The sequence below is a fragment of the Solea senegalensis genome, linkage group LG19 (genome assembly GCF_019176455.1).
Source record: "Solea senegalensis isolate Sse05_10M linkage group LG19, IFAPA_SoseM_1, whole genome shotgun sequence".
In the NCBI taxonomy this organism is placed as follows: Eukaryota; Metazoa; Chordata; class Actinopteri; order Pleuronectiformes; family Soleidae; genus Solea; species Solea senegalensis.
Window position 1 is genome coordinate 20,973,208 of NC_058038.1, and position 72,089 is coordinate 21,045,296.

At 41.1% G+C, this 72,089-nt stretch overlaps 3 protein-coding genes and 1 pseudogene across 5 annotated transcripts in view; 3 read left to right on the forward strand and 1 right to left on the reverse strand.

Moving 5' to 3' along the window:
• prmt1 (protein arginine methyltransferase 1) overlaps positions 1-4,422 on the forward strand; it is a 5,756-nt gene extending 1,334 nt beyond the window's left edge. For 2 of the 3 annotated variants that reach the window (XM_044051679.1, XM_044051678.1), the window contains exons 2-10: positions 342-437; positions 543-698; positions 1,507-1,570; positions 1,650-1,792; positions 2,227-2,314; positions 2,394-2,509; positions 2,585-2,735; positions 3,150-3,271; positions 3,360-4,422. In XM_044051679.1, the coding sequence (XP_043907614.1) occupies positions 342-437; positions 543-698; positions 1,507-1,570; positions 1,650-1,792; positions 2,227-2,314; positions 2,394-2,509; positions 2,585-2,735; positions 3,150-3,271; positions 3,360-3,443 (1,020 nt within the window). In that variant the 3' untranslated portion in view covers positions 3,444-4,422. The remainder of the gene's footprint in view (positions 1-341; positions 438-542; positions 699-1,506; positions 1,571-1,649; positions 1,793-2,226; positions 2,315-2,393; positions 2,510-2,584; positions 2,736-3,149; positions 3,272-3,359) is intronic. The other variant, XM_044051680.1, reaches the window with a different exon arrangement.
• An 8,988-nt stretch (positions 4,423-13,410) lies between these two features.
• Positions 13,411-46,891, forward strand: LOC122785332 (transient receptor potential cation channel subfamily M member 4-like). The gene is made up of 28 exons (XM_044051077.1): positions 13,411-13,521; positions 16,325-16,386; positions 16,592-16,769; positions 24,262-24,442; positions 25,188-25,357; positions 25,863-26,040; positions 26,845-26,909; positions 27,130-27,369; positions 27,761-27,863; positions 31,716-31,834; positions 32,338-32,640; positions 33,491-33,592; positions 34,578-34,706; positions 34,849-34,978; positions 35,360-35,505; positions 36,175-36,287; positions 36,902-37,009; positions 37,094-37,140; positions 37,860-38,092; positions 38,995-39,110; positions 40,078-40,210; positions 40,466-40,640; positions 41,832-41,997; positions 42,119-42,300; positions 42,577-42,709; positions 44,404-44,476; positions 45,794-45,887; positions 46,168-46,891. Exons 1-28 carry the CDS (start codon positions 13,453-13,455, stop codon positions 46,191-46,193), a joined length of 3,774 nt encoding a protein of 1,257 aa, XP_043907012.1. The 5' UTR covers positions 13,411-13,452; the 3' UTR covers positions 46,194-46,891.
• An 11,352-nt stretch (positions 46,892-58,243) lies between these two features.
• On the forward strand, positions 58,244-64,202 carry LOC122785306 (annotated as a pseudogene).
• Positions 64,203-67,295: 3,093 nt separating this feature from the next.
• Positions 67,296-71,798, reverse strand: LOC122785545 (mas-related G-protein coupled receptor member X4-like). Its single transcript, XM_044051399.1, has 4 exons — positions 71,742-71,798; positions 70,192-70,404; positions 69,831-70,003; positions 67,296-68,397 (listed from the first exon to the last, which is right to left on the reverse strand). The coding sequence occupies exons 2-4, from the start codon at positions 70,387-70,389 to the stop codon at positions 67,905-67,907; spliced, it is 864 nt and encodes a 287-aa protein (XP_043907334.1). The 5' UTR covers positions 70,390-70,404; positions 71,742-71,798; the 3' UTR covers positions 67,296-67,904.
• Between the last annotated feature and the right edge of the window lie 291 nt (positions 71,799-72,089).

Genomic DNA, 72,089 nt, shown 5'->3' on the forward strand with positions numbered 1-72,089 from the left:
ATGACCAAAATCAAATATAATTTGTGGCAGTTTGTATTGCTTAATGAGGAGACTAATTTAGCCATAATTGCAACTCTTGGTATCATTTTGAATTGGTAAATCATTTCCAAGAACTGTTCCAAGGGCAAATGCATCAAAACTTCATGCACGTTATTTAAAACCTTCTCGTAAGTCTTGACTAAAAGGTTAGGTAATTATAACAGAGTTGAGATGTGTGGGAACATCATGGTCACACCGTCAGTGATTACAAGTGGATTGTAGAGAACTGCATCCTCATTTTAAATCTACATGTTGGGTTAAGCTCATGTCCCACAGACTGTAACACTGATGATCTTTTTGAGGTTTCTCAGGGGGAGAGCTCAGCCAAGCCTTCAGCGGAGGATATGACATCAAAAGACTACTACTTTGACTCATACGCCCACTTTGGCATCCATGAGGTAACGTCTTTGAAGCTGAACAAACTGCGGTGTGTATACAGCTTATCTCTGTGATTGTAACCCAACTGTGATCATTCTCTCTTCCCACCCTCCCAATCACTGTAGGAGATGCTTAAAGATGAGGTTCGTACGCTGACCTACCGCAATTCCATGTTCCACAACAAGCATCTGTTTAAGGACAAGGTGGTGCTCGACGTGGGCAGTGGGACCGGCATCCTCTGCATGTTTGCAGCAAAAGCGGGAGCCAAGAAAGTTATAGGGGTAAGTTCATGGTGGAGTCGCAACAGAATTGTCCAATAGCCAAATCGGTAGCGTCTATAGGGTTTGAACATAAAATGTTCATCTAATATAAGACAAATTCCACTAAACAAAAGTTTTTTTCTTTCTTAGCTAACGTTTTTACAGTGGAAACCTAAACACACACACGATCACAGCGGATGCTGTACTTTCTCTTTGATTTCCAAATATAAAAGCTACTGAATCATGCGCACTTCAATCTGGACGAACTTTCTTTAGCACACCACAGCGGAGTAGACCTTTCCCCCTACGTCAGCTGTGGTTGGCACCAGCACCCCTCGCGACCCTCGTGTGTAGGATGAAGCGTCAGAAAACACATGGTTACTGGAAAAGCAGAGAAACAGAGCTTTGCGCCCATATACTTGTCATTACGGTAGCCCTCAGGACGTCTGCTGAATGACTGCCCAATCACAGACACCGTTCACCAGCATGTCACAGCTTCTCGGTACCATATTCCTTAAAGGTTGAATAACTGACCGATATTGAAAGTGAATGTTATCTTGGAAAAAGGATAAGCCATAAAAAAGCCGTACAGCCATAAAATAATTATAAATCTAGATTATCAATGTTATAAGAGGGTTAAATAACTTGAAATGAATTGAAAGTATAAATAAGATCTAGAAGTAGAAAATTGAGTGTTTCATCCACAATAACAAAACTAGGTGTTGGTTTGAGATTCTAACGTTTCTATGGAAACCATGTGAGAATTATTGTAGTAGCATCTCACTAACTATTATATTTAACACCTCATTCTTTACTTGTGTCTTTACAGATAGAGTGCAGTAGCATCTCAGACTATGCTGTGAAAATTGTCAAGGCCAACAAGATGGATGAAGGTGAGTGTTGATACCAAAGATGTGGAGTTGTCATGTGTGGGTGAATCATGAGGTGACGTTGCTGCTCTCCTGTTTGCAGTTGTAACCATCATCAAAGGCAAGGTGGAGGAAGTGGACCTTCCCGTGGACGGAGTGGACATCATCATATCAGAGTGGATGGGTTACTGCCTCTTCTATGAGTCTATGCTCAACACAGTCCTTTATGCCAGGGACAAATGGCTGGTATGTGTTTCTGTTTGTACTGCTGATGCATCTGCTCACAACGGATGAGCTTAATATTTTACGCCCATTTTAATATTACACTAAAAGTGGTTAAGTCATTGAAGTTGAATGAGTGTCTTTAAAGGCCACAGTGTTTCCATGCTCTCACCGTGTGGGTGTTCTCCGAGTTTCCTCACAGTCCAAAAACATGCAGTATGGGGATGAGGTAAACTGGTCAATCTGTGACTGGTTGTTGGTGCATGTGTCCCTGTGATGGACTGACCCACTGTCCAGGCTGTGACCCGACCTGTCACAGCCGTGTTTAATGAAGTAGAAGTAACCATGTGTGTTTAACAGGTGTCCAGTGTCTTAGTCAGTATTACACCACGGCTCATTGGGAGAAACATGGTGACACTATAGCACACAGACGGTTGAAATGTATTTTCTCTCGACAGAAACCAGATGGACTCATTTTCCCAGACAGAGCAACTCTGTATGTTACTGCCATCGAGGACAGGCAGTACAAGGACTACAAAATCCACTGTAAGTTACAGTCTCCTGTCCAACATAAACCTGTAAGTGTTTGCAGAGGTTGACGTGTGTGTGTGTGTGTGTGTCTCAGGGTGGGAGAACGTGTATGGTTTCGACATGTCTTGCATCAAGGAGGTGGCAATTAAGGAACCCTTGGTTGATGTGGTGGACCCCAAACAGCTGGTCTCCAGTGCTTGTCTCATTAAGGTGGGTGTGGCTCAGTGGTCTGCTGACACAGGTGTGGTCAGGTGTTCACTGTGGCTGTCCTGTGCTTGTGTTTAGGAGGTGGACATCTACACGGTGAAGGCAGAGGACCTGTCCTTCACGTCGCCGTTCTGCCTGCAGGTGAAGAGGAACGACTACATCCACGCTCTGGTTACCTACTTCAATATCGAGTTCACCCGCTGCCACAAGAGGACGGGCTTCTCCACAAGTCAGTCTGCGTTTACACACACACACACACACACACACACACACTGCATGTCGTCTTCAGTTTATACATTTACGACGCTTTTATCCAAAGTGACTTACAATAAGTGCATTTCAACATTTGGGTACAAAGGAGAGATTGAAGTATGTCAAACTATATAAAGTATTTTCACACGTCAATAAAAGATGTTTCATCCACATAAAAAAAAAAAAACAGCACAAACTGCACTTCAGCTTAAATATATATATATCGTCTCGATCCAGTTTTTTATATATCAAAAGATCGAGACACTGCAACAATCCTCTGTTGGTCATGGTGATAAGTGTGGAAACACAAACGCACGGACACACAGAGCCACTAAAAATAACCCTTAACCCCACAGAGTGAATCACATGAGCTCGTTTCCCACTCTTTCAGGCCCAGAGTCTCCATACACCCACTGGAAGCAGACCGTTTTCTATCTGGATGACTACCTGACCGTCAAGACTGGTGAGGAGATCTTTGGGACCATCAGTATGAAGCCGAATGTCAAGAATAACGTAAGTCCAGCTTTTTAACAGTGTAACGGACACTTTCTCTGTTTGGCCTCGTGTTGACCCCATTTCTGTTTGATTTTCTTTTTTGCAGAGAGACCTGGACTTCACCGTAGACATTGACTTCAAGGGTCAGCTGTGTGAGGTGTCCAAGACGTCTGAGTACAGGATGCGTTAGTGGTCCTGTTAGTTTCTGTGGTAGAGGACAGATTTGGTTTGACTCGGGGTCTCGTTCCCGCGCAGCAACATTTTTAAAGGCGGTTCTTTTTGTTTGTTTTACATTTTATTCCAACATTAACAGTATTTAATAGGTTTTTTCACTTTCTTGGAGTCAAAGTTGATCAGTGTGGTAATTCATTGTGCAGTAGTCACTCAGCTAAAGTGCAGTTTGACGTGTACTCAAGTGTTTGTGTCCAACGTCCCACTTTTGTCCTTTTTGAATGTGTAAAAGACACAAACTGGTCGTCTGCACAGTGTTTATCACTTTTGGCTCCTATGGTCAGAATGTGACCCTGCTGATCTGACCTTGATTCTGTTGTAGGTGTGGCTTGTTGAGTATGTATATTCAGAAGCCCCGCCTCCTCCACTCGTGCAAGCTAAGAATTGAACTGGCAGGAAAGGGTTCCACCGACACCTCAGACCCCCTTCAAACCAAAATACACCGTCTGAGTTTATTCATGCAGCTTAAGAAGCAACAACTTTCAGACAGCTGTGCTGTAATTGTACTCAGTGTGTGTGTGTGTGTGTGGAGAAACATTTCCACATCACACGGCAGAGTTTCATGTGTTCATCGCGCTGTGAACAGCTTTGATTCAGTGAAATGTTTTGAACATTCTATAACTAACAGCATGTGATGAAGAGACAGGGAAAAACCTAAGCTGCACATTCTACACATTTGACCAGGTCTTGGCTGGTTTGTGTGACAGTTGTGTTGCAGCTTCTGTCGCGTGTGCGCACACACACACACACACACACACACACACACACACACACACACACTTAAGAAAAAGCCACACTTGAGTAACTTGAGTGTCGACTGTTCCTCTGGATTCTCACTCACACACTTGGGTTTTTTTCCTTTTGTATTTTTGTTTTTTTGTTGTCTGCTTTTTTAAAAAAATAAAACGGAAGTATAAATGTAACGGTTGTATCTGCGACAAAGTCTCAGCAGTGTTATTTTCCACTACAGTTCTCATAGATTATCTTTACTAAATAATTCACCAATTATTTCTCTTCTGGTTTTTTAATGATAAAAAGAAGTCACATGGTTATTCTGGTTCTTTGCTCCATAACCAGTGCTTCATTTTACTATGGTGCTCACGTGATGCTGCTGCTGCTGCTCAGGTTCTTCTGTCCAATTATGGCCCATTTTTCAATATCCATACTTCAGCCTCAGTCCACGGTCTGTTAAGTACGCGAGCACAGTTCTCAAACCCGGAAGTGTTCTCCCTCCGGCCGTTGTACCCATAGATATAATAACTAGACGGAGCCCCGCCCTCTCTGCCTTGAAGACAATGTTGTCACTCATGGTCCTAAAAGCATGTGTAAGAGTGTCCACAGGACACCTGGAGACATGGACACAGGCACGTATAGATCTTTATATTCTATCGTTTTAATTCATGGAGTTTCACGAGTGTAAAACCCTCCTAAAGGCCATAAAAAGCCCAGAAAAATCGTGTTTCCCACAGTGACATCACATGACCGCACTTTAGTTGTGTATGAGCACGGCAAAGCGCGGTCATGTGATGTCTCGGGAACGGCGCTGCTGTCTGAAAACTTAATGAGAAACATGAATAAGTGAAAGTAATGTTGTTTTAAAAAAATATTTCAATAGAATACATACTTTATTAATCCCCTGTGCATTTGACCCATCCTAGAGTTAGGAGCAGTGGGCTGCCACACTGAGTAGCGCCTGGAGAGCAATGGGGGTTGGGTACCTTGCTCAGGGGTACCCCAGCCCTTTCGACCTTCCGCTTACAAGCCAAGTTCCCTTTCCACCCGTGGCCAAGTGGAATATACTTATAAATATACCCGTAAGTATACCCCAAAAAGCCAGACATGAGTTCTTTTAATATATATTAATATTATAATATATTTTAGCGTTCAGATATTAAAAGGGCTTGGCAGAATGAAAGTTAAAGATATCTCAAACATCATTATGACTATTGCAAATGATTGTGCATGACGCTGCTCTATTTTAGATATCCATGAATACCTAATGTCGCCCTCCCGCCATAATTGAAGAAGTGGCTTTACTTATTTCTATGAATGGAAGAAGAAAGAAGCAGTCATCGTTGGCTGTAATCGAAAAAAACACCAGAAAATGCTATGAAATTGAAAAGATAGAACGTCGTTCTATTGAAAACTGTGAAAGAAATCTTGGAAGAATTGCAGCATAAAAAACTGACTAATAACTCCTTCGCCCTCTGGCTGCTCCGACATGGCACTAATTAAGCTAACAGCACGAACAACAACACGCCAAAGGTATAATAAAGAGAGCTGTATATTAAAGATCAAAACTCTAATACAAGATATCTGTAATTACATTTTGACTAGGGAGAATGAAAGTTACAGATATCTCCAATTTCACATATCTCTAATCAAAATTCATTTCAAGATATCTAAAACTTCATAATAGATATCTACAGTTAAATTATGACTATCCCTAACTCCAGTTTGCATAGAGATATCTACAACGTCATTTCTTTCCTAGTCAGAACTTAATTTAACATATCTGTAAAGGAACATGTAGATTGAGGTGAATTAAAGATATCTTGAACTTTGTAGATATCTCTAACTGGAATGACAGATATCTGTAATTCACTTAGTGGATATCTGCAACTGAGTTGTAGATATCTGTAATGACAATCCAGAGTTGAGACCAGGACACAGAGTTGCAGTCTTTCATGCTTCTCTGTGCTTCTTTTATTAAAAACCCCATAGAGACTGTGTCTGTCCCTCGACCTACTAAAGTAAAAACTAAAATAAAGTAAATAAACCAATAACAAACAGAAGAGGAGTTAGACATTCTAACTTAATAGAGTCAAATAATAAATAATACCACTTTCAAATGTGGACTATTAAATATAAGGTCTGTTTTAATAAATGATCTTATCTCTGACAATTGTATTGATTTATTCTGTGTAACTGAAACTTGGTTACATGAAGACGATTACATCAGTCTAAATGAATCAACTCCACCCACTCATGCTAATACCCATATTCCTAGAAGAAGGAGGAGTAGCAGCCATTTTTAATACTAGATTATTAATCAATCCCAAACCCAAACCAGGATATTCATCGTTCGAAAGCCTTATTCTTAATCTATCTTATCCTAGTTGTAAATCACAGAAACCAATTATAATAGTCACAGTTTATCGTCCACCTGCACCTTATTCAGAGTTTCTATCAGAGTTCTCTGAGTTCTTATCTGAGTTGGTGCTTAAAACAGATCAAATCATAATTGTAGGGGATTTCAACATCCATGTAGATGTTGACCGTGATAGTCTTAGCTGCGCATTTAACTCGCTGTTGGAATCAATAGGTTTTATTCAACACGTTAATAAACCAACTCATTGCCTTAATCACACCCTCGACCTTGTTTTAACTTATGGTATTGATATTGATAATTTAAACATAGTTCCTCAAAACCCTCTCCTTACTGATCATTATTTACTCACATTTAACTGTTCAATAATGAACTACAATAACATAAATAAGAAATACTGTCTGATAATAATATGAATACATTCAAAGAGACAGTGCAACCTTTATTTAACTCGGTGCCATATGTCAGTACATCTGAAGGTACCTTTTGTGATTTTACTCCCGCCCTCATAGATAACCTTGTTGATAGTACAGCAGCCTCACTGCGTACTACATTAGATCGTGTTGCCCCTCTGAAAAAGAAAGTGGTGAATCAGATGAGACGAGCACCATGGTTTAACTCCAATACTCGTGCTCTTAAACAGACGTTACGTAGATTAGAAAGAAAATGGCGTTCCAGTAACCTAGAGGAACTTCATATAGCCTGGAAAGATGGTTTTGTAGCTTACAAAAAAGCCCTACACAAAGCTAGAGTTGCCTATAATTCTTCTCTAATTGAAGAAAATAAGAATAATCATAGATTTCTTTTCAGCACTGTAGCCAGGCTGACACAGAGCCACAGCTCCACTGAACCATCTATTCCTTTAACACTGAGCAGTGATGACTTTATCAACGTCTTTGTGAATAAAATAACATCAATTAGAGAAAAAATGGATCATTTCCTCCCTCATATTGGGACTGACTCATCTTCTAGCACAAGAGCTTTAGAAGTACCAGGTGCACAGTTAGACAGTTTCTCCCCTATAGATCTCCCTGAGTTATCATCATTAGTTTCATCATCTAAGCCATCAACCTGTCAGTTAGATCCTATCCCCACCAAACTGTTTAAAGATGTGTTTCCTTTAATTAACAACTCTATATTAACTCAAATTAATCTATCCTTATTAACTTTGGCCATCTTGGAAAGAAATACTCCAAGATGGCGGCGCGCACGGACGCAGCGGCTCACGGCTCTCCCTTTTTGTGCTATTTTCTGTGTTTTTCGTTCGTGTTTTTCGTAAGTACGTGTTCAAATCGCTGCTATAGCCGTCAGGACTTACTCGACGTTGGTTTTAGGCATAAGTTACCCACCACAAGTGACTTTCAACGAACTCACAATATACCCGACGACGTCGCGAGGCAACCGGGCTCTCCGTGGATTGTTATCGGGTCCGGCAGGCGTCGGAGACGGCGGAGGGAGAGAAAGCAGAAGCGAGGACGCCGGTCAGGCCTGTTGGTGAAACTCAGGACACAGCCACACAAGCCTCCCCTACCCAGCTTGTTCCTCACAAACGCGAGATCTATGGTTCACAAGATGGACGAGCTGGAACTACAGTTGGCTGGGAATCGCTATGTTAAGAACTGCTGTGTTGTGATTATAACCGAAACCTGGCTTCACCCGCGGATCCCCGACGCCGCAGTAGAGCTAGCTAGCCGCTCTCTCCACCGCTGGGACAGAAACCAAGACTCCGGTAAGAGCAGAGGAGGAGGTCTTTGCATTTACGTACATAATGACTGGTCAAACAATAGCAAAATCATAGATAAACACTGTTCCCCGGACATAGAATACATGTCAGTTAAATGCAGACCACATTATTTACCCAGAGAGCTAACAGTAGTGATAGTTACAGCTGTATACATACCTCCGGATGCTAACGTTAGCATAGCTCTCGCTAGCCTGCTAAAAACAATAAATACACAGCTGCGCGCGCACCCACACGGAGTTCACATTATAGCTGGGGATTTTAATCAGGCGAACCTTAAGACGGTTCTTCCGAAATTTTTTCAGCACGTTAAGTGTCCAACCAGGGGTGCAAACACACTGGATCATGTCTATTCTAACATCAAGCATGCATACAGAGCCATACCACAACCTCATCTAGGCCAGTCAGATCACCTCTCTCTGCTCCTTACCCCGGCATACACCCCTCTCAGGAGGAGAACTACACCTCTCAAAAAGACTGTTACAACCTGGCCGGACGATGCACTCTCTCAGCTACAGGACTGTTATGCGAACACTCAGTGGGAGGTATTTGAACACCAGGACCTGGCAGAGCACACAGAAGCAGTACTGTCATACATCAGGTACTGCATTGGGAACGTCACTGTGGAAAAGAGCATCAGGGTTTTTCCCAACCAGAAACCCTGGATGACCAGCCAGGTCCGAATGCTGCTCAGGAAGCGTGACGCTGCCTTCAAGTCAGGTGACAGGGAACTGTACAGTGCCTCCAGAGCAGACCTGAAGAGAGGAATCAAGGATGCTAAGTCGGCCTACAAGAAGAGGATAGAGGACCACCTCTCTGATAACAACCCGCGACAGGTGTGGCAAGGCATACAGCATATCACAAACTTCAGGGGCTGTAACATCACACCTGGGAACCCAGACGCCTCGCTGGCAGAGGAGCTGAACTGCTTCTTCGCAAGATTTGAGAAAACTGAGCCCCATACAGCCTCACCACCTCCGCAGCCACCAGCACCCAGCACCGTCACACTGACTGTACAGGATTCTGAAGTGAGACGGGTGCTAAGAGCAGTAAACCCAAGGAAGGCAGCTGGCCCGGACGGGATACCAGGGAAGGTGCTCAAAGCCTGTGCAGACCAGCTCTCACAAGTTTTCACCTGCATCTTCAACCGTTCCCTGTCTCAAGCCACCATCCCATCCTGCCTGAAGACAGCTACAATCATCCCCGTGCCAAAGAAATCATCCACAGACAGCCTCAACGACTACCGCCCAGTCGCCCTAACACCGGTCATCATGAAGTGCTTTGAGAGGCTGGTTCTTCACCACATCAAAGACAGCCTTCCTCAGACCTTCGATCCACATCAGTTTGCTTATAGAGCAAACAGATCCACGGAGGATGCCATAGCCATAGCTCTCCACACTGCGCTGAGCCACCTGGAACACCAGGGGAGCTATGTGAGGCTACTCTTCATCGATTACAGCTCAGCCTTCAACACAATCATCCCGGACATTCTGGTCAGTAAACTTGTGGATTTAGGCCTCCACCCACACACCTGTTCATGGATAAAAGACTTCCTCACGAACCGTCCACAGACTGTTAAACTTGGTAACCACATCTCCTCCACCCGCACACTCAGCACCGGCTCTCCACAGGGGTGTGTGCTGAGCCCACTACTGTACTCCCTCTACACCCATGACTGTAGCCCAACCCACCTTGGCAACACCATCGTCAAGTTTGCAGACGACACCACTGTGGTTGGACTAATCTCAGGGGGAGATGAGTCTGCTTACAGGGATGAGATCCTAAAGTTGACAACGTGGTGTTCAGCGAACAACCTGGCACTGAATGCCACAAAGACAAAGGAAATCGTCATCGACTTCAGGAGGCACCGCGCAGACCCAGCTCCCCTCTACATCAACGGTGTCTGTGTAGAGAGGGTCCAGACCTTCAAGTTCCTGGGCACCGTCATCTCGGCTGACCTCTCCTGGACCCCGAACATCACGGAGATCACCAAGAAGGCCCAACAACGCCTGCACTTCCTGAGAGTGCTCAGGAAAAACAACCTGGATGAGAAGCTGCTGGTGAACTTCTACCGCTCTTCCATAGAGAGCCTGCTGCTGTACTGCATCACAGTGTGGTACGCCAGCTGCACTGAAGCAGACAGGAAGGGTCTTCAGAGAGTCATCAACGCAGCACAGAGGATCATCGGCTGCACTCTCCCCTCCCTAAAGGACATTTACCACTCTCGCTGCCTGAACAGAGCGAGGAACATTGTTAAGGACAGTTCCCACCCCGGCTTTCATCTGTTCGACATGCTGCCCTCTGGCAGACGCTACAGGTGTGTCCGAGCTCGGACAAATAGACTTAAGGACAGCTTCTTCCCCAGAGCCATAACCACACTGAACATGGACATGCACTGACCATCCTACCTCTACCACATACTCTCACACATTCTGGCATGTGCAATACTACATTTCATCCTGAAATGCTTATTTATTTAATAATTTACTCCACACTATGCAATACTTATATACTGTGCACTACTTATATTGTATATACAGATTTTTATCCTGCTTAAATTACATTCCAACTGTGCAATATCTGTATTCTTAAATGGTACCCTGCTAAAATCACTTTCATACTGTGTAAATGTTTATATTTCTATTTTTATATACTGCAAAATTACATTTCACTCTGTGATATTTATATTCTATATGCTGCTAAAATCATATCTCACACTGTGATATTTATATTTCTATATTTCATATACTGTTAAAAAAAAAAAAAAAAAAATACACTTCATACTGTGGAAATAGTCTTATTTATTATTTTTTATACCCTGCTATGGGTCACGTCTCATAGAAATGCACTTTTTATATTTAAACCCTGCTACAGACCTGCTATTTCATATTGTGCAATAAGAATTTGATGGCTGTATATCCTTTTAATGTAGTACGCTGCAACTGAAAACCCACCTCACGTTAACTAGGGTCACTTTTTCTTTTTAATGTCCTTGACCCATACACTGGTTGTTGTTGTTGTTGTTGTTATTGTTCTTCGTTGTTAGCTGTATGCACTTTCAAGGTGAAGTCAAGTAAATCTCGTTGTACAACTTGTATAATGACAATAAAGGCATTCTATTCTATTCTATTCTATAACTGGATATGTGCCCCAAACGTTTAAAGTAGCAGATATTAAACCCCTTCTAAAAAAAGCGACCCTTGACCCAGATATTTTAGCTAATTACCGACTCCAGTGTTAGCTTCTCTACACTGGCTCCACCCACAGTTTAGAATTCAATTTAAAATCCTCCTCCTCACGTACAAAGCACTTAATGGTCAGGCCCCTTCATACCTGAAAGACCTAGTCTTACCCTAACACCCTAATAGACCACTTAGGTCACAAAATACAGGTTTACTTGTGGTTCCCAGAGTCTGTAAGAGTAGAATGGGAGGCAGAGCCTTTAGTTACCAGGCTCCTCCTCTCCTGTGGAACCAGCTTCCAATGACAGTTCGGGAGGCGGAGCCTCTCTGTAGTTAAAGTTAAACTTAAAACTTTCCTTTTTGATAAAGCTTATAGTTAGAGCTGGTTCAGGGAAACCTGGACCATCTCTTAGTTCTGCTGCTATAGAACTAAACTGCACATTCACTCTCTCACACTCAGCATTTGATTATGACTTTTTATATATTTACCATAGGGTTGGGGATTTTTCGGAGGGCTGTGGTGCCGGAAGTGACGTGATGAATTGCATGTGTGTCGGCGAGTGTGTTTGCGACTGTGTGAGCAGTGCAGGCTTCATGCACGCACACACACACACACACACACACACACACACACACACGAGACCACTGATGGAGCAAACTATTGTGACGCTTGATTTATTCTGAAGCTCCTGTGCAACTCACTGTATTGTTATTTTCTCTTTATTATTAATAAAAAAACCAGGGTTTTGATAAACAAACACAATTAAAACAGTAATGGAGTACAGTATAACTATGATGACTAAATATTATCTGGACACAACACAACAATGATCTGTCTGAGTTCTAATACCATGATCATCTGCAAAGGCAGGGTCTCTGACTCTGTTGGACATGTAGTGCAGGATGTTTGACAGAATGAATGAAGCAAACTCTGAAACAGTGTCGGTGCTTCAGTCGGTTGCTATGGCTGCAGTTGTCCACCAGGTGTCACTGAAGTGTTGAATCTTTTTCGACACCACTGACAGGAAGTGCCCACGACTACTGACCCCAAACATGACCAGCTCTTCATTTTAGTGACCCATATATGCGGCCTTGTATGGAACCGGGTTGAGGTTCCTGGCTTCCTTAAAGACTAAACCATCAGGACCTCATGACATGATAAACCGTGGTAACGCTTTACAGTAAAGGGCCACGACATGTGAGTAGTTACCGTACAGAGAAAAATGAATGTGGAAGTAAATCTGTGTCGTCGGATTTTAAAATAAAAAAGCCACTGAAATGATGGATCTGAATGTTTGGACTCTGAACGTAACTCTTTATTTTTCAATGTTCATCAATTCAACGTTAAAAAATTCAATGTATACATTAACTTCCATAATTGAACCATTATTGAATCAAATTTAATTTTATATTATATTCATTGTTTGTTCGTCTCTGTCCTTTTATTGTGAAATTCCCTCTTATTTGAAGGCTTTTCTTTCCTTTTCTTTCTTTCTTTCATCATTCAGCTGATAAACTTGTGACTGGAGGAAGGTCAGGTTTTTGTTTGTCTTTCTTGTCTTCAGAAAATGTTTGGACAACGTCCTGCGGAGAACATGGAGCTGTGAGTGTCGTCTGTCCAGGAAACTGTCTCATAAAGCATCAACTAACAGGAAGTCCTTCAGCTCTGGTATGATGGAGAGTCACCAACAGTCACACATTCACATGTTTCAGTGTCTGGAACATGTCCTTGGGTTAAACTTCAGGTTAAGTTTTCAGCAACTGACAAGATTAAATCAAAGCTTTAGAGAGAAATTCAGATGTGAAGTTTCCTGAACGCATCGTCACATGTGATCACTGTGTGTGCTGTGTGATGTGGGCGGAGCAGCAGAGAACACACTGACCCCAGTGGAAGTGGAGTGTGTGACCAGAGTCAGAGCTCTGCAGGCAGCGCAGCATGAGGGAGCTGAACAGAGACAGGGAGGGAGGGGCTGGCACAGCTGGAAGTAAGAAAGAGAAGGACCAGGTATGTACACACACACACACACACACACACACATGCAGTGAGAGAATGTCACGTGACGTCACCTGTTGTTTTCTGACGATGACTGAAATGATGAAGAGGAGGTGATAAAGATAGAAACGACGTCAATCACAGTTTGTTTTGGTGCAGCGTTCTGAAGCGTTACATGAATGTGGTTGAACACAGACGTGTAGATCTTCTTCTTCTTCTTCTTCTTGTTGTTGCTGTTGTGCGGGTTGAGACTTGTCAGAGCCTGAGGCTGCAGTCTGTTCTGAAGCCTGAGTTAAGGTTTGTAAACTGTGTCAGTCCAGTATCAGAATACAGTTTCTGACAGGAAACTAAAGTTAGTCTCACTTAGTAACTGTCTCACTCTCCCGCTCCTGCTGCTGCCTCCATCAGTTCAAATATGTTGTTTTGTGACTTTAGTGTTTAAATAAATGACAACTTTGGTTTGTGGTCAGAAAACACTAGTGATAAACCAGGTTTAGTATATGGACGTGTCATGTGACATGGAATGGATGAATAACAACAATGCGCCTCCTTCATTCTGATGAAAACTATACCTCCTGTTTTCAGTTGTTCTCATTGTGTGCAGTGCTCAGTATTGTTTGTTTACTTCCTGCATGTGCAGAGATTATTAGTTCCAGCTTAAAGCTTTGCTTTAAATGTAAAGAGGCGGGGCTTATTTGAAGGGCTAGCTCAGTGTTTGACTGACTGTACTGTGTGTGCAGCTCTGAGACATGGACACTCACTGTCAGCAGCAGGGACACAAGGAAACTAAATACTGAGCTATTTATGTCTGCACCAGCTTCAGTGTTCTCCTCCTCCTCCTCCTCCTTCTTCTTCTTCTTCTTCTTTGTCGTTCAGCTTCTCTCTTTAGGAGTCAACACAGCGAATCCTTTGCCTCCATCTGTCCACCTCCGACTGCCTTGATGTCCTCTAGCTTCAGTCTCTAATATCTAAAGAATACGTTTGCATGAACTTTCACCAGGAACCAGGAACAGAAGCATTTGGCAGATTTAGTTCAGTGTTATTGTTGTGTGTGTGACAGTGACCTTGACTTGACAACGATTCTGTTGTAAACAGGAGTGACATTGTTGAACAGCTGGATCATCACGCTAACGTGAGTTCCCTGTGAAAGTCCCTGCACAAGTGAAGATGCTTCGATTGTTGTTGGAAGAACCAACGGTCGACAGGATTAGATTTGAGGGACAGCTCACATGAGGACAGTTGGTGTAACAGAAGAAGACACACGGGAGAGGACAAGATGGAGGCAGATGATCCACGGTGGCGACACAGATAAAGCATCTTGTATATTTGTGTCGGTTTCATCGATCAACAAAAGCAGGTCATGGGTGACGGTAGCGCAGTGGTACTACACACTGTCTTTCAACTGGAAGGTTGTGGGTTCCATTCCTGACTCTGCTAGTCTACATGTGAGTGGATATGAGGTGTGGACGCTAACATTTACATAACATTAACTGAGCGTCACTGTCAAACAGCTGATCCCTGAACTTGCTCTCTCCTGTCGTGTGCTCTGTTTTTTGATGCCTCACTCAAGACAACAGACCTAGAAATAATGGTTTGTTTAGCCAGACCCTCAGACCCTCAGACCCTCAGACAGGAACCATGGAACCATGGAACCACGGAGATTTGTTGTACCAGAGGAATGTGGTTTTCCAAACACAGATATTCTGATTCCAGTGTTTCCTTCCTGATGCAGTTGATTACAAACCTGGAACTTGGAACCGATCCACCTGCAGTGCATTCAAAAAAACCATAGAATTTATCTGTATGACACTGACTTTGTGTAAATCTTATGATTTCTATAACTTTATATTCCACAAATACAAAGAATAAAAAGCACAGAGCTTCTTGTTTTATCTACTTTTACAGTCATAACTGAAGCAGGTGCAGTTTAAAGAGATGCATGGCTCTGTATTTAACCTTTGCTCAACTGAACACACTATTACAGCCAAACTACAACATTATTTTATTATATCTTTAATGGCTCTCTTACTGGATAAAACGCCAACAAGTTTTTTTTTAGTTTCGTTTAAAAACGTAGCACCAGTTGATGTGTCAGTCATCGGAAAAAGATCTAAAACGAACATGTGGGTGTTTATTAAATTAAAATATCATATTATGACATATATTCAGGTTTGTTTTTTAAACTGAAATTTGAGCTTTAATCCAAAACCCTCTCAGGGTTCTGCAGTCTACTTTAAACACTGTTCTAGCTTTGTATCAGTGAACAGGTTGTACATGAAAGGAGAAATCCAATCACAGGTCAGGGTGCATCCATCCATCTTCTACTGCTTTATCCTCCACATGAGGGTCGTGGGGGGAACTGTGACAGTTCTCCATCACAAACAACCATTCACTCTCTCACACCTATGGGCAACTTAGAGTGACCAACTCACCTAATCCCCATATTGCATGTTTTTGGACTGTGGGAGGAACCCGGAGAACCCGGAGAAAACCCACGCACACACGGGGAGAACATGTGACCTCCATGCAGAAAGACCTTGTTCCAACCGGGTCACAAACTTGGGTGTTGAGTCATACTTTTGAGAAATGATCTCATAATTATGATTTAGTATAGTAATCATTTTCATAATAATAGACTTTATATGTCGTAATTAAAAGTCAAGAGACACTTTTACTTTTTCATAATTATGACTTTGTTTCTCTATTATGAGATACTTTTTGAGATTGTGTCTCATTAATATGCGTAACATATCACATAAGTAACATAAGTACGTGTGAGACTGATGTTTGTGTCCTCGTCTTTTCCTGCACACAGAGCTGGATTCCCAAGATCATTAAGAGACGAGTGTGCACCACGTTTGTCGAGGACTCTTTCAGGTAATCTCTCGTCATCTGTCTTTTATAAACTCGTCAGCCTCACGTTTTGTAATGATGGACATATATGATTCAGTGGATTCAGCTCCTTCACTAGAAAACATCACGATGCCTCCATGAGCACAGCCCCGACTGAACGTCTGTGAAGACCAGACACCATTTTACACCCATTCTAAGTTTGTGTTTGTGTGTGTGTGTTGTGCGTCAGTAATGGAGCGCTGTGTCAGTGTGGTGGAGTGCAGGAGGGTCACGACTCTGTGGCCACAGCAGACTTCTTTGGCTCAGCGATTGTCACTCAGTGGGAGAGCAGACATCACTCCTCAGAGAGCTCTACTGACGCCTTTGGAGAGGTGCAGTTCGCTGGTGCTGGACGCAGACACAGTCATGTGAGTGACACACAAGACTAACCATAACCTTAACCTTAACCTTAACCATAACCAATACTCAAATACTAGAACATGACGTACGGTTTTATTGAACTTTCAACTTTCCAGACAAATGAAGTTTGTTCACTTGCATGTGGCCCAAGGGAGGTCTTCAGGGGGGCAGTCCTTGAGTAACTAACTGGCACCGCCCATTCCCTTTGGACACACCTGGATAAAAGACGGAGAAGCTTAAATCAATGAAACGACAGACTCCTGTGTTTGTTTCTATCATCACAAAACAGTACTGTCATTTAACTACTGTCTATAATATGTTTATTTAAATGGGCAAATACACATATTTAGGAGGACCAACAACATCTTCATATACTTACACAAATGCAAACAAATCCTGGAAAGGACTTGACGTTGATGTTGACATTCTCTTCTTCTTCACGTCGGTTTGCGAGACCTCCTTAATAAGAATGAGTCAACTTGACTATTACTAATTAAAGTGTGTGCACAACGACAAAAAAGAATGAAGATGTTGCAGATATACTTTTGCTTTGTTGTGTAACAAAGGAAGGTGTCTGTGTGGCTAGTGGGAACACAAAATGTGAAAATGTGTTTTTATAATTCATGTAAAATTCATTCTCTCTAACATCTGCTCAAAGAGTAATAAAGTGATAAAAAAGGAAAAACGATGATGATGAAAAGGAAGAATAAAGGTGGAGGAGGGGAGGAGGTCAGTCAATCAGGCTTCCAAGATGGCCGCACGCACACATCCGCGTTAATCTGTCACAGTTGTTTTAAGAGGATTTTAAAGGGTTCTTAAAACGACTTTAATGACTTATCATTACGTTTTTTATTGTCCCGTTTAAAATCTTTTTAACCTTTTTTATAAATCAAGGGGCTGACATGGAGGCGTTACCACAGGTAGCCTACCTGCCGCTGCTGTGTTTTGGTCTCAGCTTAGCAGGTCCCATCCCGGACCCCTGTGTAGCGTTTTGTGCTGTCTCGTCGCTAGGGATCTGTCCAACTGCTGTGGGCCTGCCGTCAGAAGTGGTCCAGGTTGTGCTCTACGCTGCCCGACAGGTGTTTTTTCTGCCAAGAGGCACTGTTCAGGTGGTCTGGGTTGTGGAGCTGGGAGCTGCTTCTGCTGCTGACCTCCGGCGTCTCTGGACATATCGGAGTTTCCTTTTGCCGGATCCCGATCTTTGTTGGCCCCTGGTTGTTGGGTTGGATCCTCCCGGGATCGAAAGCCGCTGTTCGCCGAAAGACAGGTGATCAACTGCCGCTGGCTGGTTAGAAGAGGCTGGGCTGTTGGTGTCTGGTGGCTGCAGGCAGGTGGGTCTCGTGCCAATGCCGATGAGGAGATCTGCCGAGGCATCGGAGTCTGTTTTTGCCGCTGACGGCTTTGGCCCCTGCGACGGGAGACTGCCGGCCGATTGCAGCTGGAATTTGCTTGGCCGCTGGGTTCTGCTGGCTGTGCGCCGCTCGCTGCTGAAGCTTGTTGGCTGTAGCAGCTAACCACCGGAGCCTGTTAGCTGCCGAAACAGGGCCATTTGTCGCGCTCCAAGACTTCTTCTTATTGTTGCTTTTGTTTTCTTCTTCTTTTGTCGGTGTATCCGGAGACAGTAACAATGAGGCAAATTTTCACACTGTTTGTTGTATTTTCGTTTGCTTCCCGTGGGTCTGTGTTGTCGAGCTGTGGTGGTGGGGTGCGCAGACACGCCCCCTGTCCACCTTGGGGTCCTTCCAGGTCAGTGACATGCACCTGGCCATTAGCCGTTGATAAACTGGCCCTGCATCCGCTGCTGTCCTACTGTCCGCCAGGACAAATTCATGTACATTTCCTTCGTTTGATATGTTTATTTGTCTTTTCGTACAGAAATTTCACTTTTTGACCTGGTAAATTCCAATATTGATGACAAGGTGTCAACTTCTAATGTAAAACGAAAATGTTTTATCCTCTTCTTTTATTATCAGGCAATGTTCAGCCTAACCCTGGCCCTTTCCAGAAAAATATTACTACCCCTATTGAATTTAGAGCCAGATCAGGCCTTGGCATCTTACATCTGAATGTCCGGAGCCTGCTTCCTAAAATTGATACAGTTAAGATTTGGGTACAGTCAACTGAAACTGATATTCTTGTGTTATCTGAAACCTGGTTGGGTAAATCAGTCTCAAATTGGGATATTTCTATAAATGGTTACAATGTCTTTCGCTGTGATCGTCCGAGGAAAGGTGGAGGTGTAGCCATTTATATCAAAAATAAGTTTCATGCTACTCTCCTCTCCTCTTTGTCTATTAGCAAACAGTTTGAACTTCTGGCATTGAAACTTCAATTTCAACAAGGACAGTCCCTTACATTACATTACATTACATTACATTACATTACATGTCATTTTATCCAAAGCGACTTACAAAAGTGCATTTAAACATTTGGGTACAAATAAGAGCTAGAAGTAAGTAAGAGCTTCAAGTAGATCAAACTATGAAGTGCTAGTCATAAGTGCGATGTACAAGTTTTTTTTTTTGTCGTCTTAGTCGGAAGAAATGTGTTTTTAGTCGGCGGCGGAAGATGTGGAGGCTTTCAGCTGTCCGGATGTCGATGGGGAGATCGTTCCACCATTTGGGAGCGAGGACAGTGAACAGTCTCGAGTTCTGCGAGTGCCTCTGCGATCCTCACAGATCCTTACAGTTATAGGCTGTTATAGACCCCCCTCAGCCTGCAGTGAGGCTCTAAGTTCCCTAAAAAACTGTGTCGCAGGGTTAAACTCTGGTGAGCTTGTTTTGGTAGGGGATCTAAACCTTGATTGGTTGTCTTCAGCCTCGGACGGCCTGAAATCTATATCTGACTCAATGAATCTAAGTCAATTAATAGATAGTCCAACTCGGCCTAACATTAAATGTCCTTTTAGATCGACGATCCTTGATCTAGTAATAACAAATGCCCCCCACAAATATACTGATGTTGGTGTTTTTGGGAACGATCTGAGTGACCATTGTGCTATTGCAGTGGTCAGAAATGCCAAACTCTCCAAAGCTAAACCACAAATTTTACTCAAAAGAGATTTTAAAAATTTTCATGAGCAGGCTTTTTTTGCACGATCTGTCTACTGTTCAGTGGAAACGAATCTCCCTCTTGAAGATAATAAACAAACATGCTCCATTACGAAAATTTAGAGTTAAACTTTTTAACCATTTCAATACTTATATTTGGGACTCTGGAGGCCCTACCAGTCGCCAAAGTGTGGAAAAAGAATACTCAGTCATGTTTTCGTGGTCCCCCTAAGTGTAAGTATAGACGATAAACACTCGATGTTGAATTCCCTGCGCTTATGACGGCAGCATGCGCATGTTACCGCCCCACCAGTAAGTTTACTTGGAGAGCTCCACCTTAGCTCCACCTTGTCCCTGCGAGAGTGCAGGCGAGGGAGGAAGAGCGGTATTATGTCAACGCGGAGGGACAAGTGTTCTGTTGGTGGCTGCAGAGTGGAGCACAGTGTTTTACAGAGGATTTTATATATGAAGCTAATGTGCCGGATAAAGTCAGCAAATGTGTGTTTGTGTGTTCGCACCACTTCACATCAGACTGTGACCAGCGGTCGCCGTATTTAGTCAGGGGACGTATTTCACCGACGTACAAACACACACATTGTTAAGAAAAGGTCACATAGAGCTCATAACTGACCATTCTGACACGTCCTAATTAAACATATTTGTTCAGTACGTCCTCCATGACCGGAGCACAGACTCAGTCTGATACAGTCACATACAGCAGCTGTTTATGCAGCTCGCCGCTGACGATCAGCGGTGCTGTACTCTCTGTGAAAATCAGTTAGGGGCATAGGGACAGCACAACGATAAGCGAGCAGCGAGCTGCCTAAACTGTCGCTGTATGTGTGAGTGCCGTCACAGGAACAGACCTCCGACACATAGATACTTAGGGACAGCACCGCTGATCGCCAGCTCGCCGGAGCACCGGAGCTGGTCAGCGGTGGCGATCAGCGGTGGCGAGGTCTCCGGAGCACAGTCTCCGGTCTGATACAGTCACATACAGCGGCAGTTTATTCAGCTCGCCGCGCGCCGCTGGCGATCAGTGGTGCTGTCCCTAAGTGTTTTTAACTGATTTACAGTTGGACAGTGTTCGGCTCTATCCTTATGTAGGACGTCTCTTCCTGTGACAGCACTCTCGCTGTTTTCTGAGCATGCTGCCATGTTGATATTGTCAGAGAACTAGTAGAGGGAGGAGGAGACGAATAGGGTTGTAAAGCCCTGTAAAGAGAACAAATCAGAAACCCCCTGGAAGAAGTGGGTGTGTGTTTGCCTGTGTCTCATTTGCATATAAAGGGACCATGCACGAAAACCGAGCGTTCTGAAAGGGGCGGGTTTAGCCAAGTTATTGAACTGCTATGATGCTTCATCCTTATAGTATTTTGACCAAAGGAACATGTCACTGACATGTTCATTAGGACACCAGGGAACTATTTTAATGGGGGAAATAGGGTATAATATGTCCACTTTAAGGGGCTAAATAATCCCTGGTTTTCCACTAATATTGGAAACCTCCTCAAAGAAAGAGATCATGCCTGGGTCAGAGCACGAAAAACAAAAAAAGAGGTTGACTGGCAAATGTTTCGTCAGCTCCGCAATAAATGCACCTCCCTCATAAAGAAGGCTAAATCTGAATTTTATATTTCAGAAACTACCAAAAACCTGAATGACCCCAAGAAAGTTTGGAAAGTTGTGAGAGGTGTTTCTGGTACTACTACTTCCAGTGAACTGCCACCTTTTTTAGTCAAAGATTCTGTACACCTGACTAATAAATGTGCCATGCTAAATTATTTTAATGAACATTTTATCACAGCAGGGCACTTGTTTGATTCTTTAAATCGTGATTTTAAAAACACTGTTTTAAATAACGACTCTACTGTTGTAAGCCATCCCCCTGTTGATTATGTTTTTAATTTTGAACACGTGTCTATTTTTGAGGTCTGTAGTGCATTGGAAAAATTGGATCCCAAAAAATCAGCTGGTCCTGATGGTTTGGATCCATTTTTTCTAAAGCTGGCTGCTGATTTAATTGCTGAGCCTCTAACTGGTATTTTTAACTTAAGCCTTAGCAGAAACCAACTTCCTAAAATTTGGAAATGTGCGTTTGTCCTCCCACTGCTTAAAGGAGGCGAACCCTCAAACGCGAACAATTACAGGCCTATTTCAAAATTATGCATTTTGGCGAAGGTATTGGAAAAATTGGTTTGCGATCAGTTGAAGGACTTTTTGGAATCTAACAACATTCTAAACTCTCTTCAATCAGGTTTTAGGAAGCAACACAGCACTGCTACTGCTGTCCTAAAAGTTTTAAATGATGTCTTTGAGGCAGTTTTGTGTTGCCCTGTTCATTGACCTGTCCAAGGCATTTGACACTGTGGATCCCAATATTTTGCTAGATACTCTCATCAGAAAAGGAATCTCCACACAAGCTACTACTTGGGTAAAAGATTATTTGGCAAATAGGACACAATGTGTTCAGATGGCTGGAGTTAGTTCCACTTTTTTTGAGGTCACAAAAGGTGTACCTCAAGGCTCAGTCCTAGGACCACTTTTGTTTACAATTTATATTAACGATCTGTGTGCAAACTTGTCCAATGCAATTCACACATTACATTACATGTCATTTAGCAGACGCTTTTATCCAAAGCGACTTACAATGGAATCAAGTACAATTAGCCAGGGGTGGAATCGAACTTGCGACCATGATGTCTTTGGTACACAAGGTAGGGTCTTAACCACTGAGCCACTCCACCCCCCCACACCATTTTTATGCTGATGATACAGTCATTTATTGCGCTTCACGTTCAATTGCACAAGCATTCACATTTTTGCAATCCGCCTTTGATACAGTGCAGAATAATCTGGAGAAATTGAAACTGAAACTGGTTTTAAATGCTGAAAAATCCAAAATAATGTTTTTTTCAAACTCATCTGTTCCCATGGAACAAATCCCTTCAATTAGAACTTCCCATGACAGAGCTCTTGAGCTGGTTACCAGTTATAAGTACCTGGGACTTATTATTGATGGGGAGCTATCTTTCAAAGTGCATGTTAGAAATTTGCTTTCTAAATTAAGGCTGAAGGTCGGTTTCTTTTATAGAAACAAGTCTTGTTTCTCCCTCAGAGCTAGGAAGGTCCTGATATCAGCGACATTCTTACCAATACTTGACTATGGTGATGTTGTGTACATGTTTGCCAGTTGCCAGTTGCCTACAGTCTTTGACTCATCACTGGTTCATCACTGGCTGTAGCCGCCTCACCCACCACTGTGAACTGTATGCCAAAGCTTCCATGTCTTCTCTGTCTGACAGACGCTACACACACTGGATGACTCTGGTCTATAAGGCTCTTCTCGGCTTGGTTCCTACTTATTTAAGTACTATTTAAGTACTATTATTTTCCTATTATTTAAGTCTTCAGTGGACCAGAAGCCATTATGCCTTACGTTCAAATGATATTTTGCACTTGTCTGCCTCATGTGTTCGGACCGAAAAGGGAAAAAAAGCTTTCAGTTTCTCTGCCCCCTCTGCTTGGAATACCCTCCAAACTGAACTCAAATTGTATGCTCTTATTTCACTGGGAGCTTTCCGCTCCATCTTAAAAGATAGACAACAAAAATCCATCGAACAGTGCCTGTGTTCTTAAAATTGTTACTGTGACCTTTCTCTACCTGTTACTTTCTATATTTGTATTGCAGTTGCTGCCTTCCTGTTTTTATTGAACTATGATGTGTGCTGCTGCCTTTCTTGGTCAGGTCGCCCTTGTGAAAGAGATCTTGATCTCAATGGGTCTTTTATCTGGTTAAATAAAGGAGAAATAAAATAAATAAAATAAAAAGAAATGAGACGCGTGAGTCCGTCGCTAACGGGCGTGAAGACGTTCCTCTTCAGTTTACTGCATTTTCACTGTGGTGACGTGACCGTCGTCTAACACCATCTGCTCTGATCTCTTTCCCATTTACTCCAAGTGAAGAATGCAGAGTCACAGGTGGAACCAGTTCTGAGGATCTAATGACCACACATTCACTAACAGGTCGCAACATGAGCTGTGCACTGACTGCAGGATACAATTCCTCACAGACTCCTTTTCCACCATAAGAGAACCTGGTGCTGGTTCTTTATATACCAGAACTGCCACAGAACTACATGATACAGTTGTAGCACTTGACTTGAGTTTTTGTGAGTCCCTGGTACCTAGTGCTTTTTTGTTACCCGCTCTAGTAAAGTTTCTGCTGAGCAGAACAGACTCATGAGCACGACGTCCGACTTAAGGGACTTTTTAACTGCATATTTGTCTATAGTACGTTGGTCTTTGTGACAGAACAAAGACTCTAAAGAGAAGCGATTGCTGAGGCGTCCTCCATCTCTAACCACGGCGGGGTTGATTTTTAAAAATCATTTCATAGATGCATCCATTTCTTATCCCTTATCTCTGAGACTCTGCATTTCTGTTTTAGTTTCTGCGCCTGTCATGTGACACACCACCTCAAATCATCTACACCCTGATGACGGCGCACTGGGGCCTGCCTTCTCCTAACCTGGTGGTGTCTGTGGTTGGAGGTGAGGGCCATGGAAAGATGAAAACATGGGTGAGGGACATTCTGAGGAATGGACTGGTCCGGGCTGCACAGAGTACAGGTGAGAATGTAGGTGTGAATGTGAGGGTTAGGGTTGTTGTTCATCTGTTTGACGAACCCCGACCTTTCACCCTGTGCCAGTGGCTCCACCCCCCTCATATGGAGGATAATGAAGTCGACAATGATATCAGACGTCACTGACAGACCAGGAGGGGGCTGGATTATGTAAATGTGATGATTCTGTCACTTGGCTCAGTTTGACGAGTGACGACATTCAAATGGACGGAATCTGTAAATAACTCCAAATGCCCCTCAGCACTCTGGCTCCTGGTTTCTCCATGGCTGATTCTGTTTAAGTAAAAGGTTATTTGAGGATGACAGTCTTATTATTATCATCATCATTATTATTATCATCATAATTATGATCATTATTATTATTGTTGTTATTATTATTATAATAATCATCATCATTATTATTATCATTGTTATTGTTATTGTTATTATTATTATTGTTGTCATTATCATTATCATTATTATTATTGTTATCATCATCATTATTACTATTATCATTATTGTTATCATTATTATTATTATTATTATTATCATCATCATCATCATCATCATTATTATTATTATTATCATTATTTTAATTATATCATATAATTATTGTTATTATTATTAATATTATCATTTGTAATTAAAAATACATATATAAATATAACAATACATTTCATTAGGGTTATGAAGTGAGAGATTCTTATATTTAGATTTCTGACAGTATGAGTCCTTGTGTCCTGTCCACACAGGAGCGTGGATCTTAACCGGGGGTCTGAGGGAGGGCGTGTCCCGCTGTGTGGGTGAGGCGGTGAGGGACCACGCCGCTGCAGCTCCTGCGCTCTCCCAAAAAAAAGTGATAGCTGTGGGAGTGGCTCCCTGGGGCTTGGTGCACAACAGGCAGCAGCTCATCAATCCCAAGGTACTTGTATTGACAGGTTGGTCTGAGCACGTTGTTCCTGTCCCACAAATACACAGAATAAATCATTCATTAGTGTTCCCTGTTGTTAAAGTGGAACTCAATCCCTGAAACAGTTGTATATGGAAATATATCAGTGAATATGGGAATCCATTAATGTTATTTGTTGATCCGTTAATCACAGTTTAGTTTATTAAAATAATAATAACAAAATGATACTTTTCTTCTGGTTTTTCTGCTCTGCTGCAGACAGACCTTGGTACTACTTAATTGATAATTTAGTTTCTTTGCTTTGGAGGGAGAGCATGGACAGCAGTGTCATAATGATTTGCCCTTTTGTTTGTCCTGACCAGTGTGCAAAGACCTTTAGAATAATCCGTGCTTTCACGTCACAGTCGCCGTCTCTAAGTCTCTAATAACACTAGAAGAAGTCACTAAGTGAAAACAAGGGTTACACTTCCTTCCTGTGAATGAACTTGCTCAGAATCCCACATGTGTGTGTTTGAAGGGGAGTTTTCCCGCCCGCTACTACGTTCAGAACACGTCCCGTGACTCCTGCTGCCTCGACAACAACTGTCAGGCTTTCCTCCTGGTGGATGATGGGAGTGTTGGCCGTCGCGGGGGAGAAGTGGCCTTCCGTGCCAGTCTGGAGGACTACATTTCCCATCAGAGAACTGGCATTTGGGGTAAGATAGATCCACGGGCTGTCACTTCCAAACCTGGAGTGAGTTATCAGAGTGATTTGCTCTTACATGACCGTGTTAATCTCAGACTCAGACTCTGCACAGTGATTTCCTAGCATGCTTAGAGTACAAAAGATAGAAGATAGAGTACAAAGAAACACTTTACACTAACAACAGGTTAATAGTATAGTAATGATTGACTTTATTTCTGGTTTTGTTCTAACAATGAGAGAATATTACACAAATGTCGTCATGTCCAGATTTGACTCTGAATGACCGTCAGTGTAAAACCTTTACATGAAAATTAATTTTCACCATATTGTAGAGCTGAAAGTCATCATCACCATAGTTACTGTTCTGTAGTGTAATCACTTCAATGGTGTTTGGTTGACCCTGTGTTCTGACAGGCTGACCCGGTCATCAGTGTTGGTATAGAAGCTCATGCTAACAGTAACTAACAGACATGACATAGATGATGAGGGTGACAGCCGCTCCACAGCCACAGATTTGTACTAAAGTCCTCAATTATCTATCAAAGGGTGCTTTATCCTTAATGAGGTTGAAATGAATGCGTGGTCAGTTCTCTCCTTCTTACTCAGTCGATGAACCTTTCAGCTCAGGGTTCACACTCTCACACTGCATGGAATGGGAGTTTCTGTCCTGAGCCAAAAACAATCAAAGACAACCTGGTTTGAGGCTCAATGGTTTCACAACTGATCATGTGATTCATGTTAATATAGTGAAATATGATGTGAAAGTTCTCCTGTCTTATATGTTCTGACGTCATCTGACGGCTTTCACCACCAGGCAGCGGCAGCATTGAAATCCCAGTGCTGTGCCTGCTCATCTCAGGAGACGTCAACATGCTGGAGGTAAGAAAACTGAGTTTGGTATTTGACCTGAAACAGTCCGTGATGCAGTTTCCACTCAGACACTGTTTAACACTCGAGACTCCTCTGTACCTGAGAGCTAAATCCACTGATGTTCACCCATGTTACGTGTTACATGCAACACGTAACATGGAACATGTTAATCTCACTTACAAACTGAACATGAATGAAACCGTCTCCTCTTTTTTTCGGTGTGCTGCAGAGGGTAAATGCCTCTCTGAGGAAAGCCACGCCCTGGCTGGTTCTTGCTGGTTCTGGACCAGCTGCAGACTTCATCAGTGAGCTACTGGGCAATCTCTGCCCTGTTACCCTCAGTCCCACCTCTCCTCCAGCAGATGGCGATGCTGCTCAGGCTTTGGGCACAGAGCACCGCGAGAGGGTCCGTGAGAAGGTTTGGAAGCACTTCCCAGTTGAAGATAAGCTGGAGAAAGTGGTGGACACTGTGAGTCAAGTGTGTGTGTGTGTGTGTGTGTCACTGTTGCACTGTTGTCACATCAGCCATCGTTGTTAGAGCTGGAGAATATTTGAAAAACCTTTTCTTTCTGTGATAGAAAGTATATGACCCGTATGACATGATGAAAAAATACATGATTTCATAGTTCTGTTCTAAAAGTTCTTTGCAGTATGGAACCTTTGGTGATTGAATTTGATGTTAATGATTATTCTGCCTCTGTTTGGGCTTTGTTATTCTTCTTCTTCTTCTTTTTATTTTTATTGTTGTTGTTATTATTATTATTGTTATTATTGCTGTTATTATTATTATTATTATTATTGTTCTGTGTGAACAGAAACGGTTGAAACATAATTTGTGAGCTGCGTCTCTCTGTGTTTAGGCTCTGAGTATTTATCAGAGCAGAGACCTCATCACGGTGTTCCATGGGAATCAGGAGGGTTTGGATGATTTTGACACAGTTCTCCTCAGAGCTCTGGTTAGAGGTAAGTCAGTGAATCACTTCATCGTCATCTTCATTTGTGTTGAATCAGTGGACTCTTTCTTTTAAGTTTCTTTTAAGTTGTCATTGAAGAACACAGATGCACAGATTCAAAATAAAAGACCAGAGGAGTGTATGTTAGTGAGTTCAAATCACACATGAGAGTTCACACATGTTTCATCACATGTCACATGACAAGACTGAAGTCCATACTAAGAGTGTAAAGTCTATCATGACATTTATTTGAAATGTTAATCACTGTTACAGACGATGAGACGGATGAACTAGCATGAACATGTGCTAACAGGCTAAAAATGGAGCTCAACTTCACTCACTCATCATTGACCGCGTTAACCTCCACATGACGGTCGCGGGGAGTTCTGGCCAATCCCAGCTGACATGGGGCGATAGGCGGGGTCACACCAGGTCACACCCTGGACAATTCCAACTACACTCAGTTAATGCAATTTAAAAACTCACAACAACAATGATGTATTTTGTGTAATGTGCAGTAAAAGCTTGTCCCATTTGTACGCTCTGATCTCACGTCTGGAGGAGCAGGTCGGCATCAGGGGCACAGCTCTGGAATGGTTCAGGTCATACTTGGCTGATCGAACTTTCTGTGTCAGCCTCGGTGACTCGACATCCTCCTCGGCTCCTCTCACCTGCGGGGTCCCACAAGGCTCAGTTCTGGGCCCCCTTCTTTTCTCTCTGTATCTGCTTCCACTTGGCTCCATTCTTAGAAAGTATGGCATCTCGTTCCATTGCTATGCAGATGACAGTCAAATCTACATGCCTATTAAAAAGAACGATGAATACTCTTTTAAAATTTTACTTCAGTGTCTTGATGACATAAAGGCCTGGATGGCTCTGAACTTTTTAAATTTTAATGACAAAAAGACAGAAGTGATGGTGTTTGGTGGCACCACCGGGGCCCCCCAAGTAGATCTGGGCTGCTTGGCTCCGTTTTTAAAACACACTACCACAAACCTGGGGGTTAAAATCGACTCTGATCTGAAGCTTGACAACCAGATCAGGTCCGTTGTTAAATCGAGCTTTTTTCAGTTGAGGCAGCTGGCCAAAATAAAGCCAATTCTCTCGAGGCAACATTTTGAAATTGTCATTCACGCCTTTGTCACCACTCGGCTGGACTACAGCAATTCTCTTTATGTGGGGGTTAGTGCGTCCTCCATTGCTCGTCTTCAGATGGTACAAAACGCTGCCGCACGTCTTTTAACTGGCACGCGTAAATTTGAGCACATTTCCCCCATTTTAGCTTCACTCCACTGGCTGCCCATACACTTCAGGATCGATTTTAAAACAATTTTATTTGTTTTTAAATCCCTGAATGGCCTTGCCCCGCCCTACCTCTCTGAGCTTCTACATCCATACTCACCCGCTCGCTCTCTCAGGTCAGCTGATCAGCTGCTCCTGAGTGTGCCTAAAACCAAGCGGAAGCTCAGAGGGGATCGTGCCTTCGCTGTCGCAGCTCCAAAACTTTGGAATGCTCTGCCCCTCCACATAAGACAGGCCTCGTCCTTGTCTGTTTTTAAATCCCTTCTTAAAACCCACCTTTTCTCTTTGGCCTTTGACACTTCATGAGACGTTTGGTTTTATTTATTTTACATATTTTAATTTGAATAGAATTTATTGTTTTTTATTGTATGCTGCTAATTCTTATTGTATTTTATGATTCTAATTTATTTTTAAGCTGTTTTATCTAATTTTGAACCTTTTATTATTATGCCTTTTATTTATTCTGTACAGCACTTTGGTCCATTGTGGTTTGTTTAAAGTGCTTAACAAATAAAGTTGGATTGGAGTTGGATAGGGAACAGGTATTATATATATATTATATTGTCAGTCAGTCATCATCTAACCGCTTTATCCTCCACCAGAGGGTCGCGGGGGGTGCTGTGCCAATCTCAGCTACATCGGGCAATAGGCGGGGTACACCCTGGACAGTTTGCCAGTCCATCGCAGGGCCACACACAGCTAGAGACAAACAACCATTCACTCTCACTCTCACACTCATTCCTACGGTCATTTTAGAGTGTCCAATTCACCTAATCCCCACATTGCATGTTTTTGGACTGTGGGAGGAAGCCGGAGAACCCGGAGAGAACCCACGCACACACGGGGAGAACATGCAAACTCCATGCAGAAAGTATATTATATTATATTATATTATATATTATATTAGATTGTATTGTATTATATTGTATTATATATTATATATTGTTATATATTGTATTATTATATATATATGAATGCAGCCTTAGGAGGTCACAAGCCAGTGTCTTTTTGAGCCGGTCCCAAGCCCGGCTAAATCCAGAGGGTTGCGTCAGGAAGGGCATCCGGCGTAAAACCTGTGCCAAAACCAGATATGCAAATCGAACCTATGACTTCCATACCGGATCGGTCGAGGCCCGGGATAACAACGACCGCCATTGGTGCCGATAACCTACAGGGTAACAGTGGAAACTGGGTTACTGTGGGTCGAAGTCAAAGGAGGAGAGGAGGAAGGCCGGTTCAGAAACAGAGAGAAAAGAGGAAAGGCAAGAGTCTGGGACTGAGAGTAGGGACTTTGAATATTGGGGCGATGACGGGAAAAGCTAGAGAGTTGATTGACATGATGTAGAGAAGGAAGGTGGACATACTGTGTGTCCAGGAGACCAGGTGGAAAGGTAGCAAGGCGAGACGCTTAGGTGCAGGTTTGAAGTTGTACTACTATGGTATTGATAGGAAGAGAAATGGAGTAGGGGTTATCCTAAAGGAGGAGTTTGTCAGATAGATTGATGAGTCTGAAGCTTGAAATTGAAGGTGTGATGTTAAATGTTATTAGTGGCTATGCCCCACAGGTGGGATGTGAATTAGAGGAGAAGGAAACATTCTGGAGTGAGTTAGATGAAGTGATGCAGAATATCCCCAGAGGTGAAAGAGTGGTAATTGGTGCAGACGTCAATGGACATGTTGGTGCAGGAAACAGAGGTGATGAAGAAGTGATGGGCAGGTTTGGTATCCAAGACAGGAACACAGAGGGACAGATGGTGGTAGACCAAACCATCTCTCTCAATGAGATTGTTTGGTCATGTACAGAGGGAGGGATAGTGAGTATATTGGTAGAAGGATGCTGGGGTTGGAACTGCCAGACAGGAGAAGGTCTAGAGAAGGTTTATGGATGTAGTGAAAGAGGACATGAAGTTAGTTGGTGGGAGAGAGGGGGATACAGAGAACAGGGTGAGATGGAGGAGGTTGATTCACTGTGGCGACCCCTGAAGGGAGCAGCCCAAAGGAAAAGAAGAAGATTATATATTATATTATATTATATTATATTATATTATATGTTATGTTATGTTATGTTATGTTATGTTATATTATATGTTATATTATATGTTATGTTATGTTATGTTATATTACATTATATATTATATTATATTATATTATATTATATTATATTATATCTTATTATATTATATTGTATTATGTTATGTTATGTTATGTTATGTTATGTTATATTATATTATATTATATTACATATTATAATATGTCCATGAAAGCCTAGCATAGCAAACTGGCCTTTTCCTGTATATACACATGTAGTCATGACAAAGTTAGAGGGCAAAGGTGGAGTTTTATGTAAAAATGAAAACAACAGCTGCTGTTTGTGCTACACCTGCTAACTCCAGTGCTATTTTATATTCTGCAGATATTACCAATCAATTCTCACTCACATCCTGTTGATCCGACAGTAACGTGTGTGTGTGTGTGTGTGCGTGTGTGTGTGTGTGTGTGTGTGTGTGTGTGTGTGTGTGTGTGTGTGTGTGTGTGTGTGTGTGTGTGTGTGTGTGTTAAGCTAGTAAACGTACATGCAGTGAAGCGAGTGAGTGCACTGAAGAGCTGAAACTGGCCGTGGCCTGGAATCGAGTGGACATCGCCAAAACTGAGCTCTTCAATGGAGACATACAGTGGAAGGTCAGAATCAACACCTGACCCCCCCCATTAGTTTTTGTTATTTATAGATTGATATTTTATGATAAATATGTCTGTTATTGTGAACTTGTAACATATTAAAAGACTTTTATTTTGTAATTCTGTTAAATGTCACCATAAATATCATGACAGAGAAGCTCCTGACTTTCTGACGTACTGTGTACAGATGAGATCATGTATGTTGTGATCTGACGCTATACATAATAAATATAGATAATATAATAGTTTTCTAGTGTAACTTATAGGAGTCAATGTGTGCTTTGTACAACCTTTAGTCATTTAGTTCCTGGACGTCATTGAACATGTTTCCGACTTTGTCACCAGTGTGTTGTCATCTTTAAAGCAGTCACATGTCAGTATCATGACAAGTGTATCTTCAGTGAATGAAACGCTCTCACCTGAGAGAAAGACATAAAAGATGGAAGTTGACTTGGGTTCCTGTGCATGCTTCAGTCACATGCTGATCAGGTGATTCTATTTTCCAGTATGAGGACCTTGAAGACTCCATGACAGATGCACTGATCAATGACAAGCCGCAGTTTGTGCGTCTCTTCTGTGAGAACGGTCTGAATATCCTGGACTACCTGACGTACCAGCGCCTGGAGAGCTTGTACCGCTCCTTATCGGACAGTTCGCTGGCCTACGTGCTGCTCCAGAGGCACCTGAGTGAGAGGCAGGGTCTGGCCGGGTCCCAGCACAGCCTGGCCAGATCTGTGACCGGTCCCCTCAAGAGTCCACTGTGTGGACTAACTGGACCTGCCTCAGCAATGGAACTCAGTCTGTATGAGGTGAGGAGGAAGATGAGAGGGACGATGGATTCTTCTGAGAGTGAGTTACACAGATAATGATCTAAGACTGTGTTGGGTGTGGGGTGGAGTGGCTCAGTGGTTAAGACCCTACCTTGTGTACCAAAGACATCATGGTCGCAAGTTTGATTCCACCCCTGGCTAATTGTACTTGATTCCATTGTAAGTCGCTTTGGATAAAAGCGTCTGCTAAATGACATGTAATGTAATGTGTTCATGATGCTACTAACTAGGAAACACAGTCACTGGTCACAAGTAGATCATCATGCACTTCAAAAATATGTGATTGGAAAATGTTTCCATGAGTTCGCTCGCACCTCCTGAAACATGACCGGTGTCAGAGTTCACTGTGTACTTTCATGTCCACGGACTGATCCTCCTGATAATCACACCAGAGACTGTACATCCTGTTTGGACACCTTCGGATTACAGCATTAAACTGACTTCCTCGCCTACTATAAAGGACACATCCTAGATCTCACCCATACTAACTGCAATGCCGACGCTCTCACTCGTAGCTCACGCTCTCGTCACATGTACTCCACAATATTCTGTAACTCCCTCACATCATTCTTCATATTCAACAACTCGTTCTAAACATCGACCAAACTCTCCGTGTCCCTCACCCCCCCACTCTCATCTTTTACTCTACTCTCTGCTTGGACCCCCTCCCTTTACCCTTCCGCCCCTGCCTGGTCCCCGTGATAAAACAAATCATGAATCCTTCCCTCTCCACTAAAAACAGCTGCTGTCACTCATAATTGCGTCAGCAAGTGTGTGTGTGTGTAACTGCAGGTGTGTGTGTGTGTGTGTGTGTGTGTTGATGCTTCAGGTTTCCCGTCTGCTGTGGGATCTGCTGGGTGATGTCTGTCTGCCTTTCTACTACGGACCTCTTGGCCTGGACACCAGCACCACCACCAGGAGAACTCTGAAGGTCTGTGAGCAGGGAACTGCTTTTGGTTCAAAAAGTAAAAGCTTTCAGGAGATCTGGGATGTTGGATCACCAGTGTCATCCATGCTGTTTACATGAGAGATTCAGTGAAATGTTATTTGTATAGAATCACAACATACATGATCTCAGGTCTGTACACAGACAACATCATGGAGCAGAGAAACACAACAGTTCACACAATGAGCAAACACTAGGGGGCAGTGGAGAGAAGAACCAGACTCACACATGAGCAGCATCTGCCTCCATGGAGGGGGAGACAGAAGAGATTACCCTTGGTGGGGCATACTTGAGGAAAGGATAAGATAAGATAATCCTTTATTAGGTTTAAAAGTTAAAGGTATTAAATAACAAATATGCATTTTCACATCTATGAATGTACAAATTAAGATTATAAAAATAGAATAGAATATACAATATATACATTGTGTAAGATACGTATAATATGTGTAATCCCGGATTGCGTTTGCGTCAAATGTTACATGCGCTCTACAAAAACATTGAAAGTTACAGATAAATTGAAAAATAGCTTTTGGCTCGCTATCATAACTGTGATGCCATTATTTGGCAACAACTTTTTACCTAAGCAAAGATGGAGTTAGTGGAGACAGTGAAGAGTTCAATTCAGATCTGAGGAGAACTGAGACTGACGTTAACAGTCAGGCTTCCTGTGTCGTTCAGAGTTCACGTATATCTTTGGTTTGGAAGAGACGAGAGAGACTTTAGACTGTAGACTGTTGATGGATGTCCGGATCACACAGAGACCTTGGTGATTTGCCAGTTTCACTCGGTCTTTCCTGAGTTGTTGCTCATTTAAAGAACATTTTTCACAGATCTGATGATCTGAACTCATTGACAATGGTTTGAATGTAACATGGAATTGTTTGTTTATGAAAATATAACATGAAAGAATTTCTCTCACTAAAGATCATTGTTCAGAGCTCACTGATGACTCATGTATCGTCTTTAGCAAGTTAATAAGATGCTGCTGGGGGAGTGCATGTACCGGAACCAGCGCTGCCTCTCACCTTGGGCCGCTCTCTTCATCTGGGCTGTTCTGCAGAACCGCAGGGAAATGGCTCTGTACTTCTGGGAGATGGTGAGAACTTCACTGAGGACTGACGTTTTAATGTACTGTGATGATCATGTGCAAACTACACCTCACAAAGCTGCCAATCTTCCAAGTTCCCATAACATTGGAGTTTATTTAGTGGCAGCCTGTTTGTGTGTTTGCGTGTCAGGCAGGAGAACCTGTGCTCAGCGCTCTGGGCGCCTGTAAGATGCTGAGAGAGCTTTCCAAGCTGGAGAGCGAGACTGAGAACAAGCTGGCCATGAAGGAACTAGCACAGATGTTTGAGAACCTGGCGCTCGGTGAGTCTGTTCTCTACAGCCACGTTACATGATTGCACCCAAGTGTCTTTATTTCACAGTAAATTAAAAAAAGATGTCATGCAATCATTATGGCGGAGTATTAGTGCCATACTGGAGAACAAGAATGGAAGTTTTCAAGAATAAAGTTGGAATATTACGAGAAAAAAGTTTTGTTTTTATTTTGAGAATTTTACATTTTATTGGTGCATGTCAGAGTAAAAGAATGTATTCATTCGTAGGTCGCACAATTAATAAAGTCTTTAATCAAACAACTAACGAAAAGGCAAAAGGACAAACAAACAGAAAACAACAAATGAACACTGAGGAGCACGGAGAATAAATGCACTAATGCACCTTTATATTGTACGTTTGTGTCTTTAGATGTTTTCAGTGAGTGTTACCAGAACAGTGAGAGCCGCGCCTTCACTCTCCTTATAAGGAAGTCTTTAGTGTGGGGCGGAGCAACGTCTCTGCAAATGTCCACCGTGGCGGACGCTCGACTGTTCTTCAGCCATGACGGTGTTCAGGTAGAGATACATGCACTGCATTAGAAATGATTATTATTATTATTATTATTACATTATTAACGTTTATTAATGTAAAGTGGGTCACAGATACATAAGCAGGCTAAACAAACCCTGAATGATGATTTGGTCAACTGTTGGTTGATGCAGTAAAAATTCCAAAAAAACAAGCAAAAAGACCAAATAACATCACACATAATTATAATAATAGTTATAGTGAACAGGTGAGTGATAAACAGCTGACGTCACCAAACAAAACAGCACCATTATTATCACCTTTGTAAGTGTCAGCAGCAGTAGTGAGCGAGGATGATGAAACAGTCAGGAGAACATTTGACTGCTTTAGGGTTATGATATGTATATGTATATACAGTATGTATATATGTATCATAAGTTTGTCAGGTACTGTGATTTTTTTCTGGATTTAAAATGTGCGTTGACGCTGTGAGCAAACTGGACATCATCACGTGACATCTGGCGCAGAGCATGTGAGTAAGGAGTGGCACGGTAAAGCAAACAGGAAGAGGGAGTTAATATTGTGATATAAGAAAACACAATGAATACCAAAATAAAACTGGAAATATCTAATAGTGACGCAAATAATAATAAAAACATCAAGTAATGTAATAGACGTGATATTGTTTAATTCTGTCGTGCTGCTCTGTGCTGCAGTCTCTGCTCTCTCAGATCTGGTGGGGCGACATGGAGAGAAACACTGAGGTCTGGAAACTGATCCTCACCTTTTTCCTGCCCCCCGTCCTCTACACCAACCTCATCAGCTTCAGGTCAGTGCTGTGTGACTGTTGTGTTATTGTTGTGTTACTGTTGTGTGCTTAAAGCCCTGATATCTTCACTACCATGTGATTCATGGCTGTATTTCTGTATTTCTGTATTTCACACTGGCTCATAATTCATCCCGCCACAGAAGCGATATTTAAGGGAAAAAAAGGATTTTAGTCGCAAACGATGTTTAAAAAAATATATAATGTGAATATGAGCAATATGAGTTAGTTACTAATTTACTAGACACAGTTTACACTGTACATGTTCTTGGTAAACTTAAACATTAACATGAATTTAGTTCACAACAATAATGTTGTAACACACCATGACATAATACACATAATAATTCCATTTTAATCTTTCAGCATAGTGTTAAGAAATGTTGGTGAAAGTTTGAATGTAATTATAATGTGATATGACATTAGACTTTTTTTTATATTTCTCCTCATTTCCTTTTACGTTAAACGAGGGCTGCAACTATTAATTGATTACTAAATGAAATGATTTTGATTATTGATTAATCAGTGTTATTTTTAATAATTAAAACAAGCTCTCGTCATTCTCAGTTTTACAGTTTTACTGTTAAAGAAAGTGTGTTTGGTTTTGTGTGTTACAGGGAACAGGAAGAGGAGGTCTGGTCTGAGGAGATCCATCATGGCAGAGACACTGACAGTCTGGATGGGAATGATTGCACTGTCTTCTCCCTCGCTGACATTATACAGAAGTAACACACCTACACATTTATGCACAGATGAAGGCTGCACAAGGTTCCTGACTTTCTTTTCTCATCGTTGTTTCACTGTTGCAGTGATGAAGAGGCAGAAGAGTTCAGGGATCTAAAAGAAAAGCTGAAAGGTCAGTTGCAGTCTTGCTCTGGCTACTTGCAGCGCAGTCTCTCTGTGTGGTTGTTGTTTACTTTATAATAAACATATTGTCAACAGATAATCAACTACGAATGTGATATTTTATGATACTATGAAATATTTATCAGAGGTAGATAGTCAACTAATAAGATGCTGACACAGAGAGGTAGTTTAACGATGGTTAATAACACTGCTAACATGCTAGTTAGAGTCAACAGGCTCTTTTGTATAGGGTTAGGGTTATAAACAATTATTAGATCATTGTACGTCATTTATCAGTTGAATAAATGTTGACATGGTACCGAATTCCTGTCGAATCCTAAAAGAGAGTCAGCAGTGGACTTTCAAAATAAAGTGTAAAATACAGGAAGCTCAGTAGAAAAGTGTTTGCTGTATCATTCCTCGAGGATGTTCCAGGGTTATTTTATTATCATTATTAATCAAAATGTTATGTAAATGCATGACAGTATTGGTACATGTGCCTTGTGGTTCCCATAGAAACCCATAAACACTCTACCAGTGGGAATGATGAACTGAATTTTATTGTGTGTGAAATGAACACGTGGTCATGATTTCATTATCAATAAAATGAAATTGTGGCTATAGGTGGATACTCATTTGAAGTCCTTGGTCACATCCTTAGTACAGATTAAGGAACCTCAGTTGTGGTTGTGTGTAGAGTAAAATATCTTTGAATATTCTGTTTTCCAGGTTCTTTGCCAACTAACACCAGGAGGCCGTTTTTTGTATCTCGGTGGAGACAGTTCTGGTTCGCCCCCGTCACCTGTTTCCTCGGGAATGTGCTCATGTACTTCCTCTTCCTCTGCCTGTTTGCGTATGTTCTGTTGGTGGACTTCAAGCCTTCGCCTCCTGACGGTCCAGCACCTCTGGAGTTCCTGCTTTACTTTTGGGTTTTCACCTTAGTGTGTGAAGAGATTCGGCAGGTTGGTTTATGAAGGCTCTGACATGCACGCTTATATCCATACTTGTTGCCAGTAGACATATTTTATGCCTCTCTCTTTAAGACAAATCATTGCTTTCACAGCAACTGACACATTACAGTCAGTGTTACATTTAGATAAATAACCAGAAAAATAATTATGGTGGCAAAATGGCTGATTAATGAGTTCACTCACTTGTGTTGTTGTTCAAAAAGTTCTAAAAATTCTAAAACATGTGTCCTGCAGTGTATTTTGTTTTTGCAGTATTGACTCAGGAGTGTTGCAACAAGATTAGCGGAGCAGGAATAAACAATGATTATGTTAAGCAGCTTCCAGATATGCAATGATGTCCAGAGATTTTCCTGCCAGTCCTTTCTAGAACTTTCTAGAAAACCAGCTCCCTCAACAAATGTCAGGATATCAAAACCGTTCCAGCTGTTCACATAAAAGCTGCTTCATACAAAAGGTGATCGTGACGTCACCTCTCTGTCATGATCATGGCCAGTCCTCACTGAGATGGCGAGTCCTCACTGAGATGGCGAGTCCTCACTGAGGGCGAGTCCTCACTGAGATGGCAAGTCCTCACTGGGGGTGAGTCCTCACTGGGGGTGAGTCCTCACTAAGATGGCGAGTCCGCATCGAGGTCAGGCCTCCACATCTCAGGCTACTTCCCAGCACACAGACAATGTGTCAGTTCCTCATTCAACCACATTAAAAAAACAAACCCTGAACTGTCCCTGTAAAGTTTACCTGGCAGTAGTGGAGAGATAAAAAAAGATAAAACGTTTCTGCAATGACAAGCCTTCAAAGTGAGCAGCACCTGAGGCAACACAGTGAACAAGGCACAGACAATCAGCCTCGGTCCATCCATGTATAATATTGTGACGCCTCTTTTTGATTGACAGACCTTCTTTGTAGGCAGTACCTTCATCCTCCAGAGGATGAGGAACTACATCCAGGATGTGTGGAACAAATGTGATCTGACAGCCATCACTCTCTTCATTGTCGGCCTGTGCTGCAGGTGACTATTCTGACACCATTATTTTAAGCAGACATGCTTTAACCTGCAGGGGATTTTTTTTGTTCATGTTGTTATTCTGCGTCCGATTGGGCAAAACAGACTGTCAAGCAATACTATCAGACCTGACTGAGGAAGTGTTTGTGTGTGTACAGATGTGTTTATCCTGTCAAACTCCTGTTGAGCAGTAGAATTCACTTCTGAAATGTTTCATTGGCGCCTCTTTGTGTTTTCAGTTGTACTCCAACCGTTGAGCAACCATGTGGCTTTACTAGTGCAATACTGCTGCCACTTCCGTCTGACTTCACCTGGCAACATGTGACCTTAGCATCAGTGTACTAAGAAAGACAGGATTGTGTGGAGCTTGATCAGCATTGTGTGTATTTCAAACCAAAATAATATTTTATTTGTGCTGATAATATCGTGCATCCCTAGGTTGAATGTAATGGACATTAGTTTTTTATTGAAAAGTTAAACATTACAATTTAAACATACAGTCAATATTTTCCTGTCACGTGAATATTTCTTCACTGTTTTATTAAACATTACATTACTACCCATTTAGCAGACGCGTTTATCCAAAGCGTCTTACAATGGAATTGAGTACAATCAGCCAGGGGTGGAGTCAAACTTGCGATCATTGGGACCATGATGTCTTTCGCACACAGGGTACCGGTCTTAACCACTGAGCCACTCGATCCCCGAAAATGCTCAAAAAATGCAGTCCTGAGCTGAGCATGGATGCACTGATTTAATCTGCTAATATTGAGACTTATTTAATAGTGTTTAATAGTGCCAGTGTTGGCATAGCGATAATTCCACCAATGAGATTGCCTCATCCTTTCTGTGTAGGGACATACTGGACAAAGGCTTTACAATATGAAACATCCTGTCTACTGTACCTGAGTTAACGATGAAGGGAATATTATGCACCCAAATGTAATGTATGACGACTGGTTTCATTTTCAAGATTGACACCATGGTCGTATAATTTTGGACGAGCGGTTATGGCCATAGATTTTATGGTCTTCACACTACGTCTGATCCATATCTTTGCCATCCACAAACAACTTGGGCCCAAGATCATCATTGTTGGGAAAATGGTGAGTGCAAAAAAATGCAAATGTATTTGTATCAAGCAAATGTAACACGAAAGGTTAGAGACACACAGATAATGAAAATCCATGCCCATCCCTAGCAATTTTTTCAGGCTATTATTGAATGTTCATCTGTGACATGTATGTGTTTCACTAGTTAACATTACATGTAATCATCACTGATATTGCATCTGGACTAAAATCCTGTCCTCAATCCTCCAGACTTATGAGTGTTTGAGTCATTGCGTCTCCTCCCCTCAGATGAAGGACGTTTTCTTCTTCTTGTTTTTCCTGGCTGTGTGGCTTATGGCCTATGGAGTGGCCAATCAGGCCCTCCTCTACTCATATGATCCCCGCCCCAACTGGATATTCCGCAGAGTATTCTACAGGCCATACCTGCACATCTTTGGTCAAATACCGATAAACGAAATGGATGGTGAGTGTCTAGATTTTACCCGTTTCTTTCACACTCAAGAAGCTTCCCCTTTGTCCACTCTGCTTGAATTAGATGGAAAAAAAAATTGAATTCATGCAACGCATTAAGAAAATGCAGAACAAAGAGGGAGCCAGGACAACAACATGCCCATCAGCATAAGGGCACCTGGCCTGTCCTCTTGGCTCCCCTTGCTGTAGCATCTTTCTTTTTTTATTTGGTAATTATTTAACCTTTATTTAACCAGGGAGAGCCCATTGAGATCGAAATTTCTTTTCCAAGGGTGACCTGGCCAAGAGGTCAGCAGGACACGTCATAGTAAATATTACAGATTTATGAGACCGCTTACAAACAATAATTTAACTCTGTATAAAGTTTGCTTGACATTTAAAGTGCAGGAGTTGAGGTCACAGTAACAAATTAAACTGTTTCTTCGTTGTCTGTCTAAAAAGCAAAATGATTTTCTGTTCAGTCTGGAGAATGTTCCATGCACAGGGAGTGGCAAAGCTGAACGTTCTTCTGTTAGAACAGAAATAGGGAACAGATAGATGGAGAACTAGATTGGCTTTTAATTCTTTGAAGAAGAGTGTGCAGATATGAAGGAACTCAGCCAAGAAGAGCCTTATAGATTATTAACAGCCATTGTGTATGTCTGCGCACACTCAGAGACGGACATTCAGCTTTAACATAGAGTTCACAGACATGAGTGAGGGGATCTCAGTTCACGGTGAAAAACGGCACATCACCATAATCTAGTAACGACGAAAAGGTTGAAGATTTTAAAAGTTTTCTTGCTTTGAGTGAGAAGCAGGATTTATTTCTGTAGGTCTGAAAATCGATGGCGAACAGCAATAAATAATGGTATCGTCTGCATAAAAGTGATAAAAGGCCTTTGACAAGTTGTCACACAGGTTGTCGATCTAGGTCATAGAACCACACCTTGGGGCACACCTTTAGAGACTCCAAGAAAGATGCCAGCCACCTGGACACAATTAGCATATGCCTACTATATGGCTCATCTTTCATTTGTGTACTCTACTTGTTATTAATGTGTCCCTGTGCAAGACATGTACCTCTTGAAGGCTTTGTGTTGATGGACATTAATGGTGAACAAGACTAGATAAAGCCATGTAAATACATAGAAGCAGTATAGATTCTTACTGTTTTGTTTTGTTCCTCGTTGTTTCCCATCAGCTGACAAACTTGTCCAAGTAAACTGTACAAATGACGCCACAGAAATTGAAGCAGGAGAAGAGCCCTGTATGAGCACTTATGCTAACTGGCTGGTTGTCATCCTCCTTGTCATCTACCTGCTGTTCACCAACATTGTGCTGGTCAACCTTCTCATTGCTATGTTCAGGTATGCTGCTGTTGACATTGATTTTAAATGAAACGAGAGAAAGTGTATTGTGAGTTGTAAAGGTGAAACGAATGATTTTACTTCTCTGTACGTGTCTTACTACTTACTTTTTACTTCTCAGCTACACCTTCTCCAAAGTTCAGGAACGCAGTGACACCTACTGGAAGTTTCAGCGTTACAACCTGATTGTAGAGTACCATTCGAGGCCATGTCTAGCACCACCCTTCATCATCATCTCACACCTTCATCTTTTCATCAAGAGACACATCCGTCGCATCTCTTCAGTCAAGAGCAAACACTTTGGTGAGAAACCAAGAAATGCACACCTGTTACAAAAAATAGGTGCATATGAAGTGGGTGTGAAGTTACCCAAAAATCCATCCTTCAACTGCTTTATCCTCCACATGAGGTTGTGGGGGGAGCTGTGTGCGATAGGCAGGGTACACCCTTGCAATCCTGTTCTGGGTAATAACCGTTCTTTGAGGGATCTCCACAGATCATTTTCATACATGTGCATTTGTGTTTCCTATCTATGTTTTACCTGGTTACAGTCCCCTCACTTCCCCTGTCTTTCCTCAGTTCTGGAGCTGCGGGGCAGAAAGGCCAGTCGCCTTAACACATGGGAGGCGATCCAGAAAGAAAACTATCTCTCAGCTCAGAGCAAGCGGCAGAGAGAGACTGACACAGCTCGCCTAAAACGTACATCTCTCAAGTAGGTTCCCTCTGGTATTGCTATTTTAAAGTTCAACATACACATGAATTTGCAGCCCAGCTAATACATCAGTATTTTTCTATTATCTATTCTCACCTACCAGCTTCTTTAGCTACACCTAATTCTTGTTAACAGAAATGTATTTAGCCAGTCACGGCTCTGAAAGTGTTTTGCATCATTACATTACATTACATGTCATTTAGCAGATGCTTTTATCCAAAGCGACTTACAAAAGTGCATTTAAACATTTGGGTACAAATAAGAGCTAGAAGTAAGTAAGAGCTTCAAGTAGATCAAACTATGAAGTGCTAGTCATAAGTGCAATGTACAAGGTTTTTTTTTTTGTCGTCTTAGTCGAGGTAGAGTTGGAAGAAATGTGTTTTTAGTCGGTGGCGGAAGATGTGGAGGCTTTCAGCTGTCCGGATGTCGATGGGTAGATCGTTCCACCATTTGGGAGCGAGGACAGTGAACAGTCTCGAGTTCTGCGAGTGCCTCTGCGATCCTCTCAGTGAGGGGGCAGCGAGCCGGTTTGTCGATGCAGAGCGGAGTGGGCGGGCTGGGGTGTAGGTTTTGATCATGTCCTGGATGTAGGCTGGACCGGATCCGTTTGTAGCATGGAACGCATGGAACATCATATGCATCTGTGCAATATCATAGCGTATGATTTCTGAAAATATACTAGATACTATACTATACTACGTTGATATTGGCGCGATATCAACTGCTGAGGAATATTTAGATGATTTGTCTCATGTCCTCACACAGAGACACTGAACACAGGAGCTCAGCTTCGTGGCTGAGACACAAATACTGTAGATCGCTGCCGTTGTTGCGGGCGAGTGCGCCTGCAGTTATAAAACTAATCAATGATTATTAGACTAAAACATTGAAATATGCTAATTCTGATTTGATCATGTACTCAAAACAGACGGAGCAACATAACACAGACAAGTTAGCTTAGCGTGTTTATATGATATGTTTGTAGTCGAGCTGTGATATGAAAACTGTTGTTGGCAAACTTTGCATTTGACTTTTTTATCGCCATCTATTTTTGTAAAATGCTGCCACACTGTGACGCCTGTGACGCCTGTGACGCCTGTGACATGGATGTTAGAGGACGACTGACTGTAGCTCAACATGAAATAAAACAATCCATCTGTCTCCTGTGGGTTGGGCTAATCCAAAATACTGAAAACAATGGGAGTGTTCTCCCCTGTTTCACGCTGTTACCTGTGGAACAGGGGTGCTCTGAAAACACCCCCATTCGCACTTGGTACATTCCTCCAGATTAAATCAAATTAAGCATGAAATGAACACAGCAACAAGTTGACTTATCAGAATTTGAGTTGAACCAGAACGTATTGAATGATTAATCGACCATTCGCCCGGGACTTTACAGTCCTAGTTACAACCAAGGTATTAAAACCATCTCTGAATGAACAACATGTCCACAGTCCTTAAAGCAGATGGGCTAGAGTCACAGAATAGTTTATTAGATACACATTATACTAAAAACGTATAAGCATTTCAACCAATAAATAACAAGGTAACATATGTCAGACATTATGAAGTTTACATATGACATCATGTTGGTATGTTTCACTAGAGCGTTTATATTTTCTCTTTTATTTTGTATGGACAGGTGTGACATTCCCGTCGCTTTACCGTGTTTGAGTGTGTATTTGTGTTTACAGGGTGGACAGTGTGCTGAAACAGATGACAGAGATCCGTGACCACGACAGACGGCTCCGGCTGCTGGAGACAGAGGTCTGCTATACTTTAACAGCGCTACAAAATGAACATTATAAGCCATAACAAACATTTCAAGCTCAGCTTTAACATTTTATTTTTAACTTACAGAAATCTTTTTTGGTGATTGTGCACATCAGCACAATCACAACATGAACACAGCGCTATACCAAACCTAGCTCTGCACTTATGTCTGTGGGAGATCAGCTGACGCAGTGAAGGGAAAAGGATGATAGGACAGACAAAATGGTTGACATTTTGAAGCACTTCAAATATGAAGCCACATTGTAAAAGTGAATTTACAGTTATTTCTGGAAAACCACAAAGAAGGTAACTTCAACTTGTTTTTGCAGTGTGGTTGTTTGAGACACTGACAGTCACATTTGACATGTAGCAATCACAGGGAACCAGTCCCAGACATGGACTCCCACCATCACTGCCAGTGGGGATACAAGATTGTAGCCACTGAACCAAGTCTATGATATCTTATGAATATGTTGGTAATTGTATCCCACTGTTCAGGGTGATGTTTGTAAACCAGTCGCCCTTAAAATCCCAAACATAAAAGAAACATAGAGAGAAGCATTTTTAGCTTACAGGGACACAGGAGCTGCTGCTGCTACTGTGTGTTAAGTTTGTATCATTTAGGTACATTTTAATAAAGGGTTTCAAAGACTAAAGTTACAAAACATTACATTGGAGCAGTTTGTCATGCAAATGGAAGGTCGGAGTTCGATCTCCCGCTCTGTCCCCGTGCAAGACTCATAACCCCAAGTTGCTCAGTGGTGCCTACTGGAAGTTTCAGTGTTATGTAATGTAATGATAAATGTGTGATGGAAAATATGCTCCACAGGAGTGCTGTATGAATGTGTGAGTGAACGGGTGTGGATGGCAAAACTGTAGAATGCAGTGCTTTGAGAGGTCATCAAGATATAAATGTATATATATATATATACACATATACATAGACGATCCTGTATGTCATATATACTGTAAGATGTAAGCTATACCTATAGAAATCTTTCAATGGGTTTTTTTATTAATTAAATGAATCCCATTATTCACCATTCATTCTATTGAATCTCATTTTTGGCTGTGACTGAGATATAAGGGGAGACTGTTATATTGTCTACAGCTTGAATGGTTGGCAGAGGCACAGAACCAGGCATTGGTAATTATGTTTACACAAATTAAATGTCCTAATCAATAATAAACCTTCTTTAAAGGTGAGTATTCACAGTGAGTATGGCTGTGTGGGGATGGTATATCTGGTTTCTCTGCAGCTGTTGTCTCTGCCTGCTCAGCATTCGTCCTTCTCTGTCTTTTATCTCATAGCTGGAGTACTGCTGCAGCGCCCTCTCCTGGATGACTGAAGCTCTGTTTCAGAGTAACCTGATAAAGGCTGATCATCCTCCTCCCCTTCTAAGAGGTAGTAAAAACACGTTCAATTAACATAATCCAATATGCAACATTCTACATCAGGAAATACATTATATGTAAATGCAGTATAATGTAAATACAACAAAGTACTGACACAGGAGGGAAACTTTACAGAAAGCAGACTCTGAAACGAGAGGCAATGGTAATTTCAACATAAAACAGGAAACAGAACGCAAGTCTACTCAGGATGTTACATTTGGTGATAATAATGGTATGGTATATGGTAAATGTCTGCCTGAAGTCATGTTTATTTTCTCCTTCTGTTGTAGATTTGACTCCAGTGTCACCAAGCTGATTCCCTGAACTCCAGGATTAGACATACTTGGAGCCACTGTGACAAAGTTGTACCGTAGGGAAAACATGTATATTTATTTACACAAATATTGTTTTATGTAAAAATACATTTTCTCACAGTAGTGTCATCATGTATCTGCTACAATCCCTTTGATCCAATAATGATATTAGATCCAATTACACCTGTATTACAGTGGATTACAAGAAACTTGTCTGCTAGCTGTACCTGCTAAGTAAGGGTGTGTTAATAAGAACAATAATAATAATAATAATAATAATGACCAGCAGGTGTGTAAATATCACAACCGCAAACACCGCAACACAAAACATTGAGTTGTGATATTTGCAGCGCCCTGACCTCTCGGGGCCACCTTAATATATAGGCTCAGCAGGTATCACTTTTTTTTTCAATACACATTTAGGGGTTTGAGCTACAACCTCCAGATAGTATTGTGCCACTATATGTGTGTGAAGCTCTGACTAGAGTAACTTAGCTCTATAATTTCAGAGATTTACCACTGACTGCAGTATCTTCACATAGCAAAACCATGTTAGCGGTGCCATCTGTTCAGGTATCGCAGTTCACAATTTTACAATTGTTTTTTTGATGACATAGTGTACAAGTGTTTGCGTTCGTTAAATGGAATTGCCATATTTTTTGGTGAGTTTTGTATGCAAATACAACTTTTAATAACAAAAGATTTTGTGCTTTGTTTAATTAAATCTCCACAAAGATTCAAGGGCACATGCTATATATGTTTACTAAAAGTTTTGATAGGTTTGTTTATGTCACATAACACGACCCCAACCATGGAGGGGCCACATCCAGTGTACTTCTAGTGCCAATTGCAAGCCCAAATAAATCGTATGGTTGCTTAAGGAAGGACATCTGGCATATGAAGACAAAAAAAAACAAATCTCTGCCAAATCAAATATGCGGATCATACGCCCTAGAGAGTGAGAAGAAGGAAAAAGAATAATAATTTTAAGGCTGTATGTGGTAGGTAGATTCATTAAAAATGATACTATACTGCTATACATGTAATTATATCTCAATTATACATATAATTATATCTCAATTTTAGCATGCAGAGACCATTTGGCTAATTCACATTTGATTTACAACTTCCTTTTCTATGGCTTAACACTGAAATTTGCCTTACTGTCAATTCATTATTCTAGGAAGTTTGGTAACTTAGCTTCAGGTCATAACAATATTCTGACCTACTGATAATACCACTGGAGGCATATTTTAAGTAGTAAAATAATGACAAAATTTAAAAGTAAATTCAAAATTGATGACTTTCCATTGGGTTTACGTAATGGTTTCAAGTGACTTAGGTCATAATGAACCTACCAAATATCTAATCCTGTAATCCAGAAAATACACACATTTGTCTGGCACATTTTTTGGCAGGAATTTCATGACTTTTTAAGCATGTCTAACCCTCAGCCCTGTGTGACATCTGCTTCTGCGGATTCAAACTTACTACACCCTGCTATATGTACATGTGATCTTAACCACCTGCATGTGCTTCACCAGTGGAAAGTTGGCTTGTAACCGGAAGGTCGCTGGTTCAAGTCCCCACCAGGTCAAAAGGGCTGGGGTACCCCTGAGCAAGGTACCCAACCCCCATTGCTCCCTGGGCGCTACTCAGTGTGGCAGCCCACTGCTCCTAATTCTAGGATGGATCAAATGCAGAGAATAATTTCCCTACGGGGATTAATAAAGTATCTGAAAAAACAAAAAACTCCATGCTGACCTGAAACTGGCTGTTCTTGGCGCTCTTCTCCTGGCTGCACTTCATGCCATTCAGGAACTTAACTCAGAACAGTTCAATGCCATGGACGCACTGCTGAGGAAGAGGGCGAGTTGGTGAGGATATTTTTTAAATTCTTTTTATCAATCAATTACTGCCACTAACTGTTGATCCCCAACGTAATGGTGCCCTGTGTAAGGATCTCAAATATATCACAACTGTACATATTAAAAGACAGTGTCCAGCATGATAAACCATTTTTATCCCTGTATGTGACTTTGAATGAACACTGCACTACACAACGTAACGTAGATTACCAACGTTAATGAAAACTCACCCCGTAAGAAGATCCATTTGTTGGTCATAAGCTCTGGAGAAAGTTTGCGATATAAAGTCTGCTCGCTTAAATGCTAACGCATTAGTAATAATGTCTGCTAGCTTAAATGCTAACGTGTTAGTAATAAAGTCCGCAAGAATAGCAGAAGTGAGATCGGCACCAGCATGACCAGAAGCCTCTGCGTTAAAAAGTACATAGAATAGAATAGAATAGAATAGAATATACTTTGCAGCGTGGTGGAATGCGTCTCTTGCTGAATGTGCTTCTGTGGCTGGTCAACACATCATGGAGAGGATGGAGAGAGTTGTCCAGTATGGACCTAATCCTGGACAACATCCTTCTGACACTGCTGTCAGGGAGTCAATTTCCTCTCCAACAGCATGGCTGGCTTTGCGGATGAGTTTGTTAAGTCTGTTGGCGTCCTGCATCTTCAGTCTGCTGCCCCAGCACGCCACAGCTTAGAGAATGGCACATCCAAAGATTTGTGCTGCAACTGCCACAATTTAGTTCTTCTGCAGTGTGTAGTGTGTCCATCTTCATTCAACGGTGAACACAGACAGCTTCTCGAAGTAGCAGTAACAGTGAGGAGCCTGCAGCTGTATATTAAGTAGCCATGTGTTTCCTCCATGACATTGGCCAAAAAAACAACAAAGCCCTGGAATGTGATATTGCCATCCACAGCGATGAAACAACCCTAATTCAAATACAAAGTTCATGTTTTTGAGACTCACAATATTGTGATTTGAAGCGTGAGAGAGTCAGTGCTCGGATTCATACTGTTCAATTGGGATATCTTTTGATATTATAGTCAATTACAGTGATAATTTAGACTGATTTTAAAGGCATAGATTGATTTTCTTTTCCCTTTTCAGGGTGGTACCCGGCTTTATGTAGATCAGAAAGACAATGGTGTTCCATTTAAGAACTAGAAAATTCTGGTGCGAAATTTCAATCGTGCCTGCTTCTTGCTGCCGATGTCGTCGGGTGCAGGACTTGTGCTGGTAAAGGAGTAACATTTGGGTGGATTGAACCTAACTTGGAAGTATTTAGACAAAGTGGTATTTTGGTGGAATCAACCTTTAAAACTGACTCATAAGCCCCTCCCACTCCCTGATTCCCCCTCTCCCTTCCAAACATCTGTTTCTAACACCTGCAGCATAAAAGCTGAAAACTGGGCTGGGTTTTGTTCATTTCTTCTGCCATTCCCAATCAAACCACACATTTTCATATAGTATATGTGTGGGGATGGAGTGGCGCAGTGGTTAAGACTGGTACCCTGTGTGCAAAAGACACCATTGAATTTTATTAATCCCCTTAGGGAAAGTATTCCTCTGCATTTGACCCATCCTAGAATTAGGAGCAGTGGGCTGCCACACTGAGTAGCGCCCGGGGAGCATTGGGGGTTGGGTACCTTGCTCAGGGGTATTGTACTCAGTTCCAGTGTAAGTTGGATAAAAGTATCTGCTAAATGACATGTAAAGTGAGAACTCCCACTAGTATGCCTTGCAGCAACAGGCGGTAACTAGCATTAACAATATAATTAACCTACCCATATTGCTTCTTAACTTGACTGTACTCCAAGCTCATCAACTATTTCCTCCCATTTGAGTCCTATCATATCCAGGTGGTGCTCTACCGCTTTTACAATAACTTGTATCAAGTTTTAGACTTGATCTCATATGTTGCATTTTTCACCCATAATGTCACCGCTTTCTTTTGATCTTGTTGTTCCTTTGCTTCCTGTTGTTCCCTGCCCCCCAATTTAATAGCTTCAGCATAAGATACCTTTTCTTTCATTCTTATTTGTTGCACCTCTTCTTTTTACACATCTTAGCCACATGTCCAAATTCCTGACAGTTGTAACATCTAATTGGTTTTGGTATAAACTCCCTGACTCTGTACCTCATAACGCCAAAGTAGATCTCTTGTGGCAACTGTTTTGATTCAAACTCTGTCATTATAGTGGCTTATTTCATGCTTACTATGACATTAATCACCCCTTTGCATCCACTGGCTCTCTTTTCGTCAACTCTCACAACCTTGGATATTTTAATCTTCCCAATTCTGGTTTTATTTTATTTATATTTACCTTGTCTTCTCTACATGCTGCTCTGTGTTGCACCCTATAAGTAGTAGGTTCCTGCCTGCCAGAATATTGCCATATTTGACTTCCCCACCTTGTCCTCTGATCATTTTTGTTAGTTTCAGTGGATAAACTTCCTTGATTCCCCTTCCCCTCAAATCTTTACATTTAGCCTTTCTGTCAAGCCCCTTTTGGCCCATCTGTTAACCAGTTCTGATATCCAAAAAGCAAATCTTAATGCCTCAGATCCGCAGACTCCAACCTCCTCAATCCCCTCAGGACAAAGTGCCGAACCCTGGGGACCGAGCCTTCGCTGCAGCCGCCCCCACTCTCTGGAACTCACTCTCACAACCCATCAGGAACTCAGACTCACTACAGACATTTAAATCACTACACAAAACCCACCTGTTCAAAACTGCTTACACCTAACTGTCTATTTACCATTGTTTTATTTCAGTCCTGTCCTTTGTTTTGTTTTGTGTTTGAGTGTCCAGAAAAGCGCTATATAAATATAAATATGATGTATTGTTATTATTATTATTATTATTAGTATTATTATTATAATGTACGAAAATCCAATACACAATCCTTTGCAGTCGATCACTCCTCACTCCAGCTCCTGGCAGGGGGTGGTTATGTCAGAGGAGCTTAAATACAGAGAGGAAAATTCACAACAGGTGTGGTTGTATTTTGGTGGGAAAGAACTTGACAGGAAATTATGATTTAGCAGAGGAATGAATACTGGTTTCAAAATAAAACACCCTGGTGAAAATGAAAAGAGTGTTACAATTGCATGAAGCTGTCGAGTTGTAACAAAATTCCCATGGGGTTTTCATTGAATTAGTTTAGTTCTTTCTCAGACTCAGTTGGGTTCACAAACAAAATGTGCCCATGGTAAAATAGTTACTCAGACACAGGTAGAAAATAGAAGACCCAGCAAACTACACCTACACCACCATGCCTCCTTGAATTTAGCATCATCGTATCGCATCGCATTATTGAGGCAATTTTAAACATATGGGCCACAGTACTCAGATCTCGAGCTTCCACTGAATATGCCTTGCGTATCCTCTATATTGGCACGACTGTCTTTAGGTATGCAGAAGTGGCTTGTTTAGCGATATCTGTTGTATTTCTACAGACAGACTGTCCTTGAATTCATAGAGGGATATAGGTTTGTAGTTCTCAATCATCTCATCAGTAAGCACATTCAGCCACAGTAAGGGGAGAGCAGGACCATGACAGTCAGTCATCACCGATATTACTTAAGTTTCCTGCGTGTATTACTCAGAGATGTAGCAGTTAACTTGAAAGCATCAAACATGAAGTTATTGTTGAGGCGCTACATGGCACTAATCAAACTCCAGATGTAGAATGATAAAGATTTATTTGGTAATCTTTTGCAGCTGTGGCAGAGGATTTAGAGCAGATCAGCCTCTAATCAGAAGGTCAGCGGTCTGATCATTGGCACCTCCGTTCCATGTGCAGAAGTGTCCTTGGGCAAGAAGATGAACTCCAAATTGCTCTTGGCAGCTGGGTTGGCAGAACGAGTGTGAACGATGTATGATAAGAGCTGCATATACAGTAGATGTGCTGTATGAATGTGTGTTAATGAGTGAATGCCAAAACTATTGTGTAAAATGCTTTCAGGGATTGTCAAGACTAGAAAAGTGCTACATTAATACACACCATTTATTATGTGTGCACCTTACATTACTGATCTAACACACACTTGTGTGCGCGCACACACACACACACACACACACCAGTCCCCTTGGGTAATTGAATCGTGGAAAGTGATTTCCCACTTTAGACAGCCCTTAAATGGAAAGAGCTTGGGGTGGATGTGTCACTATATCAGATTCAGGGAGGCAAAGGAATCCTGCATGGTAATGTCAGATCTAGTTCTTGAATGAGCAGATGCAGTGTACTTGCACTCATGTCTTCACCTCATAACACCCTGTCCAACATCTTACATATCACCCATTCTTAAAGTTTTTCCTGTAACCCAGACATGTTGGCGTTAAATAAGGTTCTATATTAGGATCTTTATTTAAGTGTCAACATAAAATAGAGTGCAAGTGTTAGGTATAGAACAACTATTTTTCCACACGCAAATGCTGTAAGACTTCACAGGGAGGAGAATTTGAACATTAGTGGTAGTTAACTAAATGGATCAAGTGGGTCAATGCAGACAGAGTCCGTGTTCCAAACTAAGAGAGAAGAAATGTCTCTGGCATGTCTGAGCTCATCTCCGCTTTCAGCCACTTTGCAGTCTTCATCTTGATCTGATCTCCTCTCTCATTCTGTCCTTTGCTCTTTCCAACTCAGCTGTTTCTCAGTGTCACTTATCTATAACCATGAGAGACACCATTATGAACATGCTATCAGGATCAGAATCAGAATACTTTATTAATCGAGGATGGGGGTGGATTACATTTGCTCCTTCAGAATTCAAATGTAACACTCAAGAAAAAAGGAAATAAGGAAAAGATTATGAAAACACAATGTACTAATATACTTCAAAGCAAGGCCTTTGAATATACTTAAATACAATATACTTATGCCACTATATTTCCTGAGCTGCTGTTCTTTGGATTACTTTCTGCCATTAATCGCATTAATGTCATAGTTAACTCGCGTTTAATCGCATTAATGACATAGTTAACTCGCGTTTAATCGCATTCATGTCATAGTTAACTTGCGATTAATCGCATTAATGTCACAGTTAACTCACGATTAATGGCATTAATGACATAGTTAACTCACGTTTAATCGCATTAATGTCATAGTTAACTCACGATTAATCGCATTAATGTCACTAACTCGATTGGCGCGTGCGTCATAGTTAACTCACGATTAATGGCATTAATGACATAGTTAGCTTCGCATTGTCGGCATTAATGTCGCGGATTAACTTCCGGCGTTCAATGCGCATTAATGTCGCCAGATTAACTTCGCGTTTGTGCATTAATGTCATAGTTAACTCACGATTATGCGGTAATGTCATAGTTAACTTCCGGCGTTTAATCGCATTAATGTGCATAGTTAACTCACGATTAATGCATTAATATGCATAGTTAACTCACGATTAATAAGCATTAAGATTAAAGTTAACTCACGATTAATCATCACCAGTTAACTCCACGATTAATGGCATTAATGTCTTAGATTAACTTCCGCGTTTAATAGCATTAATGTCATAGTTAACTCACGATTAATAAGCATTAATGTCATGGTGCTCCACGATTAATCGCGCATTAATGTCATGAATTAACTCGCGATGTGGCATTGTAACATAGTTAACTTCGCATTTAATACATTAATGTCATAGTTAACTTCGCGTTTATCGCGTAGCCAACGCAGATTGGCTTCGTTTGTCGCATTCATGTCGCCAGTTAACTTGCGATTAATGCGCATTAATATCTGATTAACTCACGATTATGCGTGTAACGCAGATTAACTCACGTTTAATGGCATTAATGTCGCCAGTTAACTTTCCACACGATTAATGCATGTCATGAATTAACTCGATTAATGCGCATTAATGTCATGGTAACTTTCCACGATTAATGGCATTAATGACGCCAGATTAACTTCGCATTGTCGCATTAATGTCATAGTTAACTTCGCGTTCAATGCGCATTAATGTCATGGTTAACTTCCGGCGTTTGTCGCATTAATGTCTTAGTTAACTCGATTATCGCATTAATATGTCATAGTTAACTCACGTTTAGCATTAATGTCATGGTTAATCGATTAATAGCATTAATGTCATAGTTAACTCACCGATTAATCGCATTAAGATTCATAGTTAACTCACGATTAATGCGTGCGATATCGTTAACTCACGATTAATGGCATTAATGTCATGGTTAACTTTCCGTTAATCATATCATAGTTATCACGATTAATGCGCATTAATGTCATAGTTAACTCACGATTAATGGCATTGATGACATAGTTAACTCGCGTTTAATGCGCATTAATGTCATAGTTAACTCACGATTAATAGCATTAATGTCATGGATTAACTTCAGCGATTAATTGCATTAATGTCATAGTTAACTCCGCGATTAATAAGCATTAATGTCATAATTAACTCGCGTTTAATCACATTAATGTCGCAGATTAACTTCGGCGTTTAATAGCATTATGTCATAGTTAACTGCGCGTTTGGCCGCGTTAATGTCATAGTTAACTTCGCGTTTAATGGCATTATGTCATAGTGCTCCGCGTTTGTCGCATTAATGTCATAATTAACTTTCACGATTATCGGTTAATGTCGCATAGTTAACTCACGATTAATCGCATTAAGGTCATAGTTAACTTCGCTTGATTAATAGCATTAATGTCATGGTTAACTTTCGCGATTAATGCGCACATTAATGTCATAAGATTAACTCACGATTAATGGTTAATGTCGCCAGATTGCTTCCGCGATTGTCGCGGTCGCCAGATTAACTTCATGATTAATCGCATTAATGTCATAGTTAACTTCGCGATTAGTCGCATTAATGTCATAGTTAACTAGTTTTAATGCATTAATATCATCGGATAACTTCAGCGTTTATTAGCACATTAATGTCATAGTTAACTTTCGCGTTTGTCGCATTAATGTCATAGTTAACTTTCCGTTTGTCGCATTAATGTCATAGTTAACTCACGATTAATCGGTTAATGTCATAGTTAACTCGAAGAATCGCATTAACAACATAGTTAACTCAGGATTAATCACATTAATGTCATCGTTAACTCGCGTTTAATCGCATTAATGTCATAGTTAACTCGCGTTTAATCGCATTAATGTCATAGTTAACTCGCGATTAATCGCATTAAGGTCATAGTTAACTCACGATTAATTGCATTAATGTCATAGTTAACTCGCGATTAATCGCATTAACGTCATAGTTAACTCGCGATTAATCGCATTCATGTCATAGCTAACTCGCGATTAATCGCATTAATGTCATCGCTATTATCTATTCTAAATGTCCCCTGAATTCTTTGTGTCCCATTATTTGTTCTCATTTTAATGTTCTTATCAACATAGAAAAGTGGATGTGCTTGCTTTATTGAGACAATATCTTTGATGTTATTTCTCTTATTGTGAGAGCCGCACAATAATAAGAGAGGCTGTGTATCAGCTGCAGTGTGGGAAGAAAGAGCCGTGGTTTAATGTGTTGTTGCCATAACGAGCTAATCCGAGCTAAAGGAGCTAGCGGTCTTCGGTGGTCTCCTTACTTCGGTTGGTGGTCTGCCAGCTTGGTTGGTAACACTACAGACATCATGACGTGGATGAAATGATCCAGGCTGCGTTGGAGACGTGGAAGCACACAGCACTCGCCATCCAATCAAAACAGAACGTTAGCTACTACTCAAACAAGTGTGTGTAGCCTGTTGTTGTGTTTCCGGTCTAGCTACATCCAGTGTGGTGTTGTAGTTTTTCTAACGTTACTAGTTGTTGCAACAACGTGAAAAGAACACTACAAAGTTTGCTCGGCCAAAAAGAACGTTAATCTCATGATAAAAAAATGGACGCCGTTAAAAGGGGTTTAACTGACAGCACTAGTTTTAGTATAAACTCCCTGACTCTGTACCTCATAGCTCCAAAGCAGATCTCTTGTGGCAACTATTTTGCTCTTTTTTGTCAATTCCTCTTGTCAGTATTTTAGCACTTTTTACTTCCTTATTCCTTACCCTTACGTTTTCCCTCAGTTGTTTCTTGCAACATTTTACATTTTCATACAATCAAACCTTGATAAAAATGTACATTCAAAGGAGGGCTGCATTAAGCATTTTCATAATTAGTTAATTATTATATTATTCCCAGTTAAACGATTAGTTGTTTCATTCATAGGATGCAGATAATGGTAAAATGTCAACCTGAACCTCAAAATACACCACAAACTAATATGTTAAACATAATGTGATAAAGGAGCAAAGACACCATAACATAATTGAAAATGAATTGATTGACACAATTGATTAATTGATTATCAAACTAGTTGGAGATTAGTTTAGTAATCTGAATAACAAATGAGCCATAATGTAATTTTAAAACCACAAAGGCCTATGGGTACATTACAGTATTTTTGTTTGAATGACGCCATTACAACAAGAAAAAGTCTCTTTCAGTAACATCATGAGTTTTCTTCTAGAACAAATACAATTGTGTGAATGGAGTGGGAACATGGTGGTATCTCTTGCATTAAAACTGTGGCTGTTTAGATGTATTTTCCTTAGGTTTGCTTGAGGGGGCTGTTTGAGAGGTTCTGATGATTGTCCTCTTTCTTCATGTATGTGTAGGTGAGAATTGACAGGGTGTAGGATACTCTGCTGCTCCCACACACACTGAGCCAGGGTGGCTCACATTACACTGACTCTGACAGTGTGTGGTTTGAAATAGAATGGTTGTCAACTCCTCCCCACACAAATCCATCTATTTTGGGGGCAGCATGTAGGTGGAGTTACAGACAAGTCGTTGGTCAGAGATTAGTGTCTAGGTTTGGCTGATATGCTTGGCTGTGCATATGCTCCAGCTGTATCAGCATGATGAGACTACTCATGGTATAGCCATGATTTGAAGTAGTAGCTGTGCAGTAGCTGTGACCCAGAGTCTGACGCCACACTGGACACTGCAGTGTTACACCTCATTATGTGATGCTTTTGGATAATTAAGCTATTTTTAGAGCTACTGGGGGTCTTAGATGATTTTTTGTGTGTCCACTTAAAACCAGTTCAAAAGATCAAACGATTTCATATTAACCAGGTTATCATGCCAGGTCATTGACTCCAGAACACTTCTGATATTTAGTGCCAATATTAACCACCTGAGCAGGAGCTGGGATCTAAACGCTACACCATGTTGGGTCATAATTACTGTAAAATACGGGCAGTATACTTTAAATAAAGGTTATTAGACAAATGTGATAAGGTGCTGCCAGGCTTGTGTCCAAAAATGTCTTCATATTGTCCTTTCAAAATGGACAATATGACTATACACCACTTTGTACTGTGAGGTATCTGGTATTTAAATATGGGAATCAACAGAGCTTTGTCAAATTGACAATCTATTTTAATCCACACAAATACCTCTGTCATATCCCATGAGAGTACATCCCACAAATATCTTCAGAGAAATTAAATGTTAGATACAGTACCTAACTTCCTTCCCAGTGCTGGATGGACCTGCAGCATCTCTAAATACCATGTGATAGACATTACAATCACAGCACAGATGAACGACTAATACGCAATTGTTGTTGCACAAACTGTAATCATGATCTTAACACATACACATAAAGATGTCAGAATCAGAAAAAAACCCAGGGATTTCATTGTGGTGGAATCATTATTTACAGCAAAAATCATCCCTGAGTAGAAATGATTAGTCCTTGGAGAAACACTGATATGGCATTGTAACCAAGGTGTTATGACTCTTTCTGAATCTATCATGAATATCCAAGAAGAAGAAAAACATGCACTCCAGAGGAAAGGTCAGACAGTCACTAAAATCATGACCTATAAGAGGGCTAGTTTATAAAAGTATGTATTTATATGCACTGGCATATATATATATTTCAATGGCTAGACAAACTAAACTTCCATATAATAATTGAACAACATAGTCATTCTTAGACAGATGATTACTCTCACAGTATACAGTATGTCCTTCATTGCCTGGCCTACTTCTGCTGTGGTCCTCCCCAGTGTTAAGTTTGAACATTTGTTCTAAAGTTAAACTTGAAGAGTTGATGATGATGGAAAAGCAAGTATGCTCTACTTGTCTGAGTAACTTAACTTATGGATAGTGCAGGCCTGCCCACCAGCACATGCCCCTGTCAGTCAGTTCAACTGCCCCCTCCTTCTTCTCAGCTTACCCCATAGGTTGGTCTCACTGTTTGTCTGTCACTCTCACATTCGCCCTCTCTATGTCCCCAGCATTGACTAGTAAGTGACAGTGTGTCTCTCAGCTTCTTACTGCAGTCTCTGCACTGGACGTCTCGTCACCCTGTCTTCATTGCTGCCCCAGATTCTAAGGGAGGACCCCTCTTTTCTAAGGATCACTTTGCCAGGACTTGGGAACAAGTGACTGGATCTCAGCTTGGAGTACCTGGGCCCTGCCTTATTGGATGCCAATAAAACTTATTGTATCTGAGTGTGTGCACATTTGAGTGGGTTTTAAATTGTGAGGTTGTGTATGTGAGTGCTTCTTGCGTGTGTGTGTGTGAGAGAGAGATACAAACAGGCAAAGAGCTGTGGTCCTGGACCCCTGCAGTGATTCCAGGTTAATTACTCACTAACTGGCTCGGTCCAAGCCGTGAACATGGCATCATTGAGAAGTTTGATTCTTGCGGTGCTGCTGGCGCTGCTCTGCTCCTTCCACACCCCGATGGCCCCAACTGCTAAGGCACAAGATCTGCCACTCCGCTCTGAGCAAGGTCTGGTGGCTGATGATGATGATGATGATGACGATGACGATGACGATGATGACGCGATGATGGGCGTGACGATGATGACGATGACGATGATGGCGATGTGATTGACGGATGATCGACGGCGATGATGACGGCGATGATGATGACGATGATGACGATGATGATGACGATGATGACGACGACGATGACGGATGATGACGATGATGACGACGACGATGATGATGATGATGATGATGATGACGACGATGATGATGATGATGACGATGATGATGATGATCATGAGGGTAAGTCACTTTAAAAACTCTTTGTTAGCCTCCATACAAACATGTGCATGTGAAGCATCAGCTGTCACAGACGTCTGAACTTTACGTCACACCAACACACATTCAGGTGTCAGTGATGGCTGATGCGTTTCCATGTACATTACAGGACAGTATGCAAAGGGGAAAGGCTAAGCCAAATGTTGGCCACTCCCCCTTTCATAAAATTCTTACAACCTCATCATCTCTTTGTCAGTAATGTCTCAGAGCTTATAGGTACTCAAAGTCCCTCCTCCACCCCGTTCCTTCTGTCCATTTCCCTTGCTGTCTCTGACACTGTGTTCTTTTCCCTGTTAACTAGAGTTATGAGCACTTTGGGGAAAATGAACGGGCCCATCTGAAGTCCAACTGTCCGAAGTCCTTCGTACAGTACGCTAGATATGAACTTGGGGACTGCAGAAGCACTTGCATTTGAGAGAGAGAGAGAGAAAGAGAGAGAGAAAGAACAAAAAACAGTTTCATAAAGTCCAAGCCTGACTTGGGAATAAGTCATTGGGGTCACAAGTCTGAGATCTTTTGATTTGTGTTTCGTTTGAAAGAATGGTTCCTCCAGAATGGTTCCTCCACTAGGATCTTCCTTTCTCAGTTGTTATGCATCAGACTGACCTGTATTTGTGTCTTTATGTGAATCTACAGAGAAAGAAAGAGAGACAGAGAAAGGAGATAGAGGTGGCTGGGGGGGTTGTCTATGTGCTAGAGAAACACACAGAGGGAGAATAAAGCGTGAGGGGAGGTGCAGGAGGGCAACTATCTAAAACCTTTTTATTTCAAAGCTTAGAGTAACAACAGATATAAAGTTTCTCTCTTTCTCCATACCTCTCAATCTCTTTCTTTCTCTGTGGAGCATTGATGCCGCTGTTTGTTGAAGAGGCATGCAATACAGAGAATAGAGTTTTCAAATCTGATGTGTGCACTTGTAAAATTGCTAAACACAACTTTCAGTGTGTCTATGAACAATGTAATCATCTTACCTCTTTTTATTTTCCAAAATGCTGATGTTCTTAATCATTAGATAATATAAGAGCTTTTGATGCACATTTCAGTAGCCATTTGTTTTGACTTTTGTGCAGTTACCCCCGCTCACTATCCAATGCTTATTTGGTACTGATATAGTTGAGTAGACTTATTTGAGCCAGTTGTAAACTAAACTGAACATATGTGTAACTCCTCATTTGCTATTAAATGTTACAATAATTGATTTGCTTTTCTTGGATGATTTTTCAGACATCCAGTGAGAGTGTTTGGGAAGAGAGAGAAACATCTCTTTGTATAGAAGACATAGCTAAAGCTCTTTCAAATACCACATTGTCAAGAGATGAAATGGTTGTCTGCTTTTCCTCTTCTTTTTTCGCTAAACTGTGATTTTTGAAATGACTGTGAACATTCATGTGTGGAAAATATGACAATCACCAATGTCCATATGTCCTTAACCCTACTTTCATTCATTAAATAAATCAAATGATCATAAACTGTGGAAATGTAAATCTGCTATCAAAGGCAGGGGAGTTTGTGTTCCAGCTGTAAATGCAAAATATTTTATCAGAAACCTTTACAAATAGAATTGATCATTTGACCTTTGACCTGTATGGAGACAAGAGCAATTCCAGACCATTCCAGACCTGTGAGTATCTGTTCTGACTCCTGCATTTTTCATAATGTCTAGTTTTTCTCATTTACTGCTTGTCTGGGAGATTTTGTTTTGAGGTGGAAACATGGCTTTTTAGGTAAATGGTTATAATTGTAGTTAGCACTATGCTGTGGGCTAAAGGTAAGTACTGAAGAAGGAATGTAAGTATGTAAATTCCCCAAATGTGACCAAGGCTAAATGTAGCTCATTTGTAATTGAGTACGTCAGACACTAATGTGCAACATAATTCATTACAACTTTGTCATAGAAATTAAGCCTGAGTCATAGTTTCTGTGTGTTCACAGAACACTGGGTCACATTTCCACATGTGTGTAAGCGGCCTTGGTTCCTTTCATACTAAAATGTGGGTCTGTATGCAGAATTCAGCGTTCTGCAAACGCATACGTGATCTGACAGTCCAATCCAATTTTTATGTCCTATGTCCTTTAAGCAATGGATGTGTGGGTACCAGTGGACCGCCCCATCAACTCACACAGCTTTCCTTTCTTAACACCTTCTTTATTGTCAATTTTGACCAAAAGAAGAGCGTGTCGAGTTAGTGGCACTGGACTGGAAAGTGTTGTGCTACAGGGACCAATGCGTAAGTGTGCATCATGCACATTTCGTGTGGCTGGAGCCCAGGTTCAGAGTCTGGCCGATCGCTGGACATGGACAAGACACCATTTCACGGACATGACATCAGTCGCAGAATCTTAACGCTAGCTGGTTTTCGTGTCATTGAAGTTTTTTGAACTCATTGAACTCAAATGGAGCAAATGACACAAAAATGTGCCGCACAATTCATGCTCCCTGGCCCTGCCAACACAAATGCCGACTAGTATTGATTTTGTATTTATGTGGCACACAATTAAATAATGAGCTGAAGCTATAATATATAGATCCATACCCGCAAATATAGGTACCACCTGAAATTACATCAAAGATATTACATAGGCAGTAGGTCGTCTTCTACAGAATCCGCCACGTTATACTGTTATGTTTGAACAGCCCAGAATGAACAAATGAATGACTGGCTTCCTGAAGGCCAGAGTAGTTTCACATATGGCAAATTGTATTCAGTCAATTGCAATATGCAACTTCACCCTTAGATGTTGCCAGTATTGTCACGTACTGCAAATCTCTCATAGTATTACCTTTCATCAAGAGTATGTCTTTGTGTGTTTTATGTAACCTAAAAAAAACTGTATGCTATAATTTGCAGGCATTGTTTTGTGTTAGAATTGTTACTGTAACTGTAGAAGTCATATTTAATATCAATATCATGTGCAGATGATGATGATGATGATGATGATGACGACGATGACGACGACGATGATGATGATGATGACGACGACGATGATGACGGTGCTTATCACAAAGGCTCTGTCTGCGCATACTGTGAATTCTGTGAGGTACGTCTGACATTCAGTAAAAGACATTTGATTGATTGACGGATTTCTAATAATTCAATCTGAATATTTTCAGTAAGCTGTCAGCCACAGAGGCAGTCGCTGTCTGCAGAACTTATTTTGAAATGCCTTTTTCATTGAAGGCCATTTTGAAAATGCAACAAAATTTGACAAAAGATGAAGTACATATATATATATATATATATATATATATATATATATATATACATATATGTATTTCGGTGGAAGTCAGCAAGTCATGCTAGGATGTAACGCTCGTGCAAACAATCAACAGTAGATCCTGCAGTCCTCTGTTATGTATAAAATGTCTAATGCAGTCTAATCTGATGATCTTATCTGTTTTGTATCAGCACTGTGACAGCTGTGACAAATGTCCTTGTAAAGAGGGAGACAAATCTGAACACTGCGATGACTGCAAGGTGAGACAATACACCATGTTCATATATTCATGTGTCGTGTGTATTGTTTTTTATTTACTGATGGACTCAGCAGCTCATTAATTTGTTGCAATATTTAATAAGGAGGACAGGTGAGGAGGGTGTTGATGAAACAGGATTTTCACAAGAGAAACTGACAGCATCAAACCATGACCATTCCACAAATATTAACCACAGGTTTATCACTTTAAACATGAACAAAAGACCTCTGCGGTTGGAGGATTGTTCATGTGACACAATAGAACCCTTTACAGTGTTGCATGTTGTTGTGTTCTCATTCACAGATGTGCAGTTTCTGCCATGTGTGTCCTGTTTGTGAAACCCTTTGCAAGCCTGGTGAGTAAATGCAGAGCTGCCACCGTGAGGAGAAGCACAATATTCCACCAGGAAACTTGTCTTGCTGCTAATTTAACTTATCACTTATCATATATGTCTAGATGCTGGCTTACTTCAGGCTTGCTTTATAGTAGCACTAGGTGAGGAGTGGGGCAAAAGAGCTGAAAAACTTGAGTGTTCAGCAACAGTTCTTGAGAAAAATTAAGGCCCTGGTCATACTTTCTACGTCCCTGTATCTGCAGAGGTCTGCTGGGTTCCACATGTGCATGGACTGTATACACTGACTTGTGCATGCTCCTTGTAGTACAACACTTCCCGGTCCAGTTGGTGGCGCATAATTGTTTGGGTCAAAAGAGACAACGAAAAATATGGTAAATATGGACACTTGCTTGATTATGCGAGGAGGTCCACAATGACAAGTCAACAAATGAGGCAAATGAGGCAAACTCCTGGTGAAAAATTGTAGCAACTGGAATAGAACGGGAGATTATGTATGTGTGGAGCGCTAGACTTGGTAGGACTCTCATTTTAGTTTGAATGGATATGCGGCCATGTACGTGCATGCTGAAACCAAAGCAGCTCACTGTGGTCATGGAATGCAGAAAGTATGACCAAAGGCCTGAAGGTTCAGTATGTGGCATTTAGCAGGGTCTACTGCTAATATGTCTGTTTGGATGAATGTGGAATTGCTTAAGAAATATATTTTTTTCATATTTAGAATAAGAGTGAGAGTCTGCAGTCTCAGCATTATATGTCAGTGGACCTTTAAAGTCTGTGGTTTCTGTGGTCTTCTGGCTGCAGCTTACACTTATTTTGCCTTTTTTCTCAGGAGGTTTTGTTGATGAGGTGACTGGATCGATCTACAAGTAAGACATTTATTAACACAACTGAAACCTGTTCATGTTCATTGAAGGACAGTCATATAACCCCTGCTTTTCTCACTCGGTAGGACTGTGGCTGATGTCTTTGATGATGACGACAACAACTGAGCCCAACCATGTGATGCCACCATGTGGCTGAGCTAATATACTTCACCTTCACCTCTGAATTTTATTGTTATTTTTTCTTGTCTTTTTCCTTGAGCACATCACACGTTCGGTGAGCGAAAATTGTTAAAGAAGTAACTTAATATATTTGTTTACTGTTGTTAACTGAGTCCAAGTCGTGCTTTTACGAAAAATGATACCTTACATAAGTCATGTTTGGGGACATGTTAAATAAAAAAAGGGGACATTTTTACTGCTTGATTTATTTATGTTAAAAAGTTCAGTGGTTGTTATATGAACAAATTCTACGGATTGGATTCTTCTGTAGGCCAACATGCTACCATTTTGAACAGCCTAGAAACAGAGCTGTGAACTCGGATGACTTAAAGAGAAACTGACCTCAGCTTAAACACATGTGTCATGACTTCACTTGAACAACAGGCTTTGAGATTATTGAGAATAGCAGGAAATATGATGTCATCAAGAAGAGTACCCGTGGCCAAGTGGAAAGGGAACGTGGCTTGTAACCGGTTCAAGTCCCCACCAGGTCGAAAGGGCTGGGGTACCCCTGAGCAAGGTACCCAACCCCCGTTGCTCCCGGGTGCTACTCAGTGTGGCAGCCCACTGCTCCTAATTCTAGGATGGGTCAAATGCAGAGAAATCATTTCCCTAAGGGGATTAATAAAGTAGAAGATTTAGATTTCACTACCAGACCACACCCCCTGCTGCTCCCCACTCTCCTTCCCTCCTCCTCTCCACCACTCAGCCCACTTTTTTAGCATTTTTCAAAACTGGGTGGAGATGGCCTCAAAATATACATGCATTTATAAAAGTGTTAATCAAGAAGACTTTTGTACACAAAAAGCTGTATAGTGGCATTTAACAGTAGTTAACCAACCAGGATGGTAGCAGAGGAATGCTGAGCACAGCATCACCTAACATCATAAAGAGAACAGCACGATCAGGATCATCCGAAATAACTATATCAGCAGCCGTATGTGTAAGCTGGTCTTTGTTGCCTATTAACGAGCAGCAAGCATTCTTCATTGCACATGCTAGTGGAAATTCATAAACGGTGTAAAAAGTTAAACTAATACATAACACTTCATACATGTATGTAATATTTATTAGCATTATGTATGAACATTAGGGAAAGGGATGTGAAAAGGTGGCGACTCATCGAGCTCTTAATCCTCCCAGGCAGGCACACCATGGGCAGTTTGACATACATATTTCCTAGATAATTTGGGGATATGGGATACTGGTCGAATCAATGTCTTCATCCTCACTAACATTGCCAGATTCCAAGAGTAAAACAGTGTCAGTCCCCTGTTGAAACATCATATACATTGAAATGTATATCATTAATTCAGTCCATGTTTTTATTAATTGTAATCCACCAAAACAGAGTTGACTCAAAGCCCGCTGATATTTGATCCACAAGTTTATATTCATTAGGGACACCTCAATGAATGCCAATGCCATCAATGTAAGTTGCGGAGTTCCCGTATAGGTCAATAGTATCTTTTAACTTGACTATTTTTCATATTGGAGTCAACATGCCAGTGTAGAATTTCCACACTAGTTGCACTGATGACGGTTATGGGAGAGATTAAAGAAACTGTTGTACATGTTCCGGACCAGAAAGGAGAACAAGGATATCCCAATAATGTTCTGTCACCACAATACCAATTTTGCCATGTTGTCACACCAGTCAACAGCGAGATGTCCAACATCTGGTTTGTTAGACCGGGTCTTTCTACATTACATTACATGTCATTTAGCAGACGCTTTTATCCAAAGCAACTTACAAGGAAATTGAGTACAACCTGCCAGGGGTGGAGCTGAACTTGCGACCATGAAGTCTTTGCTCACAGGGCATCAGTCTTAACCACTGAGCCACTGAACCACTCCACCCCCAATTTATTGGAGAAAGGTAGGAGGAAGCCTGGCGAAGGGGCAAGGGGAAAATAAGTCTTGAAATATTTACAGCAGTCAACAGGGTTTTTAGTCATGTGACTACAGAGAGTCATACAGAGAGTCTTGTTTGTAGAGAAAGGGGAAGGTACAGTGAGCAATATAGGCTTAGGGGAAGAGCAGACAACACAGTGTTCATTGGTTACAGTATTGGCTGCATTTTTAACATAGTCTAGCCAATAGTTTTTAAATAAAACCCTGTTTCTACTTTTACACGCTGTCTATGTGTAATTGATATTATCTCTGGGACTTTGATAATGAAGAACAATTAAGATGGAATAGGGCTTCCCCCCTGTAGTACACACATATATACATCGTACCCTCGCCAATCTTTTGTGTTTGGTCGTCATGCAGTATTTGTAACGCTAATGTAGCTTGCACCGTAGCTTGTTTTCAATAAAATTCAGTAGTCCAGCCGGAGCTACAATGCAACCATCATGGTTTCTCCATAGTCTTGATTCTTTACATTTTGTGGCCCCCTCATCAAGCCATGCCTGTTTCTCAGTCAGGGCCGCTTTCTCCTGTACCTCTATTATATCGTTCTGTCCATACCTGCCTGGCAACTTTTCAGTTTCCTTCTTTCCCTGTATCATTGGTTTACTTAGATCAGGCTTATGATCAGCAGCTAATTTTGCAGCAGCATCCGCAGCATTGTTTCCCCTAACAATGAGTCCATCCCCCTTTTGATGTCCTTTACACTTAGATATACATACTTCAGCTGGCGCACTGAGAGCAGTATTGAGTCGTATCATGTCATCAAGATGTCTTATCGCCTTGCCTTGTGTATTTGTGAAACCCTTTCGTGACCAAGTTCCTAAGTGTGTGTATTCAGCATGAACTGCATACGCTGAATCTGTGTATATATTGACCCTTTATCCTTCTGACAATTCGCAGGCACAGATTATTGCTCGTATTTCTGCTAACTGTGCCGAAGCCAGTTAGCCGAAAGCCAGAAGTCATTTCACCAGCCCCTCCGTCTGTATACCACTGTATAGGCTGCTACTATTAAATTAAAGCCATACACAGCAATAAAGCAAACGCATAGGGAAGGGTCAAAATGCATTTCCATATGTGCATACATGCATGAGAGTTAGTGTCAGTCCAGCGTTGAAAAGCATGATTACTCAGTCTGGTATAACGTTTCTGTTGCAGTGAATTCTCTCCACAAAAATGACTGGAAATCCTTAGAGACTGGACCATAAATATCATTTCAGAAATAAAACTACAGTTTACACAAATGTACAAGGATTTAATCCATGTGACTAACCACGAGCTAAATCATGTACTAAAAATAAAGAAACAATGAAACAAATTTTTATTGATTTAATTGATAAACACACATTGTTTTGTTTATTTGATTAATGTACAAACAAATTACAGCAGAAAAAAATGAACCCTTGCAAAAAAATACATAAATATTAGTAAATATATGTTCACACCAGATGATACATGATGGGGTAGCGTGTATCATGATGCATGATACACGCTACCCAGTCCCAGCACATGGAGGAACATGGACCTAAAACATTCACTAACCACAGCTACCACAGCTGAGTGAAGCAACCGATACCATTTGCATTGTACGCCTTAAGTAAACAAATCAAATGAACTGTGTGTTCTCACTAAAGATAACAGTATTATTGTAGAGTGGCTAACGATAAACCAAATATTTTTGTATAAATTTGACAAATGAGGTACATTTCACAAGTCTGCATATTTTCATGCTAAGAGAACAGGTGTGGCTGATTGTTATCACCATCAAACATTGTATGAAAGGTCGTAGAGCTGCGAGTGACGACAAAGCAGCTTTAATTTTGTCCTGTATTTCTGAAGCATCATAATATATGGCAACAAATTGTCACATGATGTTTGAAGCAACAATGTGTACATCATGTCACGTCCATCCCAAAGCTGTTCAGTGTTAACACACATTTAGCGATGTTTACACACAGTGTCCCACAGCAGAGCCTAAACCAGATCAGGTTGACACTACATCATCACCTCTTAGTCTGCAACAACAGACATGGGACAAAAGTGTGTCTACCACGCCCTTCCTGAGGAAGAAATACAGAAACAAGTCAGCAATTGGATTTAGCTTGATAAGAATTTTGCACACAAAAGAAGACAAATGGTTGAGTTCTCCAATTATTAATTGTGGAGCAATGGGCAGGAGGACCAGTATGTACGTGAACAGCACCAAAATCAGAAGTGCCATAATTCGTCTTTTTTCATCAGTGGGGATACGGCTGGCTGCGGACAGAGCCCTCTGAGTCCCGACCACCGTAAATATTTGCACAGGCAACAGAAGGAAAATGAGGACGGCCATGATTTTCCTCAATGTTGAAAGGCTAATGAAAACGATCAAGACGAAAAAGAGAAGAGGGAGAGTCCAGACGACGACACAGGCAACTACAGACATCTTGATGGATCGTCTGAAGTGGTACCACAGCGGCCAGGCGATGACCAAATACCTGCAACACACACACACACATACACACACATGTTTGAGCAGCATTGTAGCAATGAACCATAGACCGTATAGACCAAATGTAAGCAGACGTCTGCCATTATTTTTGTGTGAGACTTCCAGTTTGGCATTTCTAGTCAGTAGTTGTGTAACTTTATGCAGCAGCAGGACAACAACAAAAAAAGGTATGCTATGTGCAGTCAGGGGTTGATATAACAGTTGGTCAAAGCGAAAGACTTTAATGGCACAAGAATGTTTTGATCACCCACAAATAAGACGGGAATGTGGATGCAAAGCACTGTACAAAGTTGTACACTGTTCTTTTACCAAGGGTCAAGGAAACACTCTGTGTCTCCCTCTCAACAGTGGATGATCCTTATATTTCTACGCCAGATGCCCTTCCTGAAACAACCGGCACAAGTGCGCTGGATGTGGCTTCTGTGTAGCTGGGGTCAATTTAGTGTGTCCAATTAACAATGAGCAATGAGCAATGGGGATTGGGTACCTTGCTCAGAGGTACTCCAGCCCTTGACCAAACGCAGACTCAAACCGGTCACAACCCAAGTTCCCTTTCCACATGTCTATGGGCTACCATGGAAACGCTCTGTTGCGAAATGCCTTCAATTTGAAGAAACTACTGAAGCATCTCTATTAGAGCTGCAACTATCAATTATTTTCACGATTAATCAAGTAATCGTTTGGTCCATAAAATGCCAGAAAACGTTGAAAAATGTTGATCAGCCTTGACCTGGAAATAATGATTCACTTTTAATGATTTCTTTGTTATCTGGCGCAAAGAAATGAAGAAAATATTCACATTTAAGAAGCTGAAACAATCAGGAATCTTGTTTTAATCATGAAAAAAAGCTTCAAACCGATGAATCGATTATCAAAATAGTTGACAATTAATGTAGTAATCGATATCAATAATTTATCGAGTAATTGTTTCAGCTAGTGAAAATAGTGAATCTACAGAAGATCATCCAGTACCAGAGAAGCGTCTATGCTATGAAACGCTGGTAAAACTTTCAAAGCGACATCAGCAGTTACAGGTGAAACCACCACTAATTACGGGAGCTCAGCGATAGACTGAGTTGTCTTTCAACTCGAAGGTTGTGGGTTAAATTCCCAGCTCTGCTAGTCTACAGGCCGATGTGTCCTTGGGCAAGACACTTAACCCCACATTGCTCCTAACATTTGTGCCGGCAGCATGTGAATGAATGTGAATGGGTGAATGGCAAAACTGGAGTGTAAAGCAGCTTTGAGTGGTCATCGAGACTAGAAAAGCACTTTAGAAGTTTCCCTCAGACGTCCATTAAAAGTGTGGTGTCACCCCCCGGTTGTGCTGTACTTCCTCAGCTTATTTTTTTTAAACTGGAAGACTACATAAGTTTTTATATAGAACCATAAACAGGTGAGACATGGATTGAGCGTCACCTTTTCACAGAGATACACAGCATGAACCCACAGCTGACAATCAGACTGTACAGATGAACATCTTCATAAGTCTTTTCTTTGGCCACCACTGATGCGATCATGCAGCAGAACTGGATCAGGTCAGAGACGAGAAGGTTGACGATGTAAATCGGAGCCTCATTATCAGTCCTCACCTGCAGAAACAATGAAAGCAGTGGTGAATATAAAGAAAGTTGAACTGGGATTTGAACTGTCACCTTTTTGCTGTGAGGCAACAGTGCTAACCACAAATCCACCACATAAGTCACCTTGTTTATTTTTTAAAATTTTGTTGTAAGCTACACGAGACATTAAGATAAGTTATAAACAAAAACATACATACCAGAGAGAGAACACCGTAGATGGCTACAAGCGTCAGAGGAAGTCCGATGGAGATGATGACATACGTCAGCACAGTCTCGATGTGCTGAAGGAACAATTGCTCTTTCAGGTTACGCTCCAGTTGATTCAACAAGATGACACAATCCAAAATTTGGCTGTAGTTGCTGTATATGCTAGCATTGCTGCAGGGTTTCTCCATTGTTCAGCTTCACACCTGTGGGATCAGAGATCACGCAATAACACCTGGCTATTTGTGCAACTTTTTTTTAATCAGACAGACGACTTTATCAATCCCTTTGGGAGGTTCCCTCGGGGAAATTAAAAGTGTGGAATTAAAAACATCCACACACAACACTGTTAAAATTAGAGTCACACTTTACAGGAGACCGGAAAGAAAAACACCCCAGGTACCAAACACCATGAAATATAGAATAAAAAGTAAGTAAAAATGAACTATGCATATAATCGATCAATGTTAGTGTGCAGTGTTCTCTGCTACATGCTGTTGTGTTGGAGGAAGTGATACAACGACAGCACTAACACCACCCTGTCCTCACATCCTATTTCTGATGAAACATCTATTATTAATTCTTTAGTGGTTTATTAGTGAGGAGGGACAATTATTGCAATATTTATTTCTTTAATATTAATTAAATATTAGTTTGACTTAACTTACACATTTACATTTATTATAACAGGACATTTTTGTTCACTTCAGTTAAATCAAAAAATAAAACAATTCTATATTTTAAGCAAAAACCTAAAACATGCAACACTTTTTTAACACTAACTATTTGCTAAGTGCTTTTTACGTTAATTGACTTTTGCTGCTTATTGTGTGGAATACGGTTAAGAAATGACTTCATTCATATGTAGTGTCCCACAAGGTTACGTTTTGGGACCTCAATTATTTATTTTATTTATTCAAACATAATGTTGTTCACACCATTGTGAATTCAAATTTAAATATTTATTTTGGAAGAAAAAAAAATAAAATTTATTAAAGGAAAAATATGCAAATCTATTGAATTTCTTCACAAAACAAATGATTTGTTCAAAATTGATACATGTCATATACTTTAATGCCTCTAAGACTCTATAAATAAGACTTCACTCATCTTTTTTCTTCCAGATATAATTCCAGATATTGTGATAGCTATGAACAGAAGTCTCTCATTTTGTATTCAAAATAAATTTAAATCAAGACAGGAAAATGTTTAATTTAGTTTAACTTTCAAAAATGTCTGAAAATGTAAAAGTATTTAACGGTTATTATTGAAAGCTATCAAATGTAAATTAAGGATTATTTTTGTTTGTTTTTGTTGGATTAATAAATTGTTTTGCTATATTCAGACAATTTATACAGCATTTTTTAAAATATATTTATTTGATTCTGATTTTTAGTCTATAAGATCAATATTTCATGAACATATTTTATGCATTCATTGATGTCATTTTTTTCAGTTCTGTAAACATTTTCTCTCACTGTGTGTATTTGCTTGTTTGATTTGTTCGTGTTGTTTTAAGTGAGATTAGAAAAACAAATTTTACCTGGACAAAGTCGGATGAGAGCAGCATGAAGTGGTTTTTCAGCAGAGTTTGTGTGATTCTTTTATTCTGCAGTGATCATGTGACCCTCAGGAAGTTGCTTCATCATTTCCACATCAGGCTCTGATGACAACGATGATTTCTCTAGAATTAATGGAACTCTAAAAATATAACAAGAGTTTAAACTAATCACTGATAATGAAATAATGTTAATGAAATAAAATAATTTTAACAATAGAAATATTGATCAGTAGCTCAGCAGTAGTGTCATGCTTGTTGTGTAGTTTAAAGTAATACAGAGCATTATTTTAGATGTTCTGTCCTGTCCACTACCTGTGTGTGTGTGAGTGT

Bases quoted from the DNA above. Each gene is read 5' to 3' on its own strand.
- LOC122785545 (XM_044051399.1), bottom strand. From the start codon at position 70,389: ATGGAGAAACCCTGCAGCAATGCTAGCATATACAGCAACTACAGCCAA. The intron at 70,004-70,191 runs GTATGTATGTTT...TTGTTTCTGCAG, and splicing joins TCTACGGTGTTCTCTCTCTG to GTGAGGACTGATAATGAGGC. The intron at 68,398-69,830 runs GTGACGCTCAAT...TGTGTGTTGCAG, and splicing joins CTGTGTATCTCTGTGAAAAG to GTATTTGGTCATCGCCTGGC.
- LOC122785332 (XM_044051077.1), top strand. From the start codon at position 13,453: ATGAGGGAGCTGAACAGAGACAGGGAGGGAGGGGCTGGCACAGCTGGA. The intron at 37,141-37,859 runs GTCAGTTGCAGT...TCTGTTTTCCAG, and splicing joins TCTAAAAGAAAAGCTGAAAG to GTTCTTTGCCAACTAACACC. The intron at 45,888-46,167 runs GTAGTAAAAACA...CTTCTGTTGTAG, and splicing joins TCCTCCTCCCCTTCTAAGAG to ATTTGACTCCAGTGTCACCA.